The sequence below is a fragment of the Durio zibethinus genome, chromosome 15 (assembly GCF_047325235.1).
Source record: "Durio zibethinus cultivar Kanyao isolate XHJ-2024 chromosome 15, ASM4732523v1, whole genome shotgun sequence".
Classification (NCBI taxonomy): Eukaryota; Viridiplantae; Streptophyta; class Magnoliopsida; order Malvales; family Malvaceae; genus Durio; species Durio zibethinus.
The window spans coordinates 19,305,908-19,376,426 of NC_143176.1; the positions used below are offsets into that span (position 1 = coordinate 19,305,908).

A 70,519-nucleotide genomic window follows, 5' to 3' on the forward strand; every position below is an offset into this window, starting at 1 on the left:
AAAAAATAACATAATTACATAAAAAAATTTAATCACAATTTCATCAATTAGTCTAACAAATATAAATATTTTAACATACATAAATATTAATAAAATAATATATAAAAATTTTAAAAAAAAATTTTTTACCTGAATCGGATCGATCAACGGTCCTATCAAGGCCTGGTTCGGTTTGACGGTTCGATCCAACGGTTCAGCTCGATCTGGGTGGTTCAGTACCGGTTCGGTTCGGTCTGGGCGGTTAGGTTTCGATCCAGTCAGACCGATCAGAGGCTGATGAAAGAAACGGGTCGCGGGTCGGGTGCGCGGACCTCGGGTCAGGTCGCGGGTTGACGCGCGGATCCTCCTTGGCTGAAACGGCGTCTTTTTAGCCCTATGCCCAAAATGACGTCGTTTTGTTTTTAATTTTTTCTATAAATAACTTGAAAAATTTTTTTTGTTCATTTGGTCTGTTTTCAAAAAAAAATGAGAAAGAGAGAGAGAAGACTCTAGGGGATGGGTTCGGCAGGTCGTCGTCCGATCGTAGCCTGGTCCACCGTCGACGGTGGTCATCGGTCATCGAAAAATGGTCAGAAAGTCACCGAAGACTCCTCTAGACGCCCTTTTTCTAGATCCGATCTTTTTTTCACCGGAAACAGCCCTGATTAGTGTAGATCGGAGCTCAAAGTTTCTGTTTTCAATTTTTTTTTTTTGTTTTGTTGAAACAAGATTGATGCAATTTTTTTTTTGGTTTTGCAGGTAGCTTCGACTCTGGGTTCCTTCCTGCGGGGAGAACTGTGTTATTTTTTTATTTCTGTTTTATGTAGAACTGTTTTCGGTTTGGGTGCTTTGGGGGGGTTGCGTGAAACTGAGTTTTTTACGCGTAGGAATAAGGGTCTGTCTGGGGTTGAATGGGGATTCCAAAGGGAGATTGAATGAGATTCCAAGAGGGAAATTGAAGGGGATTCCAGCCAACTTCTTCTCTAGCTTGAAGGGGAAATGGCTGGAGATTTTTAAAGGCTTCAATTAGGGGGATCTAGGTGGCTGTAGGGTAGTTAGTTGGTGGCTATAGGGTGGCTGGTCGGGAGGCTGGTCGGATAGTTGGTCAGGTTGTTGGTCGGGGGTTGGTTGGACCAATTCGACGCCGTACCAACCCCTTGACTTTTGTTTTATTTTCGTTTCTTTTGTTTGTTTATTTTTTGTTTGTTTTGTTAAATATTATTATTATTAAAATAAAACAGTAGACCCGGACAAAATCGGTGTCTACACCAACCACAATAATCCATATCATACCTACAAATCATATAAATTTGGTTATTAGAGTTATCTCATTTCTAGCGATGACTTTTAGTGAAAACTAACTATCTCAAATGTTATCATGAGTTTTCAATGTATGTATTAATTGCTTAATGGCCAATTCCAAGTTTATGGCTATTAAAACCTCTAAACTTGATTTCAAAATTTTATGAAAACTTTATTTCTCATCATTGTGCAGCTTATATGTATCTCTATTATTTACCACTTTTAATTGGTCATAACATTTTTGGTTATATAATAAATTCAAACTTTACTCTTAGGACTAATATGCTTGTGTACAATAAAAGTTCATAGTATATTTAACTCCAATTTCAAATACTTTCACAATCATTTTGTGATAAATATGTTTATATTTAGATCACCAAATCAACGTAAGTCATGAAACATGAATCCAAAGAATCATTTTCATAAATTATAATATGATTTCTACTCATATTTTATGTAAAAACTCATGATGAATTTACATTGGTTAAATTATTGATTGGCTAACTTTAAGATTTACAGCTTTCATAAAACTAATATTATTATCTAAGCCCATATATCAATATGATGTATAACCGGCCACATCCTTGCTATTGTTATGAAACTATTGAAAATCTCATAAACTTGTGAAAATTTTCATTTTAATAGCCTACAAAACGCCATTTTTCTGGGTACAAGAAAAAATATCTTTATTGTCTTTAACTAATAATGTATTAATTAGATGATGGCATTTTATCTCCATAATCCATATCTTTCTTAACATATAAGAAAGAAAATTCCATCACATTCATTTCATTTTTGTAATATATAGCAAATTATACCAATGTTCTTTATGCCATCACAAAATGGAATTAAACACATGCATATATAAGTGTCTTTGGAACATTGAATTTGCATGTTCTTTATAATTTATAAGCATGGCTAATTTAGACATTGATGAGTATCATTCAAAATATTAGTAACCGACAAATGCTTTAATATTTTTTAATTAGCCCAAATTGTTGGCCAAATTTTAGTTAGTGATACTAACATAAAATTTATAAAATATAGGGATGTCATAGATATACATACTTAATGTATTTTACATTACCACCAACCACAATTCTTCATGAAATTATATATTCATTGCATATAATAAACTTGCATTAACTTATTACATTATAAATTCAAACAATTTATAAATGCTATCATCAACAGGAATAATATTTCAGAACCTAAACCTTTATAAATTAACCTCATAGTTATAATAGTTTGATATTTTCCTTTTAAACAAGTATCTCTTTAATCTCCTACTTTTGTAAGCCAATTTCATCAATCATAGTTATACAACAAGAACATTTATATTTCAAATTCTTGAGTTTATTTGTCTTACTTGTTTTTGCCATCAAACACAAATTGAGTTGTACCTTAAACTTTTTCTTTGTAATTGTTCACAATAAAATTTTATTTTGTAAAATTTACTTCTAGTGTAATACACTAAATAGGCAAAATACATGTCACATTGTCCATGATTCTGATAATAATAATTATTTAATTTATTATCTATCATTTAATTATTCACATACATCAATTTAAAAATACTGAAACACCATATCTTAATAATAATTATTCACATACATCAATTTAATATTAATTGATTTTCATGAAAATTGAACACTAGTCAAAATTTGAATCAATAATAAATTAAAAAAATCAACCTTTGATTTATAAATGTCCAATAAAAATAGAATCATATAAATAGCTTGACTCAACTTATTATCTCAATTTTGGTACCATGATTTAAAAATAAACTAATATTGTAGTCAAATCTTATTTTCTGCGTATATTCTCCACTTACATTTAATTTTTCATGGTAAATTCCTTTACTTATTTTCAATTATTTTCATAGAAACCATGGACAGTTTGTCTATTTTATATATAACCAAGATATGATAATTAAACAATCAAACATTTCATTAGAACCCTATTTAATTTGTTCGTAGATCAATCATGTCTTTGTTTATTATGTTTTCAAGTTATTTCCCATCCTAGTCTTTATAAACATTGATTTTTCAAATAGATATAATATAATTTATTAAACCCAATTATGGAGCCAATTTCGGTATATGCATAAATTTATATAATTTAATCAATATTTTGCATATTATATTTTGACTTTACATGCTAATGAAATTAATTATTAACATATTTATCTTATTCAATCAATCTTTTTACTAGTAATTATGCCCAAAAAATACATACCTCTAATAAAAATCTTTATGAAAATTAACATTCTAGTCCATAAAAATATTAATCCTTTGACACCTTGAGTCTCCTTTAATATTGATCTCCAAATTATGCCAATTTCTTTTCCTTGTATTTTTCTCATACAAAATATAAATTTCTCATAATTGCCTTTAAATTATTAGAAAAAATAAATAAGAGAAGAGAAATAATAAAAAAAAATTTTGCTTTAAGATGTGAAGAACATTGTCTTATGCCTCTGAGATACAATAAAACTTTAAAACTCTTCAAATAGATGTAGTAAAAATGATTATATTGAAAGATCTATTTATAATAAATGAACATACATAAATTTTTATTCAAATGATTATGATTTTTTGTATAATCATGACCTTTATGAATAATAATCTATTTATATTCAAATAGTTATGATCATTTATCATATAATAATTATTTCTATTCAAATATAATTATTTAAAATATGAATAAAATTAATACAAAAATTAATTTTACTGATCAATAATTAAATATTTTTATCTAATGTAAGATACACCATATTTTAAACTATCAACAAAATCTAACTAGACTGAGGGCAAAAACTTAAACATACTAACAGGTCCTTTAAGGAGCAGTAGCAGATATTTGCTAACTTTGTTTTCAATGACCCAAGCTAAGAGGGTGTTTAGGAAGTTCAACCTTACCTCAACTTTCTCTTCATATGTCCAATCTGCTGCCATCACCCAAAGTACTATGTCAAGGTCCATTCTTCGGCCAAGGATTGTGCAATAATCCTTCTTCTTTCTTGGGATGTTTCTTTTTTCTTCATCAATGATTAAAATCTACATATATATATATATATATATATATATATATATATGGAATAAGCATGGTAGCTTACCTAATGGAAAAAATAAAATTATCTTTCATTATGTTTCTCGACACATTTAAAAATCGAAATTTAAATTTAATTAAAAGTTTTGAATTTAAAATTTAAAATTTAATTGATTTATATAATTATTTTTAAAATTATTATTTAATAAATTTAGAATTTGAATATCAATATCTCAACTTTTTTCTCTATTTCCGAGCAATTGCCTTCTTGGTATTAAAAAAAAAAAAAGTTTTGAGTTTAAATATTAAAGATATGAGTAGTAATATTTTTATCATAGCTTTTTGCTCGTTCTTTCTTTCTACGACTTGCTTCTTGCTTTTGCAATGGGATTTGCGTGTTTGAGTGTTGGATTGTTAGGGAGGAATCACTTGAAGAATCTAAAGCCTCGAAAAAGCTTTCAATCAAAGCTCATCTATGGTTATTTTATTGGGTCAAATTAGTTGCTCCAAAATTTGCATTTGGAAATTCTATTCAAAGGCATTGAGTCGAGTTGTCTCCAACGTTTGCATTCTGATTCCTATATCACCATAATATATATTAAAGAGTATTTTAGAAAGAGTATGAAAGAACCTTAGTGATGGTGAAAGTCTTTTAGTGGTTTTTACATTTAAAATCTACTTTGATTTAATATAATATTAAACGTTTAAAAATTTTAATAACGTTTTTATCACATTTTTTACAAACACTTTTTTCATTTAATTTTTTTTACCATAACAACAATGTTAAATTAGTCTTTAGAGAAAAAAAAAATCTTAATTGAGGCGCAGTAATAAATTGCAATTGATTTCCTTGCAAAATAAAATCACATCACCCGTAAAAATTTGAACAAACCACCTTTAAACCATGCACTTTTGTGTAAATATAAGAAACTCACAAGTCACGGGCGTCCATGAATAAAAAAAAAATCAGCAATAGCATGATGTCTGATGGTGTCCTATCCATGATGTAGAAACATTACATTTACAATTATTTTTTACACAACCAACCAAGACATGAAACATGCGGCAATTATATTCTTATTTTGTGAAATTATATGTTAAAAAACAAAGAAAAAGACATAAAAAATCATTGGTTTCTATTCTCTATTAAAAATTAAAGTATTTATCATGTTTCAATTAATAATTTGAAAATGAAAGTCTGATTGCTCACCAGCCACCACCTCACTATGATAAAGATTTTTTTTTTTTTTAATCAAAACTATTTTTGAAAGTATTTGAGTTTGATTTTGAAAACTTAAATGATCGTAAATTAATAGTATCTTATATGATCTTTTCCATTTATATTATAGTTTGTGGTTCAATTTTCATCAATTAAATCCCTAAGTAATTTATTTTTTTCATCAATTAAAAGCCAAGTAACAACAGTTGAATGTAAGTGTTAAAATTTTATGGCTTAATTGAAGAGGACAGCTCTCATCCTCTTATTCAAATTGCAAAGACTTCTTATCTATTATGGTAATAGATTATACAGGTTTTTTTTTTTTTTAACCGATCGCTAAAAAGGTATGGGCTTTTTTGTGGGATGAATTGAAACAGGCCAGTCCAAACTGGAATAAGTCCGTCCTATGACCAATGAAGTTGAAAACTGTAATGTAAAGAGCATCCCAACCCACTAAGGGAAGAAAACTTTGAAATTCCTATTAATTAGGAAATCTGAAGCCCACATCAACGCAGCAATAACATACAAACGGCCAGTAACTGGAAGCCACATCCAAAGCAATAATAATCACTGAAAAAAATGTTTGTTTAAGTAGGGAATGCATTTTGATATGGAATTGAGGAGTTTCGATCCAATCCTATCTATTAAGGTTAGTTTTTTTTTTTTTTTTAAATTGAATATCGGGTCAAGTTGGATTAGGTGATAAAAAAAAAGTCAAGGTTACTTGACTCACTATATATTAAAAAAAATTATTTTTAATTAATTAATAATATTTATTTAATTTTATATTTATATTTAAAAAATAATATTTTATTAATTTTAAGCAAGGTCGAGTCAAGTATGATTTTTTATAATATCTGGTTGGATTGAGTTCTGATATAAAAAAATAAAAAAATTGAGTCAGATCAAATTCAAATATCTTATATATATAGTCGAGTTAGATTTAAAGCAAACAAAAATCCGTTTCGATCCGATCCATTACAATTCATATGTTTAAGGTTTGGATTTATAAATTTAAGTTTTAATTTAATTGATTAATGTAATTATGTTTTAAAGTAATATTTAATAAATTTGATATTTAAATTTTAATATTTATAATTTTAACATTAATATTTATAAGATTTAGGACTTTAAAAGTAAAATAATTTTTTATGTTTTTATTTATTATATTAAATTATTAATTATTTTAAATATTTTTAATAAAATATGCTACAGTTCTCTAATTTTGTCGATAAAGGAAGAAACAAATTTTAAAAAAAAAAATTGTTGTAGATGGAAAAGAAAAAAGGTTAATATATTTTAACTCCTTAATTAAAAAGGTTGCATTAGAAAGTAACATTTCATAAAACATATCATTAATAAGTAGTTGCTTCAATTGATTAAGTTTGTTCTTTTTGATGAAGCGATTTTTGATTCAAGTCATGTCAGTGATAATTTGTTGGAGTAATTTGAATGCATGATCTGTAACAACTTATCTTAAATTATCAAATATAACACATCTTATTTTGATTTAAAAGGTACTCTTTCACCAAATTTTCATCATTCAAATTCAAAAAAATTTCATAAAATATATCATTGACAAGTGTTTGCTAGTTGATAAGTGCAAACACACTAGATAAATAAATAAATAAATAAATAAATAAATAAATATATATATATATATTCTAAAAGAGTTGAGTTGATGGTAAAAAAAAAAATGATTTCTCAACCAGATTTATCTTTTTAATTTAATAGTGTCATATATAAAAATATTGGAGATAATTGAGTTTATATTTGATTTATATTTAGTGTATAAATCTTATAAATTGTTAATGAATTAAATTATGCTAATTTATTAATGAATTTTTTTAAAAAATTAAAATTTTGCATATTTATTTTAAAAATTTATAAGAATTTATCTTTAATAATTGACAAAATGATATGATTTGATTCAATAATAATGTACAAATTACAATGCATAAATATTGACTATAATAATAACAAATTAAACTTTATATTTTATAATTTTGAAGTTAACTATATAAAAGATAAAACAAAAATTATGGTAGTTCGTATTTTTAAATTTTTTTATGTTCTTCATTTTTATTATTAACAAATTATTTATTTATTTTTTATATAATTTATATTTATTTTTTTTGTAATTTATTTTTAAAATTTTTTATCTCTTTTAAATTTTAAATTTTATTTATTTTAATTAATGCACGTATAAACTTATATCTCATATACTTCTATCATCCCAAACGACTTTTTTTTTTTTTTTCAACTCGAATAACTCTTAATTTTTTAAAATTTTTTAATTTTTAATTTTTCCTCTTTTAATCTTACCAAAAATTCATCACAACATATTAAATGCTCATTTTATTCGGAGATAATTATTAAAAATAAAATAAGTAAAAAAAAATGATGATAACGATGATGCACCTAAAATATTTGAAATTCAACTAGACTAGGGGCAGTTGTCCCTATACATTCTTGAAAGGAGAAATTGGAAACAGTGAAAGTAGGGACGAGTAATTTTCAAAAGTTCTCACGTTTCAGGCTGAAAATGGCAAATGACAATTTCCAGTATATTTTATCCTATTCAGAAGTAAAAATATGCTGCAGCCCCAGGGTTATCCCTCCATTTTTCTCTTTTGATTTATTGATACATGGTGCTTTCCCCGGCCCCCTTTCCACAAGAAACTACTATCCTACCAGCTACAAAACAAAATCATTGAACCAATGCACAGACATAAACAACACTCCCTCCCTCGGGTTCTGCGCTTAAGACAATAAGCAAAGAACTATACAAACCCCAGCAAAAAAAGAACGCATTAAAAAAGGGTTTTCAACTTCCATTCTCAGACTCTCAGCCCATGTCTTCTTCTTTGCTTATTACCTCACCACAAACACTACATTTTCTAACAAAGCTTTAAAACTTGACTCATTTCCTTTGCTTGGAGTAGTTGTTTGCTTTACTTTACACTTGGTAAGTTTGCTTTACTTTACACTATACCCTTTTTTTTTTTTCCTGTTCTTTGGGGTTCCCAAGAAAATGCTCTAGAGAAAAAGACGATTTTCTCTTCTTTTTTTTTCATTGTGTGATCAATGCTTGTGAGGTTTTTGTTTGTGTTGTTGTGTTTTTTCTGTTCTTTGCGGTAATGATGATACTTTTGAACTTCTTTTTTGCTTCCTTTGAACCTGGTGAAAAGAAAAGTTCCTTTTCTAAGTTGATAGTAACTGCGCTCTGTGTTCAATTCAGGAGCTTTGTAATGGCAGCCTGGCAGACTTTATTCCTTTTTTTTTAACAGTTTGTAGAAAGGAAATCGAATCTCAAAAAAGTTTTCTTTTTGGTCTGTTTAGTCTTTTTCTTTTTTTTTTTTGGAAAAATGAGTGCTTTTTTCTTTGTTTTATAAGTTGCAGTGGATGAGATCTTGCTTTAAGTGTGCTTTGAACGTTGATGTTTTTATATCTTCAAAACTTGTTTCTCCATTTCATTTTTTCTGAAAGAATTCTCCTAGAAAATATTTTCCTGAGAAACAATCGGCTTAAGATAAACAAAAGTTTGAGCTGCATTTGAAATCATTTTTTCCTGTTCTTCTAAATTTTGAACCCCATTTATTTTTACATTTTTATGTCCTCATTTCACGGCAACAATGGAGGAGGAAAGCATACTTGCTAGATTACAATAATGCCCGTTTGCAGCGTTGGAATAGATCAGTAAGGAAAACACAAAAAGAGGTACTTTTATGTAAATTTGTATGTTTATGTCCCTGTAGCTGTAGGACCCTTGTGACTATAATAATGTCCTATGACAGTGAACAAAGGTCGAATTTGCAGTAGCATTGACTGGGGTAAAGATGAAGAGTTGCTCTTACTGTGTGGTTAATAAGTGAATAGCTTCTGCTTTGACCTTTTCTTGGAGATATTCTTTTACTACTGGTTTGATTTGCTTGGTTGGTCTTTTGACTTTTAGCCTTTTTGGCTTCATATGTGATGATAAGGAGCACCAGTCTTTCATATGAACTATTAAAATTTTTTTTCATGCACAATCACATTGGATCCTTCTGTCTCAGCTTGTGATGCTTTTTTTTTCTGATCTTTTACATGCCTTGTGGGTCAGGGAAGCATTGAAGTGGTGGAGGATAAATAAACTTACTTGTTTTTAACTTTGTGACCACAGGGACAAAGGATCCTTAAATTATGCAGTCTCCAAAAGCAAGGTAACTTCTATCGTCTTTAAGACTGCTCATTCATTCTTCCCTTATTAGAGGTTTCTTAGCTTATTTCCTGGATGCATTTATGTAGTTCTTGAAAAAATAAGCTTCATTGGTGGTTCTGTCATTTAAAGCAATGCATAGATATATTGCTTCCTACGCTTAGGTTGTCAATCCTTATTTTTTGTTGCCATATATAATCATCTGGGTTATATTCTTTCCAACTTTTATCTTTAATTTTCTACTTTTTCTTCAAGGAGCTCTTCTATCTTTTGATTTTGGCATTGTTTTTTTTTTTTGTATTTGAAGCTGCCAGGATTTGAATCCTGATCATAGTCCAGCACTCTACCAACTGGCCACTCAATTGTTTGATTGGGTTTTTCTTCTTTGGTTACTTTGTTTTGCACTGATAAATAATTTATGGGAATTCTGCTCTGTGGCTATAATTGAGGGCCACATTGTCTGGTAACCATTTGAGCTGCTGTCTCTGCATGAAATTAAAATTTTGTTTGTCTCCTACCGTAAGGATAGGATAAGCCAAGGCCCTTCATGGGACCATCAGATGCTGTAACTGAAGTGCTTCATCCTTCCAAAACAAAACTTTTTTGTGGTTTATCATATGTTTGAGACCATTGTCTGATTTGTTCCTTTGATTAGTATATTCGCAGTAATCTGCTTATTTCACAAGGAACAGGCTAGATTAGAACTTAAAGCTTTAGCAGTTTTGTTCAGGTTTAGGATATTGGTTGGCAAAAGACATATAATTCAAAAAATGGGATAAGGGATAGAACTAGGATGAACTATAACTGTCATATATTTAGGTGATTTAAGAATTGAATTTTACCTTCTCGAAAATTGTTCTTTGGCTCCATTCTTTCGGCTCATGGTTAAATTTTTAACTGTTTGGTAATCCATAATCAATCAGTTTTAGTTCTTAAATAGTTCATAACTACTCGAAATATAATTAGATTAACCGAACATTGGGTGGCCTAAGGGATTGGTCCTGTTCTTGTATCCTTTCACTTGGACTCTAGCAGATTGTATTGGACTTTTATATTTAATATGCGGTAATATTTTTGTGTTAAAATGGAAAAAAATAACTCCTAACATAATGTCCAAAGGGTGGTCTTTCATTCTGACTACTTCTCAGCATAATAATTTAAAAAATTTTCCTACCTGAGTGCATAAGGAATGATGTTCTCCAAAAGTTTCAGTTTGTCACAATGATAATTTTGTTGGTCCTGCCACCAGGTGATTAGAAATTATCACATTCACCGTTTGGTAAGATAGAGTCTTGTAATACAACCATATGGGGCTCTAATCTATAATTTCAAGTGAACTAACTGTCAAGTTAACTATCCTAAACTGGAGGCATCTGAAATGTCTTCTTGAAGTCATTGATTGTTATTATACTTTTTTCATCATTACTAAACTATTGATCGGTTATATTTAGCAGAAATGAATATTCGGAAGTGCCACAAAGGGTGTCTCCTCGAGCTGTTCGTCGACTCAAGCCAATCACACTAGAGACTGAAGCTGTATCTACAAATCCAGCTAGTAGAACTTCAAAAGAGAAAAGCCCTAAAGTTGTTGAGCGTCGTTCACCTAGAAGCCCAGTCTCTGAGGTACACAAAGTAGGGAACATTATACACTATTAGAGGGCACTGCTGAACCTTAGAAAAGCTTTTCATAAGTACATTAAAAGCCCAACTATTAGGGCATTTTGAGTGTTAGAGGCTTCATACAGGGCCACAAATTCTATCCAGGTGCCTGTTCCAAGTTAGCATTTATACAATCATTGCCAATAGGCAAATTCTTGATCTCATGAATGGTGCTAGGCTTCTTTTTCCTCTTTAAATTGTGATCTATTTTTCAATGAAAACTAATGGATTACTTTGTACATTGATATCTTGCATTGAGTTCATTTTCTAAGCATCTATTATATTTATGTTGATGGTAGGATTAGGTGAAGCAATTAATTTTGGTAGTTAAGAAAGAGGATATGAAAGAGATTTTATAATTCCTTTTAGAGTGGTTCCTTTCTAATTTGCTTGTGGATGCTGACACGCATTAGCTTCCCATAACATTGCTGTTATTGAATTAGAAGTAGAGTTTAGCATTAGAATTATGGCTCTTCTATACCTAAGAGAATATCTAATCATATCCTCTGTCCTTGCTTCAGAAGAGGCGACCAAGCCGAACATCTGAATTGGAGGTACTGATTTCACAGCTTCAAGAAGAACTAAGGAAGGCAAGGGATCAGCTAAGTTTGTCTGAATCATGCAGGAAGCAAGCTCAGCAAGATGCCAAGGAGTCCAAGAAGCAACTGTTGATCATGTCAGCAAAGCTTGAAGAGTCACAAAAGCAGCTTCTTGAGCTGTCTGCTTCTGAGGAAACTCGTGTTGTTGAGCTCCACAAGATCTCACAAGAACAGGTTCAAGCATGGCAATCAGAGCTCAAAGCTAACCAGAAGCAGCAGTCTCTCGACTCAGCTGCTCTGGCCTTAGCCGTGAATGAGATTCATCAACTTAGGGATCAGCTTGAAATGGTGACTGAATCTGGGGCTGCACAAACCAAGCAAGCAGAATCAGCACATTTGGAGCTCCACAGCTTAAAAGGAAACCTTGTAGAAACTCTTTCTCTTGTAACAAACATGAAAAACCAGCTAAAGGATAGCCATGAATCGGAAGCTCAGGCCCAAGCATTGGCTAGTGAAACTTTGCTGCAACTAGAAGCTGCGAAAAAGACTGTTGAGGTACTTAGGTCAGAAGGCATGAAGGCCATTGAAGCTTACAACTCCATTGCTTCAGACTTAGACCAGTCAAGGGAACGTGTTTATTCATTGGAAGGACTTGTTAACAGACTTAAGTTAAGCTTAATTGATGCTAGTGGCAGCCTATCCCTCAAGTCTGATGGCAATCGTATTATTGTTGAGCATCAAGCTGGAGAAAGTGAGAAACCTGAGGAATATCACCAGCTTGAAGCAGAGATTTCCTTTTTGAAGTCTGAGGTGGCATGGTTAAGAACTGCTCTTGAAACTGCTGAGCTTAAATGTCATGAAGAACAAATCCAAAGCACTTTACAGATAAAGAGTGTTCATGAACTGGTGGAGCAGATAAAATCTGAAGCAAGCTCGAGAGAGGCTGAGCTGTTGGCTGAACTAGAGAAAGCAAATTATGAAATTGCTGAGTTGAAGACAAATCTGATGGATAAGGAAACTGAGTTGCAGTGTATTTCAGAGGAAAATAAAGAGCTTCACATGAAGCTTGAGAAAAACCTGTCATGTCAGCGAGAATCAGAACTTGAAAATGAGCTAAAGGTATTGAAGGAAGCTGTTGTTGATCTGAAGGCAAATATGATGGATAAGGAGACAGAACATCAAAATATATCAGAGGAGAATGAGATGCTGAGGTTGGAAATCAGTAAAAGGGAAATGGACAAAGGTAAATCAATCAATAAGGTGGCCACTGAGCTAGAGGTGGCGAGGGCTGCAGAGCGAGATGCTATTCTGAAACTTGGGCTTGCAATGGAGGAGGCAGATAAGAATAACAGGAGAGCTGCCAGGGTGGCTGAACAGCTTGAGGCTGCACAGATTACTAACTCCAAAATGGAGGCTGAGTTGAGAAGGGTAAGCGTGCAATGTGACCAGTGGCGCAAGGCTGCAGAGGCAGCTATTGCAATGCTTTCAGGTAGTAATGGGAAGTTCATGGAGAGAACTTGTTCACTGGATAGCAGTTATAATCCAGTTTCGGGAAAGGTTAGCTCACCTTACACTGAAGGTATGGATGATGACTTGCTGAAGAAGAAAAACGGGAACATGCTAAAGAAGATTGGGGTCTTGTGGAAGAAGCCACAGACGTAGAACACCATGAGGCATGCTAAAAATATTTTTTCCCTAAAATGCGTAGATTCTATGTTTACTTACTATCTCATTATATTTCTCTAACCGAGTTTTCTCCCCTTATTAATTTGGGACAGATGCTTCGGTCAGGAGACCAGCCAAGTCTCTTTGCTGTGAAGTTCACGTTAAGCACTATTTTGAAGCTTCTTAGTTATATTATGATGATGGAAGAACACTGGTGATAGCAGATTTTCTTTCCCTTTTTTCTTTTTCTTTTCTGTGAATTTGTCAAATGCGGGTGTCATTACCTTGTGCTTACAGGATCAAACTTTTAGCTCCTGACAATGCAAGTTGTGATTTTGGATTTGGATTCCATAGTTATTCTGTTAAGCTGCTTGCTTAATATAGTCGTCACTCATCAGCTTCAAAGTGCAATGAGGTGTGATATACGGTAAGTTGTGTAGTGCCACATATTTCGATGGAGCTCACATGTGAAACAAGTATTCCTTTTGGATTGCATGCATCTTGCATATGGTTGTTTCTGGGTTATTTACACCATGACCGGACCATAACAGCTCCTTTTGCAAGTAAAGACCCCGGATTGAAAAAGGTAATGATATATATTTTACAAAGATTAACTAAATAAAATATTTAAAACGAAAAGTTCAAAGCTAAAAAGTTTTAACAAAAACAAAGAAAAAAATTAACTCTGATAATTTAACTGAAATAAAAGAACAATAGTAGAACAAAATGAGGTGGTGATTGCTTAATTTGGAGACATTCCCTCGCTTGGGGCAGATTTGAGGTTGTCAAGGGATTATGTTATCAGATGTCTTATCCATTGGTCCACTTCAAGGAGAAGAAGAAGCCTAGTTCTTGGATTCTGAAATTAAAAAAAAAAATGCCTGTCTGTCCGTGTTTATTTTATTTGTTTCACTTATGTCCAATAATCGGTGAAACAGAAGATTGCAAAGCTTGTTTCTCCGTCCAATCCAGTTTAGTTAAATGGACTTGAGTGCGGATATGCCTGAATCTGACACAATTTGTGTCTAAAACTCTAACTTGTCTTCTGCTAGAGCGAGTCTGAAAATAATTATATAGTGGGGATACATGTTTATAAAATGTCAGAAAAAGTGGTTAAATTTTTTTTTTTTCAATTTTTCTCTCGCTATAAAAATAAAAAATTCTCTCTTTTAAAAATCAAAATCTTAATAAGTTTATTTTTAATTAGTTTTTGTTCAGTCAAATAAATATATCATCATCTGAAAATTAATCTCAAAAATAAATAATCATAATTGAAGTTAAATAATTCCATGACAAATGAGGTTGCCATTGACCTTTACGATTGCCTTTCCCCAAGTCAAGTTGCTATTTTTTTTTTTTTATAAAGAAAGATTCAAGCCTCATTTTTTTGTAATTGAAGTTATCAATATTTAAAATTTAATCATTGAAGTAAAAAATTCAGTACTTTATTAACAAATCATACGACTGTTAATCAAACTTTAGTTTTGAAACATGAAAATTTTACATCAATTACTAATCTAAATGCTTGAACTCCTAAACAAGTTGCTATTCGATAGAAGCTAAGAGGCCTATCTTTCATCAACTGTAAGACCATGCGCTAAACAGGGCAATGGAGAAATCTCCATTTAGTTTACAAATTTCACCTTCAATATTTTTCTTCTTGGCTCTGGATTTTGAATCCCTTGAGCATGAAGAAACTGGGTCCAAAATTTCCAGAGTAAACAGCATTGGTGTCTGAACGCAACATTGAAAGTCGCCGTCATAAAAGGGAAAGTAGCACTTATTCCTTCAACAAGAAAACATTAGCCAATCTCCCTTGTTCCCCGCTCTTGTGGACAAGGTAAAGCGTATTTTCAAAAACTGCTGCTCCAAATGGATATTGATCAATAAGCATCACTTCACATATTAATCAAAGTGTGAGACACGAAATTAAGTTAATTCCCTAATTAATTATAATATATTAAAATCCAAAATCTAAATCTGTAAGACTCAATCTCAGGGCGAAAATACTCAGAAGCTGAGCGTTGGGCGCACTCCCCCACGAAAAAATTACTAAAATTTGACTGATAAAAAGAATAAAAAAAAAAACAAATCAAATGCACGATATTCTTAAGTAGTGAAAGCACCATTATATAAATATAAACGTACTTTCATCTTTTTCCCACACAAATTGTAGAGATTTGTCTTTGTTCGAAATTGACTGATTTGGGCTTTATTTTACAGCTTATCTTAATAATTTTTTTTTTTAAAAGAAAACAAATGTATCGGAGTTTATTTTTGTCACATTGGAGTGCTAAAATGACATTATTGAAAAAAAAAAAAAGAGATTATCTCTAATTTTATATTCTTTCCGTCTCAATTTATTTGTTTTGTATTAATTTTCACGGAATTTTTTTATTTTAATACATTTAATATTAAAATTAAAATTTTTTTATAAAATTAAAGTTTTATAATGTTAAAAAATAAAAAAATCATAAAAAATAATTTTAAACTATAAAAAATAAGAATTTTAGATATTAAAAAAATATAATTTTAAGATATCCCCAAAAAAATGAAACAGAGAGAGTAACTTCTTTTAATTAATATTATGTAGATTAAAATTTATATTCTAAAATTAAAAATTAAAAATTTTATCAATAGACCAACGTGAACAATTTTATAACTTGCTAATAAGGGGTCAGCATTGGGTACTATGCATTTAGATTTAAGATATAGTTTTCCAATAAACCCACTATGATATGAATGCAGAAATAGGCGTACGGCAGCCAAGGGCCATGTACCTTGAAAATATTCAATTGAAGTGTTCAAATAGCCTACTCCCTCAAATCTCAAATCCTAATGTCAGGGCCCATATTTATCTAAATAATATGATGATGAGCTATACAACCATAATCCCACTCTTACCAAGTCCAAATGTCAATGCTCAAACATTATTTTAGTATGATAGTTTAAGCTGGCAATTCCCTCACGCCCATATCTGAATTTAGATTTGGTCGGCTGAGAGAATTGAGGACATACATATCCATCCCGAGATTAGTGCTTTCATGTCTCACTGAAATTTTAACTTTGTTTAATACAATTTTTTTAATGGATTCGAATAAATTTATTTATATTAAATTTATAAAAATAATAACAATTATTTTTTCACTTCTTTTTAATCAATTCGAATCCATTCAATGAAAAAAAAATTAATAATCTGTTGTTACATTCCTAGAATCTACATGAAAGGAATAAGACGCAATGATGATAGAATATCTAGGAAACACCAACTGGTTTTAAAATCCGAAGTCCTGCAACTAACCAATTTTAAAATACTTCAGACAGTTTCAGACTACAGAAACTATGAGCCATCACTCTCAGTCATTCATGCTTTTCTCCAAAATGGAAATCATGTGATATTTACCTCTGGAACTGCCTTATTGGTCAGCAAATAAGATAAAAAGAGAATAAAAAAACACAAATGGGAAATACTGATGATTCTGGTGAATCAAATCTCCTATAACACAAAAACTCAGAAAGAGATTAAAAACTGAAATATCAGTTTTGATATGAGAAGAAAACTCTAAGCGTTTGTTTTGCTTCTTGCAGACATTAAGAAAAAGAAAGAAGAAAAAAAACACTCCATTTTTCTACATTAGAGGGCTATTAAGAAGTCCATGCCAAGACGAATTGAGTCCATTCCAGCTTTCTCTTCCCGAATCAAAATCAGCCATGTTATTACCATGATCTCCACTGAGCTGCAATGGCAAACCCCATAAGAGTCTATTCTCACTTTCTCTACCATTACACAACTCTTGCTTCATTGTTGTAACTGTCACAGATGATGTTGTTGTTGCATTAATCATTTCTTCATTATTGTATGGTAGCATCATTTCCCCACTGACACCTACATTTCCACCACCATTGTCCGCCTCCCCCATGTTCTCATTTCCAAACCCATAGTAAAAATTCTGAAAATTGTTCTGGTTTACAAGAAAGCTGCTTCTGAGTACATCAAGAAACGCAGGATTGGCAGCTGAACTACTGTTAAGGCTAGGGTCTCCAAGAATAGAAAGGTCATGATCATCAAACCCTAATTGCCCACAAGATTGTTTTTGAAGCCTAGCAAAGGCCAGGCTGAGGTCATTGGTGTCATAACTCAAAGGCGGGAGGCTACCTAGTGGGTTGGTATTGGGTGTTAGTGGTTGGTCTTGGCTCCTCTTTGATGATGAGGATGATGATCTTTTGTTCTTCCTGCAACCACCACCCACTGGAACATTTCTCAGTGTGCCTCCTTTTGTCCAATACCTCCTGCATGACTTGCAAAAATACCTTGGCTGAGAAAGGCTGTAGTTGTTGTAGTAACAGAATTTGGTGTTGGTGGAATCACATCTTGGGCACTTGAGAGCTTGTTCTGGTTGAGGCCTTGGCTTTCTCTCTTGCTGTCCTTTTGAGCAAACCAGCATGTTTTCCAATGAAGGGTTAGGCATCTCCTGAATTAATTGATCCAAAATGAAAAAATTTGAAGACATATATTAGCCCCAATTGCAAGAAATAAATGATGTTCTTAAATCGATTTTTCACTATACAAGTTCGTGATATTTTTATTCATTTAGTACATATTTATTTGTGTGTGCCGACACTTTCAAATATACTATGCACAGATTAATATATACATGATGGAAATTTGGAAAGTTTAGAGGCTTTAATTCAATTTCTCCTGTAACATTCACTAAAAAAAGTTGGTTTTAAACATGAATTAATGACAAGAAATTATGATTCTTTTCCTTTTCCTATAAGTTTATTAATTACACCCAAATGAAGCATGTAGAAGAATCTTATCTTATCAATCAAGACATCAAAACAAAACTAAAAAATAAAAAAACAAGACTAAAATTTGTTCCAGTTCAAACAAATCAGAAGAACTATGACAGAAAAAAAAAACAATAATTGTTTCATGAAAGAACATACATAAACACAAAGCTCCACAATTAAATTTTCATTTTCATTCCTTTGCTTTTGATCTTCACAAAGAAGTACTCCTAGTTATGGAGTATAAGTGAAGATCACATCTTTTTGAATATTCAGACAACAAAAAAAAAAAAAAAAAAAAAAGAAAGGGAAGGAGAAGGAGAAGGACAAAAAAAAAAAGGTAAAGTTCACATTTCACAAAAGCATTATTACATCATGAAACAAAAAAAAAACTTGTTTTCTTTTATCATAATTCATATATATACCTGGTGTTGTCCTCTTGAAGGATCCATCCATGCAACAAAAAGAAAGAAAAATACCCAACACTTCTAAAAGAATTTCAACTTGTTTTTTTGGTTCTTTCAACAAGAAGAGAAGTAGTTGTACGAAAGAACCAGAGAGTGAGACCGAAAAGTATAGTATGATGAAAAGAGAAGAAGAGAAATGGTTTTGTTTTTGCTAGCAACTCCTCTCATGCAAAGCAAAGCTAAGCAAAGTGTAGAGAAAATAGGGACACCCCTCTAAATATATGAAGCAAAGACCCCCAAGGGAGATAGTAAAGAAAATAAATTAGTTTTTTTTATTTGTTTAAGGGATGGAGAAAATGTAATGATTTTTCCCGCACGAGATGATGGATGTGATTGGCTTGCCCGCAGAGAAAGCTTTTGTAACTTAAAAAAAAAAAAAAAATTGAAGAAATCACAAAAAAAAAAAATTTTCTTCTGCTACAACGGACTCTTGTTCTTATTATTATCATCATCAAAGAAAGAAAAGCCTAGTCCTTTCTTTGCCTTTGGGGCTCGTCTTAGTGGGACCCTTTCTGGCGTGGATTCAACTATTCCATGGGGTCCATTGGAGTTGCGGTCCCCACCGCCCACCACCCATCTCCACAACACCTCCAGGCTCCATCCGGCAGCACTGCAGTAGCAGCAGCACCTCCCCACCCCTAAAAGCAATCTCTCATCGCCAAAACCTCTGCGACTCAATCACACCAAAACATGAAAAGGACTAGCATATGCCGCGTGTTTCGAAAAGATCGGGACAAAAAGCAACCAAGTTTTTTTTTTTTTTTCTCTCTCTCTTCTTTAAAAAAAATCCAGAATTTATGTCCATTGAACTTTGAATTATCTTGCTATTGAGGTTAACGTTTAAAATTTGTGAACTTAAAAAAAATTTAAACACATAATATTTTTCGATCAAATAATTATTAAAATAAAAAATTCAAATACAGATTAAGAATTAAAAAAATTCAAATACTTATATTAACTGATAATGTAAGTATTATTTTGTACATTATAATATCATATATGTTTTTTAATTAAATATTTATTATAGAGTGGTCCAAAAAAATTAAATATTTTATTTTTTAGTATTTTTAAACTGAATTGATATCAATACTTGACTCATAACATCAAACTCATCAAAAATTTTAATAATAGTATAATATTAATTCTATACTTAAATAGTATTAAATTTTTAATTTTAAATTAAGTAAACATGTGATATACAAAATTTATTGCTTAAATACTTGTTTATCAAAATTATTATGATTAAAATTTTAAAATTACAATTTTGTGTGTTTTTCCAGTTACACCCATAGATTCAACAAATTAAATGTCATATAATCATGGGACGCTAAAGTTATAAATATCAAAATTGCTTAACTTTAAAATATTTAATGTTATATTTATTTTAAAAAATTTTAATATAATATATTAATTATAAATTTACTAATTAATATGATAATTTCAAAATTATTTATTTTTTACGTGTCACTATTTGGAGTTAATTACTTTTTTTGTCAAATAAAATTAATTACGTTGAAAATAAATATCACATTAATTATCAAATTTATATTTCAAATATTATATTAAAAATTTTTAAAGTTTAAATATTACATTGAATATTTCAATAAATTAAAAAATTCTTTATGAAAGATTTTCTCTTTACATTTATATTAAATGATGTTATAACAAGTTTATAAAATTAACTTTAAACAAGCTTACAAATATTCCCTTTAAAGATAAAGGTTTTTATCTTTAATCATATGATGTTATAACATTTTTTTTAATTAGTTCCATTGGTTCATTAATTACATTCATGAGCTAAGTAACTCTAAATTCAAACTAGAGTCCCTATCAAAATTAATTTCATTTATTAGAAGTTTTATTGTGGTTAATTAATGAGTTTGAACAAATTTTGATTGACCAGTTGAGTTTTGAACAATTTTAATTTGTTGATTTACATCCCCTAAAAGTTTAAACCTAATGCCACCTTCATATAGAATATCTAAGTTAATTTTCTAAACCCATGTCAATAAAAACCAATTTCATACCTACGTATAGCTAGTAAAGAGAGGAAACCCCTTTTTTATCAATCAAAATTTAATTTTTGTAAAAAAAAAAAAAAAATTTCTTAAAATCATTCAAAAAATTAAATTTAATGAAACCTGAAAAAATCTCTAACCAAATTACTAAAAGATTCAAATTTATTTAAAAAGAAAAACCAGAACAATGAAACACATATACCCATGCAAATTGCAATACAGCAACTTGGTCATTGAAGAAATGGGTAGCTATAAGATAGAAATGTAAACAAAACAATGTTTTTTTGATGTGTGGAATTAATTCTAATAGTGGTGGGGTCCAGCTGTTGGAATTGATTTTGATCGTGGCTTGTGTTTGTGTTAGTTGAAGGCTCTCATGATGTGGATCCATACATTTGGCTAAGGATAGGGGCCGCAAAAACAGTACTGGTGACAATGACAGGAGGATCTTTTCACTTCATCGTCATCTTCATCTTCATCTTCATCTGCTTGATGCATAATGCAATACGAAAATATATATTACAACCGCTTAGCTAAGCTACCCACCATGGAGTTTGCTTTTCTCATCACTTTGCCTCAAATGTGGTCCAATTTTTTAACCATCTTTTTAGTATAGTCTCACTCACCTTCAAATGTTTTACACATTTTTATACAAAATTTTCTGATAGTTAATGTCATGTTTTTCAATCTTAAATGTCTAGATTTTAGGCTATATGTTCAAGTATACACAAATGGTAGTTCTACATTAAGACTTAATAATTAAGTAGTCTTTTAATATTTTTGAATCTTACATTCAATTTTAGGTGCCAAAATAATTGATGTTCCAACATTAGGAGTATTTATATGTATAGTTAATTGTGGCTTATTTTACATTAATCCGTTTGGTAAGAGAGAAATTAATAGAGGAGGAAAGAAAGAAAAATTTTAATTTAATAATTAAGTTACGTGATAATATGTTATTTTGATCAATCAAAAAGATATTATGTTATATTGTGACTCGATCATTAGATCTAAACATTTTTCATCATTTTTCATTTTTTTTCTTTCTTTCATACCAAATAGAGTATGTGAGTCTCTGAACAATCATATTATCACATACAAATTAATTAAAAATGTAATTTTAACGCTTATAATCTTTTTTTTTATCTTATATTATAATTTTTTTTACAAAAAAAAAATAATAATAAGATATGAAAAGCTATGTACCAAATAATTACATGATGTAACCAAAAAAATAATAATAATTACATGTATTCATAAATCAGGTGACGACAACATAATACAAACAAGTTGTGGTCTCATATGTACGGTAGAAAACTTAGGATGTTGGATTAAACAGATAATCTCATCAACAACTATAACTTCATTAAGTTGGTCCACAACATAATTATTTCCAATGATAGCTAATTATCGGTGTAATATTGGTTCAAAAAATGCCACGTTCTTGTAGCTCAAATCATACAACCTAGTGCATTTTATGGAATCTTATTCATTTTTCTATTTTTAGTAATTTAACTTGGCATTTTCACATTTTTTTAATTATAGATGCAATTAATTTTTGCTTCTCACAATCCCTCAAAATATGCATATTCAATGTATAAACGTTATAAGTTTGCAAAGGATATCTCAATGAATCAAATTTTTTTTGAAATTATAATAATAATCAAATATTACATTTATTTAGATAATGTTTGGTATATAAGATGATAAATAGAATAAGATGATAATCATCTTATATTATGTTTAATTTGTATATAAAAAAAGGGATATGATAGGATTATAAGAAGTATTAATCATCCTTTTTAGTATAAGATGATTCAAAACTCCTAAAGCGGATAAGGTTATTCTTAATCTATGAGATTGAACTTATATGTTATATTATATCTTAAAATTTTATATTAATAATTTAAATTGTATAAATTTTGAAAAATGATAATTTTGACTAATAAATAAATTATTTTATTTTAATTTTTAAATACATCAAACATAAGTTAGGATGATATTATTTAATTTAATTATGATCTATCATAATTTTATGTAACAAACACATCTTTAATGGACTGAATATTCAAATTACAATGACTAACAATTAACAAATTAGAATATAACTAAACAATCAAACATACACACTATAAAATTTAAATCTAAAACCTCATAATTTAAAGACTTATCCTTTACCACTAAGTCAACACCTCATTAGCTTAATGATTTAAATTTTGAATTTTTTAATTTAAAGATCTCAAGTTCAATTCATAAAATAAGAAGGGTTTGGTTAATAAGAAATATAATATATGCATCTTATTATATAGTCTAAAATTATATATCCAAAATCAACATAAGAACCTCACATAATTTAATTTACTGACATATGATTTTAAGTCTAATTTGTGTGTTAAAGTAATGCTTTCTAATTTGGACAAATTTTCAATTTTATAATTTATATGCAATTTTATTAGGCCAAAATAAAGATCCCTATATTCTAATTAATTTTAAATTTAGTTTATCTACTATAATTCATAAAAATGTAGTTTTCATACTATTTTTATTTAATAATTTTTGTTCAATCACTAATTTCATCAAATTTTTACTGTTAAAAATATTGACGTGGTCGTATACCCGATGACATAGGCATTGACCTTACTTATGTGGTGTTGACTTTGCAAATATGATAATATGGATGAATAAAATCAACTGTCAAATTGTACAAATGGCCCATGTACTCAAATGAAATTTAAATTTTAGTCCATTTAATATAATTTAGAGAAATTTTATCCTTGTACAAGTTGAATTTGATAATATTGAACTAATCACTAATGTAATCAATTACTTTCTGTTAGCCTTCTATATATTTGTTACTTTTTTAGAAAATTATCTATAAATTCAAAGTCCTAAAAAATTCAATACAAAATATCTTAAAATTAAAAATAAAAAAAGCTAAAAAAAATCCTTTTTTTGACTTTTTTCGGATTTTTTAAAAACATTAAATTTAACTTTTTTTATTTTTTAAAATAATATTTTCAAATTTATGAATTATTCAAAACTTTTCCTGTTTTTTAAAAATATTATATTTAATTTTTTTAATATTTTAATTTTTAAATAATAATATTTCTTTTAGTTTTTTTAAAAGACACATTTCAAATTTTAAAAAATAATTTTCAATTTTTGGAATTTATCAGTTTTTAAACATATTAAATTTAATTTTTTTTCCAATATTTTAATTTAAAAAATTCATAATTTTTGAATATTTAATAAAATCAAAATTTATTTTTAAAAAAATTCCATATTTCAAATTTTTTATATTTTTTGAAAATGCTAAATTTAAAATTTTTTTTAAAAATCATTGTTTTAAAATTTTTTATTTTTCAAATTTAAAAATTTTCATAATAAAAATATTTAATTTCTTGTTAAAAAATGATTTTATAAAAAATTAAAATATTGAAAAAAACTAAATTTCATATTTTTTATAAATAATTATAACATTCTAAAAATAGGAAATTCTTTTAAAAAATGAAATCTGATTTTTCAAAAAAAAATTCAACAAATATTTTTTAAAAGAATAAAATATTGAAAAAAAATAAAATTAATACTTTTAAATCAAAAAAATTCCAAATAATTCAAAATATGAATTTGTTAAAAAAATGGAAATCCAACTGTTAAAGAAATCAAGAAATTTGACTTTAAAAAATTCAAATATTTGAAAAAAATAAATTTAATATTTTAAATATTAAAAAAATGCCTAAAAATCCTATTTTTAAATTTTGGGAGATTTTTATAATTTTTAAATATTTTTAAAAATTAGGATTCTTTTTTTTTAATTTTCATACATTTTTCTAAAGATATAAAAGTCATGTCAGAAAAAGTAATGTACAGGAATTGATCGCATTAATAATTAAACACATTATTCAATTGAATTTGTATGAGGATGAGACTTTTGTGAATAGTCCTAGAAGGAATAAAATTTAAATTTCGTGTAAATAAAACAATAATTTGTATTATTTGACATTTGATTATATTTATTTATATTTTCACGTCAACAAAATTACTGCATAGTCATCAAGTTAACGACTATATTAATATTTTTAATGGTAAAAATTTGATGAATTTAATGATTGAATTAAAATTTTTAAATTAAAATATTATAAGAACTACATTTTTATAAATTATAATAGAAAGATTAAAATTTAAATTTTGTTAAAATATAAGACAGCTGTCATAATTTATCTTTTTTATGATTAATTTGATAACATGATGATAAGGACCCTTATCGTCTCATGATATTGTTTTATTATTGAACTCTTAATTTATATGTAATTTTATTAGAGTTTATTTGATAACATGATAAGAGAAATTTTTTTCGTATTATGATATCGTTTCGTGATTTAACTTCTAAATATTGTAGCAAAGTGAAACTTAATACCATGGAGTTCCTCTTGATCACCAAGAATGTGAGATGGCCTTCATCTAAGAATTTGTAAAGCACCATTCTTATTTTATTATTGCCTATAGTGTGCCGGAAGTCATATTCAAAGAAAATTAGAGCAGGCAAAAGAGATTACAGGACCAACATTAAAGATTAAAGGACGAATTCTGTATGCTTAAAAAAAAACCCATGACAAAAGAAGAGAAGCTTGCAATCCACATGCAATTCGCCGAAAATGATGCAGTCAATGAAACAAAGATGAAATGGCTAAAAATTAATCTAGGTAACCTACCTTTTTCTTTTTATCCTTGTTTTGTTTATATTTTCTATTTATGGACAAAGATTCTCGGACCGGCGAGAATATCAAAGTTACCAACCAAAATTCCAACTTGTCATCATTTCTGTCAGAACCCAGAAAATCATAAACAAAACAATGGCTGATCCCCACTTCTGAGATATCCTTTGGATCCTAAGAAAATTTTCCTTGACTATGCTCTGTAATTCTCCAAATGCTAAAAAGAGGAAAACAAAGGGTTTAGGATGATTTGATGATTACAGACACTTTGGTTCAAAGATTGTGGTGGGACAGAGGGGGAGACAAATGGATACATCAGATTCATAGGGATCAGTCAAGTTAGTTGACTGGTCAAATTTATATCAGTCAAAGAACACACTGAATAATAATAAAGTGAAAGTAGAATAGAAAATTGTGCTTGAGAGCGAGAGGGAGATGGAGGATGGTAGCATCTTCGGTGAAGAAAAGAATCCAGCAATCAGCATTCACACTCCAAAGAATCTCTATGACTACGATGAAAAATTCTCTTCTAAAATTGTGTGCTGGTTTTGATCCATAACAACACTACTTTTTCTTATATATTACTAAGATCTTTTCATTATTTTAACTAATTAATTTAAAATTTAAATATTTGATTAATGATAAATATATATTTAATTTAATAACAAAATTTTAAATTTAATTCAATTAATTTATGAAAATAATTATAAAAAATGTAATAAATTTAAATTTTATATACAGGTACTTATAACTTTTTTTCGTAACTCACCCTCCACTGTCCAAAAAATCCCACATCCCTCTCTTCTTCTTCTTTGACCTCGCTTCCTTCCATATCAAGTAAAGCACAATCATAATTTAATTTTTTTTTGGATTTAAATAAAATAATAGACAATAAAAATAATAATAAAATAATAATTTTTTTAATTTACATTTGATATATTGATAATATATACGTTTCATATACTAATAATATATACATTTTATATACTATCAATTAATTACACGTTATTACCTTATTAATGAAGAATTTTGAATAATTAAATGTCCTTATCAGGAGGTGGCTAATGTATGCTGGTGGACACAAGAAACTAATTGGCAATCGTCATAGTAAATTATCTAAAAAAATAATAATAATTAACAGAGATTGAAAACAATGTTATGATCTAAAACTTGAAGGATTTTGAGTTGTGATCAAGTTTTTGCTCTATATATATATATATATATATATAAGGAAAGCCTCTCTAATTATTATTTAAAATTAATAATTAAAATTTAAAGATATTCATTTTTTAGGACTTTTAACTATTAAAAATTATTCATTAATAAGGTGACAGTGTATAATTTACTAATAGTATATTGACAAAAAAAAAAAAAAACTCTCCAAGGTAAAATTAGTTGAGTGACATATATTAAATATTAAAAAATTAATTAAAAAATAAATATATGTTAGTTTTTTAATTTCATTTATGGAATTAAAATTTACACTGTAAGTGTATAAAAAATAACTCATAATTTATAGGATAGATTTTTTTTTTCTTTTGATTTTGAGAGAAAGAAGATTTGAATTAAGTTCTTGAAAAATATATATATATACATTTATCATTGAATCAAAGATTATTGAAGTACTAAAATTTGTTTATATAGTAAAAATAAAATATTTAAATTCAAAACTATTTAAAATTAATATAATTTAAAAAAAAAAAAGATGGTTGGAATTTGGAATTGGAAGTTCATTTGACACATGAGAAAAATGAAAGAAGAGAGAAAAGTATCACGCAAGGCACGAGAAAGGGGAGATGGGAGGGCGTCATGGTCATTAATTATTGGTAACGGATTTTGATTTTGTCTTGGTTTATGTATAAGGACAGAGTTCCAGTAACGGATCTGCAAACAAACATCCGTTGCCAAATAATGGGTATCATTACGGTATGCTATTTTAACACTCCATAACAGCAACTCATCATCCCTTGTATCGGTAACGTATGTGAGATATGGTGCTTCCAAACGTGATATGTGCTAGCACAGTTAGCACCCAAGTCCAACGCATGCATCATTCCAAACTTATATATAAAATACTTTCCTACGGATCGGATCAAGCTCAATTACGTTTTTAAAAAACACATTTAAAGATTGATCATTTAGGCTTAAAAACTCATAATTTTTTGAAAGTATATATTTAAATATAAAAAATATTTATAGACATCATTTTGTAATTAACAATGCCATTACTAACTTGAGATTAAATTTTAAAATTTTCTAACAAAAATCTTAAAATTTAACATTGAGTTGTCTTCAAATTACATTCTACTATTGTAGCTGTCGGTTCAAAAACAAAAACAAAAACACACATGTATCTATGCCCATGCAAGCTCATACGTATAAGAAAGAAAAGATAATGAGATATGCTAAGAGTAATAACCTTTTCTTTTTTGGACAATTAATTTTAATTTTAAAGGGAACAATGAATGTTTAATTTGGGCACATGATTCACATTCTGGCACTTTGTAGAGCCTAAGATGGCCAAGACCTAAGCTTAGTATGGCGGTGTCAGCTATGTTAAGCTAATAGCGTGGGTGCAATGTTTTGCCAAAGCTAGCCATATGCAAGTTGAGCCATTGTCGGCACTTTTTGACGAAATATTGAAGGATGGGAATCCCTCTACATTCAATATTACGGACGGCTGTTACTTTCTAAATATGTAGTAAGGTCGAGGGAAGGAAATTTGACGAAATAATTCATATTTTACTTAATTGCAAAGATGAGAAGAAATATTGTAAATACTTTTTATTTTGTCCCATGAATCTATTTATTTATCTTTGATTTAAGCATATATGTATTATAGGGAACTAGACTTTGGAATGTTAGACATACAATGTATGACAGACTCTATGTTAATTACTGCATTTTGGGACGTAATTATAAATAGGTGTAGTCCACAACTTTCCCTTTGATCTCTTCTTGAAATACTTAATTGGAAATTAGATATAAGGATGAGCCAATTTTCATACCAAAATCACATGGAAGTTTGAAGTAATACTTCCAATATATCGTTGCAATAGGGGAAGAGGGGGTGACCCTAGAGCCCACTCAATTTGTCCAAATTAAAATCCAAATCCTTTCAATATGATTAGAAAACAATTTAATCTTAAATGACTTGAAAGATTAATTTAAAATTATTTGAACTTATTTTGATTTGAATTTAAAATTTAATAATTTAAATTCTAAATGATTCAATCTTGAATTATTTTAATACAAAAAGTGTATAAATTTCTTCGATTTGAAGTAATTTGACACAAATCTGACTCAATTTTCTCAATTAAAATATTTTGATTTATGAAATTGATCTATTGCTTCACAGCAAAGGAATCTTGAAAATTAAAAAGAACCAAAAAGGAAAAAAGGGGAAGTTCGGGAGAGTAGTATTGTTCTAATTATCATTACAATGTTATAAAAAAAAGGGGTGGACCACAAGCAATATTGAGGTTAGGATTGGCCGATGATGGTTAAGCATTCCATTAAGGCAGGTACTTGGTGCAGTGTGTATAGTATAGCCTAGAGTTTGAAGAAATAAAATTTTGATGTTGTGTGTTGGAACTAACTAATTACATTGTATTTGTATGATATTTATATCTATGTTTCACTGTTATGGGCTAGTTCCTGGGGCCACAATGGCATGCAATTTGTCAGTTCCAAATCGGGTTGCCCCTAAAGCCGAAGGATCCGCGGTCGAAGGATATAAACGATACATTAAAATTTATAAATAATTTAAATTTGAATAAAATAAAATTTAAATTTATTTTGATTATTATCAAATCAAGTTTGAATTTGAATTCAGTTTATTAATCGAATTAAGTTTAAGTATTTTATATCCGATTCGAATAGCTCGTGAATTTAATTAAGTTTTTATATTTTAATAATTTTAATTGATAAAATATTTAGAACTTGAGTTTGAATTCGAGTTTGAGTATAAATAATCAATTTTTTTATCGAATATAAATATTGATATTTTTTATTATATTAATCGAACTTAATCAAGTCAACTCGAATAATTTAACTTTTATTTCGAATTAAGCTCGAGTTAAAAAAATAAAATTCGATCCATTACAAATTAAATTTCAAGCATTAAATTTAAAGTCAAGTTTAAACTCAAATTTAATATTATATCGATTCAAACTCAATTAATTACAATATTATCTCAACCCCACTAATCTTATGACAACAAGAGAAATTTGGTTTGGTATTGGTATTAGGGTTAGAAAAAAATTTTGAATTAAAAAATATATTAAAAAAATATAATAAAAAATTATTAAAAATTTTAAATGTTTGATATTATTATGAAAAAATATGTAAATAATTGAAAGATTTAAATATATATAATAATAAAATATTAGAAACATAAAATAATGAAATAATTTTTTATTTAAAATTTTATTTTTCATTGTAAAAATATATCTTAAAAAAATTTTTAATTTGTTTTGAAAAATCAAAATTTTAAATTAAAAATTCGAAAAATTTTATTATTTAATATTACTCTTGGACGAGAACAGTTTTTAATTGCAAAAACTAAACAACGCTAATCTTCTGCCTGCTTCAGATGGAGTTGTCTGCCAGATTCTTAACGCCTAGTCTACTCTCATTTGCAAATACCTGCCACACATTTTTTTCTTTTCCGCTTTCTTTTTTTTTTTTATATTCACAAAAAAAAAATTTGTTAAATCGTACGCCGCCCAGCCTCTTTAATTTTCATATACCTGCCATACATTGTTTTTCCTTTTTTTTTTTATATATTTAAAAAAGTGTTAAATCGTATGGATATGACACCTGCGCGTACAACATTGCAAAGTATTTTATGTGTCGAAATTTGGAGGTCATTTTAATAAATGCATTTTAGCTTGTTAAAAATAAATAAAAAGAAAAAATAAAAAATATATACCTAACAAAACTTCAATAAAATAATTTTCTGGACTCCACCGTTTCTCCATCTTTGGCATAGTAAAATTCTGTCGCAAATCTCAAACTCTCTCAATCTGTCATTCTCGCCCACACTCGCACTCAGCTCAATTTTAAGACTTCCACGCAAGAAAAAAATATCAACATTTTTTTATAAAGTTGAGGATGATCAAATGATAACATTCGAACCTATTTATTTGAAGACAAAGATGAAACATTTATTAAGCCAAATGCTAAATTAGAAAAAGAAAAAAAAAAGAATTGCCATTTCTTTGACCTGAAGGCTGAAAGCAGTTTTCAGATTATAAGACAAGGATAAGAACAAAAAATAGGGAAGCAGACCCAGCAAGTTAGACAAAAAAATCAATCTCATTTCTCAAGAAAATACGAGAGAAAAAAAAAACGAATAGAAGATCACTTCTTTTGTAAGAAACTGCTTTTCGCTTAATTAAAAAATATCATAAGCCACACAGCCAAAGTGATCTTGGTAACCATTCATCCATTTGCAGGGCACCGCGATGCAGTGGCTTCGTTATCAATCAGCCGAATCAAAGGCCTTTTCTCTCTATCAAAAACGCAACCACAATTTAACAAGTAAATTGCATCTGACTATCTGTGCAATGAATAAGTTTGATCCAGATAACACAATGAAACTTCATATTGATTTCTGCATTAGTATATCATCAGTCGTGTTAGAAACAAAAAGCTCAACAAACTTGACACCATTTAGCAGTGCATACTACTAAGCAAAATTTTCTAACAGAAACATGAAAGGTTCAAATGATTTCAAACTTAGAACCTAAAGTAGAAAAAGGAAGGAAAAGATTAATGAATAGCAACAGCTACCATGTTTGTCCAGTATTTGAGAGAACCCGAAAGATACAGGCAGAGGGGTAGGAGATAATTTGGAGTCCGTTAGTAGGGTAAACAACTGGTGTTGCTCCTTGTTTCCAATGGCATCAAGATTGTTCAGAGATTCATTTCACCTATAAATTTTTTTTTTGCTACAATCCTACAATTATTCAATCATATTAAAAAATTATGTAAAATTTCACCACATATAAGTGTGGGCTTCATATAAGATTTAGATGAACCTGACATTTTTTAATTTAGATTAATTAATTGTAATGCAATAATTGCAGGTGATATGTTTCCCGCAGAAATAATCTTTCCCTAAAAGGAAGTAGTATGAAAGATCTAATTGTTATATTAGTCTTGCAACAATCTCCAAAACAATGTTTAACCATCTCCCTTAAGTTGGTCTCCACGATATGCATAGATATAAAACCGGGTAAGCTAGCAACAAGAGCAGAAAGCTCTCCTAACCCTCTCTTTCAAATGCATCAATAAAGCCCAAGGTCTATAAACAAAATATGCAACATCCATCTAGAATACTATTGACCATGGCCACATCTGTTCCTAGTTTTAGCAAAAAACAAAATGTCCACTGCAAAGATCTAATTATAGAATACATTGTTAATAAGGAAGTCGCACTCACGTGGAATAGAATATCACACTGAGTCGATCAAAGCTAGTTGGGATAGTGTTTCCAAAAAGTGTGATTATGTCACAAACATAATAAAAAAAAATGCTTATTTGGCCAAAACTTAAACAAACATATGTAAGGTTGGCTAGCAGCTTTTGAGGTCTAAACTTGTATTTATTGTCATGTTTGGATTCAAGCAACACTTTTGAGTGTAGCAAAATTAGCATTTAATATTATGCTCAAATTCAAGCTATGCCTAAGTTTATTAAACAATTGTGAGTGAATATATCTTCAAATTAAAGCTAGCTTTAGGCTCATCCAACTATAACAACAACAACAAAATAGCTTGTACTAGCCATCAGAAAAGGATGAAAGTCTCAGATCCAAAGCTTTACATGCTTAGAGACCCAACAGCAATATCTTCCACAAGACAATGTTTATCGAGGGACAAAAACTAGATAATCACCATTCATCCTAGACATAATTCATTTATGTAAAAGCATTTCATCAGTACAGACCTTACTTTCAACATTCAAGCACTGAAAAAAAGTTAGAGAAAGCAAGGTTAGATATTCAAAACTCCAATGGTTTGTCCAGTTCATGTGACTGACTGAACAGGAATCAACAATAGCTGGATCAATCAATATGCAATGATAGAATTTCAAGGTTTAAGTTCAAAATCCAAGCCAATTATGAATAATATAAACTTAAAAATTCCAGCTTCACTGTTTGATTGCAACAAGAATATTACTGTATTTGCTCTGCCTTACTCTCTCCTTGCAGCTCAATTGTAAAATGTAACTTTCTTAACACTGCCCACCAATTTAAAAAGAAAAATTCTTATTATAGTCTACCTTTGTAGACTAGAGTCAATGACTTAGTGATTGTGGCTCAGATTAATCAGTTACAAAAATTTCATGAAGGAACTAAAGCAGATTTACATTATGTGGATGATCTTCTTTCTAAGAGATCCAAAATTGTCTTAGTTCTATTAAATCCTCAAGGATATCCATCCTAACAACCACATTTTACTCAGCACTTTAATAAAGCTCTGAAAAATTAATTTGAAAAAGTGATTTATACAAAGTTCTATAAAATGATGATGATGTAGCAAAATTCTGCCACCACATCATCTTATAGAAGTTGAAGCCTACCTATCTAACCCTCAAAACTTGTTCAAATATTGAATACTTACCATGATCAACAATTTGTTTATATCATGGTAGTATCGACCGGATAGCTCCCTAGAACTCGCAAGAAAGTTGCAAACTCCTGCCAAGGAAACATATTGTTAGATATCTAACATCTAATTCTCTTGAAAGGTCATGAAAGAGGCTGAGCAATATACCTTTAGATGTCTTAGGGCATTCTGTGCTCTCTCTTCAGCCATCGAAGCGTCAAAATCCACATAGAAAAGATAGTCAAAGTATCTATTAGAAGACAATAAAACAATGAGAATGAAATCTGTTCAAGTGACCCAAATGGTTGGTAGTAAAAAGTAAATAACGGTGTATATAATTTATCACTTTTACTATAAAAACATTTTTAACCCATCTTTGATCCTTCACTTCATTTAAGTGCAAAAAGAATATGAATGATATTTTACTAAAATTACTTTGAACCATTGTTGCTGTTATCGGATGCTCGCAAGGGCTGGTTCCTCAGGGGACGACTTTCAATCTGATCAAAGGTAACAAATAAACAAAGGATGTTAATACAACCTGGAAAAAAAAACCTTTCAAACGTAGGGACTTGAAAAATCCAAAGAAACAATGAATACCTTTGTAAGGTTGATCTGCCGAAGAGCAAAAACAGCAAGTGCCTTGAAAAGCACACCAGGACCCTCCTCTAATGAGAAAACTATACTTGTCTACAGAATAATTGCATACATCAGAAAAACTTCAGCAGCAATGATGACTAATAAATGCAGCATTGCAAAGGAACAATTATGACCAAGTACTTTGACTGCAAATAGTTTGCTGTCATTGAAAGGCTAACCTTGAATGGCTTCTCCATGCCAGGAATAATAGGCTCCCTGGCCAGCATTAGAAATCGAGTAACATTATCACAATCATCCTGTCAAAAAGGGGAGGCATATCAAAACTCAAAGTTCTGACAAATATCCAACACCAAACCACTAATGAACAGATGAAAATCAACATAAACCTGAATATCTTGAGCAAGAATGTTCAGTCCATATATCTCTGCAGCTGAAGAACTTGCAACAGCTCCAGTGTCTTTTAGTTTTTGGAAAGCCACATACTAAATATAAACAGCACATTAAATCAGTCAAAATTAGAAACTACTCATGAAATAGGTGGCGATTAATTTCAAAAGCAATCATGTAATCCAAATTCTATGTCTTTGCTACATCCGCACAAGAGAATAAAATGTACATGTACTTGATCAAATTTGGATCAGCAAGGAAGCCACCTGAACTTAACTAGATAAAGTGACTCCTTCCTACATCCCATATTCATTACTAGATCAAAAAATAAAAGGGAACATAAAAGAGAGAGAGAGAGGGGAAATAAAATTCATCTAGCATGCTTATGCAAAGGAAGTACATCATGTACTTCACATTCAGCTACAAAGCTTACAGAATCTTTCATGTCAAATCAATTTCTACACTCCAGATCAAGACTCACCTTTGCTGCAAGGGCAGTATCATCAATTGCTTCTCTACTCAAGCCTATCTTTGTTAACGTGTTCTCGCACTGTGCTAGAGCCTGAAACATGACCGAGTTCAGAAAAAAAAAAAATCATAAAAGACAACAAGAGAAACTTAGTCAACAGGCATGTTATATCTTACATCATACCTGAGGATGGCTGAGAACCCTTTTCAAGTCCTCAATTTTGACACCATGATTGGCCAGTAAGCAATGACGAACCGCAAGCTTAACTTCCCCAACGATATGCAAGCTATGGCGAAGCAATAGGTCATAATTCCTATGAATACTACCACCTAACGAATTCTCAATTGGTAATACAGCTCTATCCACTAACCACTTTTCAACGGCCTAATTAAAAAATCATAATTAAAATCAGTTCTTAATGAAGACTAATCAAATAGCTCAAGCATTCGAAATCATCCTCATTTTCTAACATGAAAACAAAATATTTATCAAAATGAGAGAGAGTTGAAGTAATTACCTGAAAAGCAGCATCAAATTGATCACAGGGAACAGCTTCACAATTTGGATAGGCCTTCTCAGCAGCTGCTTCGCTGTAGGCGCCACGAACTCCCTTTTAAAATTCAAAACAAATCAATCAATCAATCAATCAATTTCATTGAATTATAGAAAAATTATTAATTAAAATTAAAATATAACATTGACCCAATCCGCTACGTTAAAAAATAATAAAAAATACATAAATTATTGTTATAGATAAGTAAATAAATAAATAATACCTGATATGCAACGCGAAGGCAAGAATCATCAGAGAGCAAATTAGAGAACTGGGTTGAAGAAAGTGGCCCTGTGGAAAATGACAAAATAGCCCACGTAAAATTATAACTTCAAAAATAAAAAATAAACCCTAAAAAGGAAAAATGGGGATTTTCTTACTGGGATGCAAAAGAGAGTCTTTGGAAACGATGTCGTAAGGGGAATTATCGAAAAGCTTCTCCAGCCCTACGGCCTTCGTAATCTTATTGCTTAAGTTGTTGTTGTTGTTGTTGTTGTCGCGACCGTCGCTGTCGTGGAGGGAAGCGAAAAGACCAGTGAAACGGGAACGTTTTCGAGGAAATTGGGGGATTTGAACGAATGGCGTTGGTTTTTGGTCGGAGATAGTGACTTTGCGGGACAGTGGGGCCGTTGGGTACCGCACAATGGAAGTGGCGGTAGCCATTGATGAGTCAACTTCGGATCCTGACAAGAATGTCGGGGGCGAGATTCTTAAGAGTAAATATATCAAAATGAAGATTCTCGCGTTCTTGGAAAAACGAAAAGGTTTACGTATATCGAACGATAGCTTCTTCTAGATTTGCTTCTGGTAAAAATTGGTTCACTGCTAATTAATTAATTAAATACCGTGGTCAGAAAAATATTTATTATATCTCTATTATATAATTAAAAAAATCTACTTCGAAATTATTATATGCCTTGAGCCCTTGACCATTGTTACCGGCTGGAGTCTTTTCCCACACGAGTAACTTAAAATTTTTATTCCTTAACAAGGGTAATTTTAAATTTATTTTCCTTAACTGGATACTTGAAGTCAAGTAAATGCCATGTCAATATTTTATTCATTTTTTTCACTACCCTTTATTTCAACACAAGGGAAAACCACGAAAATCTCATCTCTTACCAATATTTGCCTGAGATTGCTTAAACCAATTAGAATTCATGGGCTAGCACTAAAATTTAAAGAAAATCATCAAATCAGTTCAATGTAGAACTTGAAAAAAAAAAAAAAAAGCATTGCCTAAATTTTTTTTGGCAAAAATTGTTTGATTTAAATGTGAGCCAAAAGTTTAAAGTTTAGAACATGTTCATCATTTTATTTCTTTCCTCTCTTTTTTTTTTTGTTTTTTGGTATTTTAAGATGATAAAGCAACCTTATTCAATCAACATCATTATTATATCATCATTTTCTTCGTTCTTTTTTTGAAGAAAAGATATTCCATTCATTCATTTGTTCATTTGCAATAGTAACATCAGCCTGTAAGGCACTACATAGGAAAAGAGGTGGCTCTTCAATCCAGTAAATGTCCTAATCACTAGTCACAGCACAATTTGCTAAGCTGTGAGCTACATTGTTTCCTGTCCTCCCTACCCGCATGAAACCGCAGCTGATAAAACATCATGTTATTTCCTTTGCTTCATCGGTGATTAATCGGACTATGGGTGACAAGTCCGATTCTAACGACTGCAACCTTTTCATAACAGCCAATGCAGCTCCCTCAACTATTACAGAGTGGAACCTCATTTCCAAAACGAAGTTTAGAGCAGTTACAGCTCCTCGTGCTTCTGCCATGAAAGGATCATCAACCCTGTAAATTCTGACCGTACATGCTCCCATCAATTGGCCCTGTGATTTTCGAATAACCACTCCCACTCCTCCTTTCTTTTCAACCCGATCCAGTGCTGCGTCAAAGTTCACCTTATTCCTTCCATCTTTGGGTGGCTGCCATTGAGGATGTTCCTTCTCTTGTCCCCTCCTCGTTCTTTCTTGGGCTTGGTATATTCTTGAATATATTGTCTGATGAAATTTGCATTATGATTTGCTGTGGCTCTTTCCTCACCATGTACTTCTTTGTTTCTATTAGCCCAGTTTGACCAGCACGTCACAATTAGCTGTTGCAAATGTTCGATGGCCATCTCCATTATCCTCTCTTTCAACTGCCCCTGTCCTTCATCTTGCTCGTTCCACTGATTGTCCCAGTAGAAGTTCAGACACTGCCATACCTCTTTCACCTTCTCACATCGTTTAAGTGCATGGAACAGCGTTTCTCTTCCGTTCCTGCATCTGCACACATCTCATCATTACACAGCAGCCTATACTCATCCGGTCATGGTTCTTATCATTACACAGCAGCGTATACCTGCTCTTTACAGAGTATCTTCCTCTATTGTCATAGTGCCAAACGAGAACATCAGAATCCTCTCTCTTGCTCACTAGTATCATGCTGATCGCAGCTGCCTCCTTTTCCACAAATCTGTCACTTAACTCCTCCACCGTCCCATCAACGCTCCATTCTCCCCTAGGTGACTGGATCATAAAGTTGCTTTTGCAGGACACCCATTTATCAGTATATATCTTTATGGATTTGCCATTACCTACCCCCCACTTCACTCCATTTCAAGGGTAGAAATAGAGTCCCACAAGCTCCTCCATGTTAGTGAAGGGTTGTTGCCCAGTCTCGAGTCAAGGAACGAAACTCCTGGATAATACTTCCCTTTTGGCATACGATGCACAAATGTGTTTTCATTTTTAATCAGCCTCCATCCTTGTTTAGCCACCATAGCCTTGTTGAACTTGTTCATTTCACGGAATCCCATCCCTTCATGTTTCTTTGAACAGAACATCTTGTCCCAACTGATAAAATTGAGTGTTTTCATCTACAGGAACTTGTATTTGTACAGAAACGAGGAGATATACAACAAAGGGTTTGAGATATGGCCACGGTATTATTACCAACAACAGCAAAACGTGAACAACTCCTTGTTTGAAGCGGGTCCTAATCGAAGAAGTAGATTGCTTAACCTCTCTGATAAGTTGTCTGCGATATCAACAGGTTTTACGGTTATAAGACAAGGAGACGTGAATTGTCAAGATTGTGAAAACCAAGCTAAGAAAGATTGGGCACATTTGAGATGCAGGACTTGGTGCAAAGTCAAAGGGTTTCAGTGTCAAATTCACGTTAAAGGTACTTGAGTTCTTGTCGCTAAAAGTACTTGAGTTCTTGTTGCTATAAGGTGAGAGAGGCCACCAGAACTAGCAGCTTTGCAACAAGCACAGCAGCAGTAACAACAGCAAAAAAAATCTTTAGAATCACAAAGAAAGTAAAAAGCTTATTTTTAACCACAACTTTTGTTTCGTTTGTTTTGAAACTTTTTCTGTTTCAAAATACAATGATTGAATTTTCAAGTTTTAAAACTTCAAATTTTTTGCTCAAATTTAAATCAAACAATTTTTATCAAAAAATTATGAATAATTCTTTTTTTTTTTAGATTTTATTGGGTTGATTTTATTTTTTTCGAGTTTTAATGCTAATCCATCAAGAATTTTTTACGGGTTTAAATAAATCTCAAACAATGTTAGTCACAGATGAGACTTTCTTTTGGAAAATATAAAAGAGATCTTACTAAAAAGAGAAAAAGAATAAATGAATTCTGACATGGCATTAAACTGATTTAAAATACCTTAATAAGGGAAATAAATTTAAAACTACCCTTATTAAAGAATAAAGATCTGAAGAGTAAATATCAAAATGTAGATTTTTTTAATTTTTTGAAAAAAAAAAAGTTTTCGTATCGAATGATATCTTCGAAATTTGCTTCTGGTAAAAATAAATGCGCTATTAATTTATTAATTAAATACCTTGGCCAGAAAAATATTTAATTATCTATATTATATAATTAAAAAAATCAACTTTAAAGTTACTATATTATCCTTTTAATAATTCGATCATTATTTAATACTGTTCAAAAGTATAAGTGTAATGCCATTTACACTAACATTTTCTTTATTCGCACCTTACTTGTAACGTCTTAATTTTATATTGAGATATTTTGAAAAATTGTTATAATATATATGTAAATGATTAAATTTAAATTTGTGAGGTATTTTTTATGAGATAAAATCATAAAATTTTTAAATCAAAACGAAAAATATCTTATAAGTTAGATACAAGTATTTACAGATAATATCATAATGATCATCAATAAAACAGAGCTAAGAGCTATTTTTAAAATCTTAATAATTAATGTGATTCTGTAATTTATGTGTCTTTTGTGTTGGGTTTACTTAATATGAGTGAAAGTTTGAATTTCCTTGTTTTTCAAGAATCAAACAAGGGTTCTTTCATTAGTATGTATGTGACCTGTTATGAATCGACCAAATATGTACATAGCTACTTTTTTATGTTAACTATTGCTCAATTCATACTTAGTTGGTTAGAGTAATTGAGTTATAACTTGGTTTGTTAGAATAATTAAATTATAACTTAAAAGTGATATATGTAGTTAATATGAATTAATTATTTATTAGTAATATTATCAAAAAAATTGTCCAATTAAAGCTATGAATTACCTAATTTTGGTTCAAAAACTTCATTTCATATTTTGAATATATTAATAGTCATTATATCTACATGTTTTATAGTAATTTTCCTTTGTATTTGGATATGTATAAAAGGCACAAAATTATGTGAAAAAGTATGTGTAAACAAAATAAATTTCTATAAATCTAATCCACATGCCTAGTCAATCCATATAGCTAAGGAAAAATTTAACTATTTGTCAAATAAACAATGTGACATTCCTTTTTCAAAGTATTGAAATCATTAGAAGTTGACTTATTTGTCTTGATTTGCACACAGGCCTATACATGATGATCATAATACCAAGAATATTACATAATCTTCCTAAAAAATAATAAAAAAAAGGATTTGGAATATCTAAAAGTAATTTAGGATATTAAAAATCAGAATCAAATAGCAATAATATTAAATGAAGCAAAAAAATGGAATAAACACAGTTCATAGCCCTTCTGAATTCAACTGTATTCCCTTGCATCAACTTCTTTCTCTCTCGTTCATAGAGAAAAAGTTGTTGACAATCGTCAGTGCCAATCTGTCAATACCTAAAGCTTTCAATTTATGAATGAATATCTACAAATTTTTGAAGCCAAAAGAGCCAAAATTTAACATAAAAAAAAAACAATAAAAAGAAATTTAAGAAAAACAACCTCAAATAGAAAGTCAACGAAATTTATTTGAGCATATTTCCATTGCAAAATACCTTCATGAGTGCAAGGTACGTAAGGGACATCCTAGCTCTATCCAAAAAAAAAAATCATAAATAACCAGTTGTATCTAAAAACATAAGTCTTTCTTAATAACCATGTCAATGATGCAACACAAACTTAAGAGTAAAATTACATGAAATCTAATAATCTTCTTCAATCACCTGAAAAATAAGACCATCTACCTCATGAGTGAGTTGGGGATAAATTCCTTCAAAATTGGAGCTGACAAAATATAACATTCCATCAAAATTGGATCCTAGTTTCTAAATCAGATTATAGTTGTTTAAGAAAAAATCTGAATAAAACATCATGTAGCAGCTATTAAAAAGCACAAAAGCTTTGGATTTCCCTTTTTCTTGTTGCCTTGTAGGACAGGGGAATGGATGGAATGAATGGTAATATATAATACTATTTTAAAATAACATCCCTAAGTTCTCAAAATAAACTTCAAGGAAAAGAAACTAACTAAACAAAAGCAAACATCTAACTTAAAAATTATTTTTAGACTCAACAATCAAATAAAATGATATGCTAGTTAGAATGGGAAAAATAATTTTAAAGAGTTGTCTTTCAATAAACCTAAGTAAAAGAAAGTTAGATCAATTTAAATTCTAATTATTACAGTATTAATAATATAGTCAACAATTCAGTAGTTAGATGCTAATTCTGACTTTATTTTTCGTTTTTATTGTTAAATCTAATTGCATTTACAGATTACAAGCTAACTTTTAAACTGTAAAATAACCATTAGAATTAAATGATTAGGTATATCTTGAATAGTTGTACTTGTCAGAGTTTGTTCTGCACACTTCTTGCTATTTCTATACCATTCACATAGGGACATTGCCTTTTAGCACTAGAAATATGTAAGAGCTAAAGCTTTTCTTCACACGCATTTTTCAGCAACTTTTTACCTCTTGTAAGTGTAAAGATTTATGCTTTTCACTTAATAAGCCTCTTAACAATTGAAGATCCTACAAAGCTAAAATATTAACTACTATATCCCTATCTCTATCTATTTTAGGCTTTATTTAACCATACAAATCAATACTTTTTAGTTAGTAATCTCCTAAAAAAAGTGTAACTTGTTGATCTTCTTGTCAAATAGCTATATGTATCTTTTATTCGCCCTTTTTCCCATTTTTTTTTATTTTTTCTTTTGTCTTTTTTTTTTTGTATGTATGAATGTGCTTAATGTTTAGGAATATTAAATAGAATAGATATATATTTGAGAATTAAAAAGTCCACAAAATAGCATGAATAACAATAGTTTAAATTTGTATATTGGTAACACGACTATCATTCATGCAACTTAATTCCAAATAATACTATCATTACACTATTTTAAATCAAAATAAAATAATATGTAAATCTCACAACAAATAATTTAGACAATTAAAGACAAAAAAAAAAAAAAAAGCATTGAAAAATCATGTTAAATAATATAAATCATGTTCCCACTAAGCAATAGTAATAAAAAAAATGTATAAGTATACTTGGTAAACTTACCATAAGTTAAAAAATTAGTCAACAATCTCAGAAAACTATCTTTGAAAAGTTCTATAGTTATATAGCCTATTGATGTATTTAGAACCTACAAAAAGAAAATGTTTTAACTAAACAAAAAAGGTACAGGGAAAGCAAATAAATAGGATTTATGCAATTACACCATTGGAGAAACTTATAGCATATCTAACAGGATCATACTTTTTTGAATCCACAACTTCATCAACATGTTGAATCAAAAGACAAAAATATTTGGTACTTCAATAAAATACCCATCACTTAACATACTGTTTGGTATGAAGAAAAAAATAGAGGGAAAGAAAAAAAATACCTCAAATTTTGACAACCTAATTCTTGTTTGCTCCATTGACTTACTGTAATTAACAATGAAAACAAATTTTTAAATAAATTAATTTTCAGATGAATTAATAAAGATGAAAAAGAAAGAAAAAGCAATTGTGGATAAGATTGGGATAGCAAACTTTTGAAACCAATGCTTGTAAGTAGAATTAAATATAATAAAATCAATAGAATAATTAAATTACAAAAAAAAATTATAATAACATTGATCTGAGTTGGCCCTTGTCATCTTTGAGGTCTTAAAGTAAAGGTCCTCTAAAGACACCTTCAGAAGATGAACCACATCCTCTCTTCATATTTGTCTTATTTCTCGACTGCTACCACCTGGTCATTAGTAATACCACCATAAATCAATTATCCTGATTTCTTTAAAATTAATCCAACAACATTAAACAAAATAATAAAAATTTTCAAATTCTCTAATCTACAAAATAACGAAAACCATCCAATACCTTTACCTCTCGAGCTCTTGTGACAGATCGTGCGGCATTACAAAACCACCCAAGAAAAGCTCCATCATCTTTCAAGTCCGAGTTAAGCATTCTTTTCTTCGTTGTCCTTATATCTAGCTTTCTTGTAACCTAGGTCCTATAAGTAACCCAAGCTACCACAATCTAATGGACCCATTCGAACATAGTCAACCCCTTTAACAACAATGATCTCTTCCACTTTTTTGACACTATCCACCATCTCATCTTGGCACATTATTAATAGATCCTCCATGTAGTTACTTAGATAGCCTTCTTTGACACAAAAAAAGGAAAACCAAAGTAAATTCTTAATATTAGTTTTGCATACAATGAGAAATATAGAAAAAAATTAAAAAACTCATAAACTTATAAAAAAAAATGCTTGAAAGAAAGTTAAACCCAAAGATTCGAATGGCAAGATGATCCAACATAATTCATTGAGAATTAAGAGCACTAAACACTTCACTCACCAAAATGTAACCTAGAGAGTGTTTCTCAGCTTTTTTCTTAGCTGAGGGCATTGTAAAGGGTTTGTATGCTTGCCAAATCCATCATCGTGACACTTCATGTAATATATTAATATACAACAAAGCTTTTTAGGTCACTTTCTCTCTCTCTCCTCTTTACTTTTTCCCTTGAAATAAAGAACTTTCAAGAATTTTCAAGAAACAACTAAACAGAAAGATGAAACAAGGCATCTTTATTCATGGGACAAAAAAATGTGAAACGAAAAAAAAATAAAAAAGAAAGAAAAAGACTAATAGGGTAATTTGAGAGAGATGAAAAAATTCTAGAAGAAACAAAACAAAAAGAGGAAAAAATCATGGGAAGGAAAGAGAAAACCTGGACATGTATAAGTCTATGAATTCTTTAAAAACCTTTATATATATAAAAATGATATAGATAATATAGATATATTTAACTATATTTTAGATAAATAAACGTCAATGATCAAATAAAAATATTTTTAATGATAAAATTTAAAAAGGATTAAAATTAAATTTATTATTGTATTAATGATTAATATTGACTTTTATTAATAGGGTTTAATTTCGTTGAATTTTATCATAAAAAAATCAAAGTTTTTTTTCTTTGAAAAGAGAAAAGTGATGATTTGGATGGAATTTATCGGTAACTCTCATAAAATGACATGAAAAGGGAAAACCAAGATTTACAATATGGTATAAATAAATATAATTAATAACAAAATCATAATTTTCAAACCAAAATTGGAAGAAAAAGACTAATAAATTCTTCCCCTTAAAGCCCAGGTCCAAGACGCGTAAAAGGCCGGCCTGAACTGGGCTGGGCTGGGTATTCCCATGGGTATTTACGTAATTTAAAAAAAAAAACAGAGTCACGCGATCGTCCATTCAAATCCCGCTTGCCAAATTCACTTTTAAAATTAAAACGGCCGTCCAAAGTCCAAACAACTCAAAATCAACTCCTCTTTTCCCCCAAAACGTGACTTTCAGATTTTCAGTTGGGACACTTTGAGCTTTAACCGTCAAATCTTCAATCATTACTTTCCACATTTCCACTCCATTTTTTTTTTTTAGAGAAATTAGACAAATGGAGAGCGATCTCTTGGAGATATCGGGAGAAGACGACGATTCGTTGCTTTTACAGAACCACCAAGCTCTAAACGACGACGTTTCCACCTCCAACACTTACCGTTTCTCTTGCTCCCCTCTCCATTTCCCTAGATCTGACCCCCCAGGTCACTTCCTTGTTTTTGCTCTAGGGTTTGGGTACTTTTTTCTTTTTCTGGATTCTGTTACCAATTAAATGCCCTAATTTTTCGTTTTGCAGGTCAGAGAGCGAAAAACCTTAGCCTTTCATCGATTGTTGACAAAGAGAATATTATTAACAATGCTGTGAATAAATCAGAGCTTACAAAGCTGAGCTTGGAGCCACAGCAAATGAAGAGGAAGAAGAAAGCTGGAGGCTATAATCTGAGAAAAAGCTTAGCTTGGGACCGTGCTTTCTTCACTGAAGAAGGTATTATTATTTTTTCTTTTTTTTTTGGATTTTTTTTGGTTATGTTACTTTTAGAAAACAAGGAATTGAATTCTTCTTTAATAAATTTTTCTCTTGTGTTAGGCGTTTTGAATTCGACGGAATTATCTTTGATTAGTGGGAATTTTGGTAAGTTGAGTGGGGAGAAATTGTTGGCTATAGAAGAAGAGACAGAACCGTTATCCAGTGATTCACAGGATTTGCAGGCACTTGAGAATAATTTATTTAATAAGTTGCCATTAAATAATCGTAGTAAGAAAGAGGAGAAGAAGATTGGTAGTAGCTTACTGCAGAAGAGTTCCGCTTCAGCCTCTCATTCCGTGGTTAGTTAGTTCTTCTCAAATATATATGTATATAAAAGTAGTTTTTGTTTCCTTCTTTTTGTAATGAAAGTAATTTTTGGTTCTGTTAAATATGAATTTGCTCAGGTGAAACAAAATGTGCTTCCAGTTCATGATGTTAACAGAAGTGGTTCTAAGCGTAGCGGTTGTCCGAGGCCTGTTATGTCTTCTGCATATCCTTCTTAGTTATGATTTTATTGAATTGTTAGGAAGTACTGGCATATTTTTGTGAAAACTTATTTGTTTACTTTTTTCTTTATCTATATGTATTTATAGAAAAGTTTACCTTGACTTTTTTGAACTCTTAAAAGACCTGCAAATGTGAGCTCAACAAAAGCAGCTGTTAAGGAGCCTAAAATTTCTAAAATACCTGCCCCAAAGCCAGTTTCCTCAGTCCTTTCGATAACTGCCAAGAGTGCTCCGAAAATAAATAAACCAAAGCCAAATCAAGGTGCTCAAGCAGGTAAATGGAACGTGTAAGTTTGTTTGGAATTCCTCCTTGGTTGTATTTTTGTGTTTCATTAATTATTTTTGGGTTAAATTAACCTACATTGGATAAATTTGTTTTGGTCTAAGTTTGGCACAATTCCTTAACGTGATTATCTTTGTTTCTTCATTTTATTTTGTGCTTTTATAGTCTGATATATACATATTATTGTTTGAATTTAAATTTTTCATTAGTATAAGATGCAATTTGATATATTTGTAGCTGGTTGGTTTCTTTTCTCATACAGCAGTCAATTCCCACAGAAGCATTGGATTGACGGTTTCCAACAAAAGTACTAGAAGCACTCAAAATGATGGAAAATCTATTGTTTCTAGTAGGTCTCAAATCACAAAATCCTCTACTCAGCAGGCTAAAAGATGTGTGGTGAGACTAAAGCTTTTGGACATCATAGTTAATCTCTAAATTTATGGAAATTAAATGATGATTAACAATTTTGTTATCTGTTAATTTTTCTTTTGAAACTAAGAAACATTGCTTCTTATCTTCCATTTCTCTTTTCTGTGTACAGGGAAGTTTAGCATTGAAAAGCCATTCATCAACCTATTCACACCATCAACTGGTTACTAAGGCAGATAATGGCTTAAAGGTAAACCAAGACACTGTTGTGGCTGTTGGTCATGGATCTATCAATCATGGAGCTGGTTCCAGCAAAATTACTTCTTTTCCTCAAAGTGGTTACCATATCCATAGAAGCACTCAATATGAACAGGCACAATTGGCAAAACCATCTGGTTTACGGATGCCCTCACCATCATTGGGATTTTTTACTCAGGTATGTTAACTTCACTTAAATCAACAGTAAATTTTGATGTATTTAGGAATGTTTAGAAGCATCATTGGGGTTCTTCCCTTTCTCTTGTTGATTTGTGATCTTGTTTTGCAGTCAAAGACTAATGCTTCACATAATCTACAGAGCAGTACCCAATCGTGCAACAAACCAAAGTCTAATATTCCTAATTTGCGGAAGCTAGGTGTCTTAAATTCTATTTGTGAGAGCCCCGCTGCTTCTGTGAAAGTAGATGTAGTGGCTAATGATGTAGCAGCAATTACAAATGCAAGGATGTCAAGCACAGAACCATCTGTTCCATCGAGTGCTGATTCTTTATGCGAAAATATCAAACCCAATTCAAGAGGAAGTAAAATGCTGAGGTTGGAAGTGAAGGTTCCTTGTAATTCTAACAATCATGAATTAGCGAATAATCAACAAACATTGCTCACCAATGACAATGATCTTAATCAGCAAATTGAGAATGTAGGATTGCAGTATACTGATGACAAATTACTCTTGCAAAATCAATCCTCCAAACAAGTGAAACTAGATCATAAGAGGAGGGCAGATCTTGTCATCCCCAGAAGTCCGGATCAAAATGGGCATGAATTTAAAGATACCTGTTTTCTCTCTCACCATAGCCTGCAAATAGAAGCTGCCTCGAAGGCTGATAATGTTGGCAACCAAGTTTCAAGAAATGAACAGCATAATTCATTAGAGGATTTTGATCTTTTTCCACAGTTGCATTACAGTGATGTGGATGGTTGTAATGTACATGGTTCTCCAAAAGTAAACAATGACCAGATAAGCATTCATGATGGCCACGAACAATCAAGCAAACAAGCTGAACAGGCAGAACCTTGCATCTTTGATGATCAGATAATTAATGAGATTGAGAGGCCACATATTAATGAAGGCACCTTGCTTCAGGAGGGAGAACCTTCAGAAGAATTTCTTAGTTTCAACAGTGTGCATAGTAAAGATATCTGTCCAGAAGTCAGAGATTGCAGTGCCAGTGAATTGGAAAGGACTGATGGTCTACCTCAATATGGAGGCAGAAGTCAAGGTAAAGATGGTGCTGATGGGGCTGATGATTTGAATCTGCAATCACATGTAGGAGATGAACAAATGCATGCTACCAAAGGTAATCTATCTCTTGAATGCTGCAGTTGTCTTCCGAATGCTTCAGAAGCAGGTAATCATCACACACTTTTCAATGATGTAAACAAAAAACCAGTTGAACAGCCACCACTTCTCAATCCAGGCATTATAGCAGAAACAGTTTTCCAGGATAATTGTGGATCATATTCAACTGATTGCTTATTACGTGGAGACATCTTTTCTTCTGAAAGGTTGCATGCTGAAATAAATCTTCAAAATGTTAAAGATGTTGCATCAGAAATAGCTGAAGCTTGTCAAAGTGAAATGGCAAAATCCAGTGCTCCTTGTTGGATACCTCCTGCACTGCATAATTGCATTCATGAGATGGCTGAGGTGGTTGAGTGCCAACATATAGAGAATGAGGTCCCAGTTACACGGTGCAACCATGACATTGCGCTCCTTTGTGAAGCTACATCCAAGGGATCAGAAAGGATCAGGGAAGATCAAGTAACTGGAGCAATAACTGCTTGTGATATTAGTGTCAGTAATGACTGCCAAAGCGGTGGAGATCTCAATGGTAGTGAAATGGATAATTCCCACTTAATATCCCACCATAGCCCAGTAGTGCAATCTAAAGGTTATTCTGATGTAGATGATATCATTGACCTCAAAAGTATTGAAGGCAATCAATATTGTTTGTCTGCAAAATGTAACTCTTCCATTGCAGAGCCAGGAGAAAAGATCACTTCTTGTCATGTTGATGTACCAGCCATGCTCACTAACTCATCGGTTGATAAGCAAAATAGCAGTGAAAAGTCTATTGTCCAAGCTGAGGTGATACAGTCCTCTGAAGCTGGTAAAGCATTTCAAGTGAATCAGATTCCAGAGGCTTGTCTTGGCCTTTTATCTATGGAGGGAAACTATTTTGATAGTGACAACTGTGCAGATGTTAGTCCAAGAGATAAAAGTTTTGTTAGACAAGCTGTTGAAGGTCCTTCTGATCTGTATCAAGTTGAACACGCAGATGAACCAAATGAAATGTGTGCTGCTGGAGCTAATGAGATGACTATGAGATCTTCCGGGAAAGATGCACACTTGCAGTTCTTCAATGATGGTATTTCATTTGATAGCTGCAAAAGTAACCTTTTCGCTTCAGCAGAAAGTAACAATTTTGCAGTGGTTGAGGATTTAAATGAACCTTGTGAGCTTCAAAATATTGTCATTGTTGAACCAACTATATCAGACAAATTTGGATTGTCTATTAATAAGGAAATATCAAGTTATGTCAAGATTAAGCAGTCAGATAACAATCATGACTGTTATAATGATATGATCAAGCCAACCTCTTTGAATTTTGAGTTATCTTCATTGAGTGAAGATCAAATTTCTGGGGCAGGAAATACCTGCAAGTCGCAGGCATTTGGCTCTTTGAATGAGGAATCAGCATCCTCAATCAAAACAAATCCCACCTCTTCTAGAGGAAATGTCTTACTGGAAGAAGTCAAAAGATTGGAGAATGATGTGCCACAGGAATTAAACAGTGCCATGATCCCTGTGGAAGCTAATGGTGGAACAACTTCGTTGTAAGCATCTTAGACCAATCTCAATACACATTTTGCAGTATACTTCTTCATTGTTTCAGTGAAGTCCTATGCTTTTTGAGATTTTAAATGTCATAACAGTTTCAGAAATATGCTCAGGTCTGACTTGTTTTATAGCAGTGAGAAAACTGGCGATGACAAAAAACAAAATGCTCCTGTAGTAAAGCCCCCTCCAAATGTTGTTCCATTTTCAGATGAATGGTTAGCTGCAATTGAAGCTGCTGGAGAGGTAATTTTATTTAACTTTTTTCCTTTCATTTCATGAAGCTGAAGATTCAAGCAGCTCTTGTCATGATTCTCATGATAGAGTGTTACTAAGCTGTTCTGTTTAATAACCATCAAAATTACCTAAATTATAAATTATGAACTTGAAAATGAATCTTTTGTTTCGCCACTATTAGTTTGATCGACAAAGTCAGTAATGGTGTGTTCAGCATATTTAATAATGCCGTTTTATCACTCAGGAAATTCTAACAATGAAAAGTGGCGCTGTACAAAATTCACCCAAGGACAAAGCTATACCTGAACCTGGTCCATGGTCCCCGGTACAGTTCTACTTCCTTTTAAAGATTAGAAATGCTATGCAGAGTTATCTTCATTTTGGTTGTCAAAGCTGAAACAATTGATCAAATATAAAAGCATTTGTTTTAAATTTGAAATTGCCAAAATGTAATGAAAGTATCGGAATCAAACTCATCACATTGGTCATATATGTCCTCTTCCTAGTTGATAGATGTCTGCTGAAAACCGTCTTGAAGGATTGATTTTTTTTGCTCATCTGAAGTCTAAACCAAAGGTGAACGAGGCCTGATGTAATTGAGCCCATTTGGGCACTAAGGCTTTGTTTATGTTGATTGTTGATATCTCCTTTTTCATTCATCCTATTTTACAAATTCTGATACAAAAAAAATTCATTTTTACTGCTCCAAATTCTTCTTATTTTTCATATTCTTTTGCTACTCTATGCTGTTTTGTTCCAGGCGTGGGAGAGGAGGTATTGTTCAAGGGTGCCTGCTTTTCCTTTATAAAGACACTTTGCAAAACTGCTTATTCGTTGAGGACAAAAAAAAATAAAAATTCTTACAACCTCATGTTTTACATAGTTGTGAGTGGACATGTTAAAGCATTTTTAAACATATTTTTAGTACTCCAAGAAATGTTATATAAACATGCACCAAGAGTTTAATCTTGATATGATTTATTTCTAGTACGCTGCTTTAACATCTTGATTGAAGTGGTACAGTTGCTAATCAAGGTGTGGAGCATTGGGATTTTTCATGTGGAAGGGATGCTTATTCATTTCAACTGGTGCTTTTCATATTTGTTCAATGACATTTGTGCAATTGTATCAGTCATTAATTATAGTCATGTCTTGGGACCTAATATTTTCACTTGTAATGCGCAACTAATGCCAAAAAACTAATGTGATTTTCAGGTGAAAAGGAGAAACAATCAGGGGATCGGACCATTTGACTGCACAAAATTCACAAACCCAAACATCCCGCCTGGTTCTGATTAACGGAGGCTGAGATTCACCTAATCATTCTTTTCTACAGCTAACAAAAGTGACAATTGTACTATCATGCAACACCTAGCAAAGGTTTGAATGTTCGAGCAAACATAAATGCTGCAACTCTGGCATTTCTAAAAAATGCTAGAAAGTTCTTTCGTATAATGTAGTGTTTCAGTTTGATCAGTTCTCAAATCTCAATCAGACACTATTTATTTTTGATGAAAGTACTAATTAATATGGATAATTTGTAATAAAAGTTGTCGATCTGCAGAAAATTTGTGTTTGATAACTTTCTGTGATCTAATCAATTATTCTTTATTTAATAAACGGTATATTTTGGTGCAAAAGAAAACAGTTCAGCTTGAAATCTGGAGCTTCCTAAATGCAATCTGTTGTAATGAAAAGTTGCATTGGGTCAAAAATTTTTTTCATTTCATGCATTGTGGAATTTTTAAATTTTAGTAGCAAAGTTAACAGGATGCCATTTTTTTTAGGATGTTCTTAAAAAAAAAAAAAGATATTTGTCGGTCTCTTAATCTTATTTGTTGTATTAAAAAAATCCATTGACAGTATATAAAAACGAATTCTTTTGTTGTAATTTTCTTGAACTTTTCCATATTTACCCGAAAGAAAATGAAAAATTGGACCTCTTTATATAGAAACTCTGAACTTAAAATTTACTCGTGTAAGAAAGAAACTCTGAACTTGAAATTTACTCATGTAAGAAAGTGCACAGCCTTTATCAGTACGGTGCTTTTCCTAACGATCAAAGATTTTATTGATTTCTATTTAAATATTTCAGTCTCTTCAAGTCTTTCACTCATCTTTTCTTGATTTTCCAGTTATCTTTTCCCAATATCCAAATTGGAAAACCTCTCTTTGTTTCCATGAAAAATGTTGCCTTTCGGAATTTTCTTGAAAGATCAGGCTTCAAACACTTTGTCAAGAAACTCCAACATATACCTGATGCATTTCCCCTATGGTTATACTGTTGTACTCAAGAACATTTTCCACTAGTTACTCAAGATATTTTGTTGGGTTACTTTTCAAGAACAGGGAAAGCGCAAAAGAATGATTGAGGACTTCGTGAAAGATGTGTGCCAACCAGGCTTTTCCATATAGTTGCTACATACTTGGGAAGCAAGCAATCTTCAAAACCTAACAGTGAATTACGATGCCAAACTTCTGCTGGGGGAGACAAGGGGGAGCTTTTAATGCAACAGAAGTTGGCTACTGTGACAGAGGATAAGGCTAGAGTTGATTCAGAAGACCAAATTCATGACTTTCTCCAGGGGACATCCTGTTTGAAACCAAGAACTTCATGCTTTCATTGTCAGGGAATTTGGCAAATATGTCTCGAGGAAATTTATGTTGATCAAAACCCAAAGCTCAATGCACGGCAGCTAGAGCTAGAAGTTGGTGAAATTATTGATTAATGTGAAGCAAGTTAGTGCTAGAAGATTTGCCCCAAAAAGTGTGAAGCGGTCTCAATGCACAAGAAACAGGTTTTCCTGTAAAAGCGCCTTAGCAGTTTTTCCTAGATATGGAAGGCCATAATGTATTGCACTAATTTACTGCTACTTTCTAGTAGGTTTAGTTTAGGGTTTTATTTGGCTCTTTCCGATAATCAAAAACTGCTTAAACCATTTCTGACATAGGACAAGGTTTCCCAGAAGAGAAAAAAACCTGGTTTTGTAGCTTGTTTGGTTTTGATAGAAGAACTGACATTACCAATATCCCTTGATTCAATGCATATATGCAAAAGGGTCAATTGGCCAGAGTTGTATCTGAAACCATAGTTGGATATTCAGAAAATATTTGGAACATTTAAACTTTTCTTGTTTCCTTATCATCCTCATTATCAGCGTAATAGCAACTAACATTATTTTCTTCTAAATTGTGATATTATAAAGTAATGAACAATGAAGCACGGACACTTCCGAACTCCTCACATATCCGTTTTGTATTCATGTCTGATACTTTGATGTTGCGATACATCAAAATATGTGTCAAACTTGACAGGATAGGACTAAGAAAAAAAAAAAAAACAGTTCTTATGTGGACAATAACATCATATGTTATTTTATTATTGTATCTATCATCAGTTTGTTTTTCACAAAGATAAATATTTTTTACAAATTAGCCCAATATCTATTATATATATTTATATGATGATTATAATATATAAAAAATATTTTTATTGTCCTATCTTATTGTATCCACGTCTTATTTTTTAGAAATTCCAATGTTATAATATTTATATCGTATCCATATTATGTATCCGAATCTATGTTTCATAGGCGATGAAGGGTCTTTCATAATTTCCAAAAAGGAATATCAATACGAGTCCTGTTGACATAATCAATACCTGAAGCTCTCTGTTTCTTTGCACCGCAATGGCTACTGGCTTAATGGCAATAATATAAGACAATCTCTAAGTTGATAACGTCTACTTTGACAGATTTGACTTTGGAAAGGAAATGCTTTCAGTACATCCGGATATGATTATCATTACACATTTCTGATAGCATTTTCTTCTACATCATCATTGCTTTTATAAGCTGTAAATGGTTATTCCCCTCCTTAACTGTTTGTTGTCCTAGAAATAACTGAAATGCTTCTCCAATTCCAATAAATCTGGTTCTTGAAACTAGGGAGTGGATGAAATAGGCTTGCGCATGACCATGTTCTCAGTTCCTTCAACTTCAGCATCATTTCTCCTCATTAGAACTCTCATTAGTACTTTTATTTCCTTCCTCAACACTCTGATGCTTGAAACACTTGGCACAGAATAGAAAATAAAAAAAGTTCAACATTTGCATCAAGGCAAACATCAAATAGACTTTCTCTAGCCTTCCCTTGTTTATATTGTCTGGTAACCATGTAGTAGCCCTGCGAACTAGATCAATCACGGCAGTGCTTAAAAAATAGGCGATTCCCACCACTACTGAAATCATTGCAGTTGCTGTGCTTCTCAGTGGCTTTGGAAATTCTTGATAGTACAGTGTGACTTGGCCTGGATAATGAAATGCTTCTCCCAGTCCAACCAACACTAACTGTGGCACCAACCACAGGACAAGCATTGGAACAGTGGACCCTGGATGGTCTGAAAGATGGTGGATTTGGGCTAATTTTAACCTTTTGGATTCAACGAGGGAAGCAACAGCCATCCCTATCATGTTAAACAAGTGTCCGAGTCCTATTCGTTGGAGGGGCATCGGTGATCTGTGAGTTATCTTCTGCCACAGGGGAAAAAGGACCCGATCGATGAAAGTGAGATTGATGGCAGTTGAGGTTAGTATGAATACTATCATGGACCCTGCTGGGACTTTTAAATCTGGTCTAAGATGGCGATCCACGGTTAGAGCTTGGAGGACTGTCAAGGGACTTACAACTGGTACTGTGGTGCACATTATAATACTACTTGACAGCAATGGAAAAATTCTTATTAGGTTTTTAAAATCCTCAACTTGTTGTACTGAGCACAGCCTCCATGATTTTGCAATCGATCCATCCACCTCGGTGTCTCCTTCAGTTTGCAATGCAGCATGGTTTAGAAACCTGCATTGCTTAATTGGTTTAGATATTTAAAATGAATAATTAGCATCTTTGACCAATGTTTAGCTTTTAATTGTGGAATTTCAGAATGTAAAAAATAAATCATACCCGAAGCTTTTAGAAGGCACTGAAGCTCGCTTCTCCATTGGTCCATCTTTCTGATGATAGTAATCTTCAGCTCTGGATGAAAGAGGAACTTTCCTCTTGATAATGGTTGCAATGACAACATGAGCTAAGCTTGTAAAAGGGCTCCCCTGGGGTTTCAGATGTCGATAATAACGTCTTCCTAACAAGAGAATGGCTAATCCAATAACATTGACTGCAACACATAGGCAGTATCCTAGAGCCCAACTTACATTTTCCTCAAGGTAAACAATTACTGTGGCACCTAATACCATAGAGGTATACAAAGTAACAGCAAACCAATTGAAGAAAATCCTTTGATCCTTAGAATTATCAAATTGATTAGCTCCCATAGCTGCAATTGTAAAGCGAGTGCCTGCCACCCCTATAGATGCTAATGCTATGCCGGAATAAAGGACAGAAAATTGAACTTTTGATGGGGTTGGACACATGCTTAATCCATTTTGACACGGTTGAGGCCTTAAGGGTTCAAGCATAGCTGTTAAAGCTAAGAGGATAATCCCCTGCAAATGCAGTAACAATTGATATTAGGAGAGTTGCTTCAACAAAGGTCTGAAAACAGGCTCGTGTTCAGTTTCATAATTTACTTCAGCATTTTACTACTAATATTCACTTTGCCAATGCTTAATAGTTAAAAGAAGACATTCTCATGCTTGTTTCTTCAATTAGTTTAATTGTTTTTGTGTGAAGGAAGGCTATTACCAGTATAGAGACAAGAGAAGACATCCAGATGACAGAATAGCAGCCTACGAGGGAATCAGCAAGGATTGCTGCAACCACTGGAAGTAGACTACTGGAAGCAGCGGCCATGTTAAAAGTCTGAGTAGCATCAATGCTCCTCACATGGAATTTTTCTATCATATACACAATTAAGTTGTTTGCCCATCCTGATACAGCTATGCTCGATCCCATCAGGGTCCCTAACAATTGAAAAATGATGTACTTATTTGTCAGTGCAAGAATTGACACACTTCAAGACTCCAAAGAGAAAAGAGAGAAGGGAAGAGGGAGACAGACCAGCAATGAAGGGGAAAGTAGTCCAACTGCCTTGTTTACGAGCAGAATCAGGCAATATTTGTGCTTCTCCATTGCCAGAGACTTCACCAACCATGTTGCAGCTGAACAATAATTTGCTGCAACTTTGAGCTGTGTTAATGTTCTATTCAGTGGAAGTCATTATATAGAATGCAAAGAACGCTGTTACATATTCTCCACAAGCTGAGTTCTTAGCTTCTCTCCTTGTCACTGAAAAAGATAAAAGTCATTCATGGACTCCTATGGTTGCGCATCAATCCAAGATATGGGGGCATAAAAATCAAAGGATCATGGTGACTCACAACCCCAACAGTGACCAGTAGAAGTTGCAATTTACAAAGTTGGTCTTCTTTATGTTTGACGACAGAATTATTTTGCTGGATTTTTCTTATCAGAATATGTGTGACGACTATCATACAATTTAATTCACCATCTTTTCTATTCTAACCAGTGACAAAAGAGATGCCATTGCAACTTATAGAATCGGATGCCTCTCAAAGCAAATTAGTTTTATTCTCCAATATTTCTCCAGTTATCTTTATCATGTTATTTTTCACAAATTATAAACGTTTCAGTGATGTCAATTCAAGATGCAGTTAAGGAGTCTATTACGAAATCGAAAAATAGTTTTCCTTTTGACATCTTATCAGCATGAACTATGGATTCAACTAAGAGAATTGGAACACTAATCGGACATGCTTCACTAGGAAGTTGCAACCAACAGCTGTGCACATTTGGTAATATGAGGACTTAAAAAAGTTAGGAGCAGAAATATCATTGCTAAATTGCTCTCTGCTGCAAATCCTGCTGGATTGCATTCAAGTTCTTCCCTGCCAAAAGTTAGGATTAAAGATAATTTTATCACTATACTTTCAATTTTTTTTTTTTTAGACAAAAAGTAACGGAATTAAAATATTTCATGGAATATTTTGTTAGTAATGCAAGCAGCAAAAAGTTTCTTTTTTGGTATAGTGATTAATGTGAATAACATGTAATTAAAGAGAATATTAGAAGTATAAAAAGCAGGAAGGTAATCTCATTGAAGTTTCATTGCTGTCTAACACATATTTTTCTCTGTTGTGTATTGAGAAAGAAAATGAAAAACATAGTAGAAAGCATAAGGCAGAGGAGATATGTGCTAGGAATGCCAACTTTATTTCATTATCTGATATAATTTATACAAAAAAGCATTAAGTGTAGCAGTTAAGACATATCTCCTTGTTTCAAGGAGTTTCACACATTTTTAACTAAGTTCAATTAACAACACCAATGATACAAGTAACGGATAGATTACAAAGATATTATCGCTAGAGTACCATAGGAAAATCTCAATGTCTAACACTCCTCCTTGAGATTCTTCTTTGAGACTCCAAGCTTAGTCCTAAAAAATTCAAACATTGCTTTTGGGAGAGCTTTAGTCATTATGTCAGCAATCTGTTCTTTAGAGCTGTAGTGCTTTAAGTTTACTTCACCAAGTTTTTTAGCTTCTCTAATTACATGAAACTTTACATCGATGTGCTTGGTTTTGCGATGTTGAATTGGATTCTTTGTGATTGCTATAGCAAATTTGTTGTCAACCTATGTTGCAATATCTTCATTATGATGTTGCCCTAAATTTGTCAAAACTTTTTAAAGCCAAATGGCTTGGTTTGCTGTAGCTATAATAGAAATATACTTAGCTTCATCTGAGGATTGAGCCACCATATCTTGCTTCTTTGAATTCTAGGAGAAAACAACATTGTCAAAAAAAAAAAAAAAAAAAGCCTAAACAGCTTTTGGAATCATCCACATTTCCTACCCAATCACTATTGATTGTATATTTTTGCCATATATGCAAGTGCACAGATTAAGTAATAAAGTGATAAGTATTATGAATAGTCTTTCATAGGATTATAGATTGCAATGTTGGGTGGATTCAAGTACCAATGACAAAATCCTAATCTTTTATATCCAAATGAATGGAAACTTAGGTTGATTTGTGAAAACAAAGAATAAAAGATTGAAAGCAATGTAGGTTTAAATCTTTACTTAATCAATTGTCACTTTGGTAAGTATGTGATGGTAGCCAAACTAGATATAAGAAAACTAAGATTGAAAACTTTGAAAAATAATGAAGAATGGAGATTGCCGAACATGTAAACAATAAAGACAGTATTGAAAACTAAGATTGCTTAAACCAAATCTTGTAGGAAAAATATAGCATTGGTTGAAACTAATCTTGCATAAAAGAGGATTTAGAAAACAAAGGTTGCATAAAAACAAATTAAACTAGAAGAACAAGAATGATTGTCGAAAACTTAGATCAAAAGAACAATAATGTGAACCAAAAGTAAAGAAGAATTTTGAGAAAAGAATACTTGTATTGAAAACTTTTAGAAAAATAACTTTAGTTATTGGTAAATGGCAAATATGTCACTTAAGCTAATAATTAAGAAGAAAAAGAAAAGAACTAAGAAAACTAAAGAAACTAAAAAAGAAAAAGAGAAAAGAGAAATAAAAGGTGAGGGATGATGAAACAAATGAATGGCTTTGCTTTATATAGGCATAGGTTCGGGCTTAGGGGGTAAAGATTATAAGAGTTTGATTGTAATTCAAATGCTAATGGTTTAGGGCTATCTTAATCTTCATGAGCTTAGTCAAATGTCGACTTTTCATGGTATAGTTGCCTTGATCGAATGGAGTCTTTGGAAAACAATCTTGGTCATGCGAACTTGCTTGAAGTCCATCTTAATGCAATCTTCTTAGTTGATTTGGCTAAGGTTTGAATTACAAGATAATGTATTTGAATTTCATCCAAACTCCTTCAATTCAAATGGTAAGAATCCTTTCCTTGTCACAATTCTTCATTGGATGAGTTAAAGAGTTTTCTTTAGATGAAAACTCCTTTGGCCGACTGTTTTTATGTCCATGTGAGCTTGAACTTGCATAAAATCCTCTTGAAATGAATGTAGTTGAATGTGATAGAGCATGGGAGAGTCCTTGTGCTTGTCGAATTCCTTAAATAAGCCTTATCTCTTATTGTATTTAGATTGGCCGAATAATGTAAGAGTTTTTTGAGCATGCATCTTTCTCTTTTGGCCGAATAGATAAATCTTAATACAAGTGAACTTTTTTTTTGGTTGCATGGAGAGGTCGCATTAGACAAAGATGGTTCAGCTTTATCCTCCCTTGTATAGTCGAAAGTTATCTTATATGCATGGATGTATGATTTCTTCATCCATAAAGCTTAAACCCTAAAAAGTAAGAAAATAACATTAAGGCACCAAATTTGAACAAAATCTAAAATTTTACACCTATTTTAACTAGTAAAATTTTATATTTTTAGGTGCTATCAACTACCTGAATATCCTTGAAGCTTGTTGCTTTTATTCTTTAAGTACCACATGCTATAATTAGCTGTACCTCTATATATCTTAAAACTCTTTTAATTGTACCATAGTGAACTTAACTAGGAGATTGCATGAATTTTGAAAACAAACTTGCTAAGTACATTATATTAGGTCTAGTGGCTAAAAGATACAACAAACTCCTAATTAAGCTTCTATATAAAAAAGCATCAACCTTACTTACGATGTTATTCTTTAATAAATTTTCATTAACCACCAATGGTGTAGCAATTGATTTGCATTTTTTCATATTGAATTTTTTCAAGATCTCTATAGTATATTTTTTTCATGAAACAAAAGTCCCAGCATCATCATGATGGATTTTCATTTTGAAAAAATATCTCATTTTGCCTAAGTCAGACATTTCAAACTTTTTTTTCATATTCAACTTGAATTGCTTTAGAGAACTTTTATGACCACCTGTGACTAACAAGTCATTCACATATAATTACACAATAAGCTGCACTTCAGTTTCATACTTCTTTACATATAAAATAGCTTTGCTTTCATTTTTTTGAAGCCTTCCTATAGGAGATAGGCATCAATTTTGTTGTACTAGGCCCTTAGTGCTTGTTTTAAGCCATAAAGAGCCTTGTGAAGCTTGTAGACTTTATCTTCATTGCTTGCAACTTGAAAACCTTTTGGTTGCTCAACATAAGTATCCTTTTCAAGCAATCCATTCAAGAATATTGACTTCATGTCTAAATGATAAACGTTCCATCCCATTTTAGCTATTAAGGCTACTAAAATTTTGATTCTATCATGTCTTGCCATGAGAGCAAATGTGTCTAAAAAATCAACACCTAGTAGTTATAAATAGCCTTTAACAATTAATCTGACTTTGAGTTTGTTTACTGAACCATCTGGATTTAATTTGGTATTTTAAACCCATTTTACTTTAATCACCTTTTGATTGCTTGGTTTATTAACAAGCTGCCAGGTCTCATTTTTCTATATCATATTGATCTCTTCTTTCATAGCAACCTTCCATTCATATACTTTTGTAGCTTCATTATAGTTTGAAGGTTTCAATGCAGCTAAATTACATCTGGCATAAACTCCTTTATAGTTTTGGTGACTCTAAATCACTGTTAGACTTTTCATGTTGTTCTTGAAGAAGTCTAGACTAAATGGAGGTTATGACTTCTTCTTTCTCCCAATTCTAATTTGCTAGCTCATGAAACTTCACATTTTTGTTAACAAGGATTTTTTTAGATTTTACATTATAAATTCTATAACCTTTAGAGTTACTGTTATACCTTAAGAATATTCCAACTTTTGTTTTTTAATCTAATTTGTTTCTCTTAAAATAAGGGATATGAACATAGCAAGCATAACCCAATATTCTAAGGTGCTCAATTGAAGGCTTTACTTTATGTCATGCTTTATAAGGAGTTTTGCTTTGTAATACTCTTGTTGGTAGTATATTCAAAAAATAAATTGAGGTATTGATTGCCTTAGCCTAAAACATTTTAGGTAGGTTCTTTTCAAATAGTAGACACCTAGCCATTTCCATGACTATACTATTTTTTTTTCACTCACACCATTAGTTAAGGAGTGTAAAGAATAGTTAGTTGATGTTCAATGCCGACTTGCTTGCAAAACTTATTAAACTCCCCTGAGTGTACTCAATTCCATTATTAGACTTGAGTTTCAGAACTTGATAGCCAGCTTGCTTTTCAACCAAACATTTAAATTTTTGAAATACAGTAAACACCTTTAATTTTTGCTTGAAGAAAAACACCTAACACATACTTGTAAAGTTGTCAACAAATAATAGAGAATATTTATTGTCACTCAAAGATGGTGTCTTTATTAGACCACACATTAGTATGCATCAGTTGTAGCTTTTTTGAAGCTTTCCAATTTCTTTTAGGTGGCAATGGCATCTTTTTTTGCTTAATATATCGACATACAACACATATATCATTTTTATCATGGCAAATTCTAAATTAAGTTATTCGCATGCATCTTTTTCAAAGTTAAATAATGAAAATGGCCTATTCTTTTGTGCCACAAGTTAGAATCATCCACTGTATTTTTTTGTTTGTTTTTACTCAATTGAGATACTTTTTTGTTTTATCTTAACATACATTAATTCACAACTAAAGGGATCAAATGTGGTGCATGACATGTTTTTAAAATGCAAGGCATAATCCTTTTCAAGCATTTGTCTTACACTTAAAAAATTATAGACACCCCAATTTGTCCGGGGTTTTACTCAATCTGGTTTTTATTAATTAAATAAATAATAAATAAAAAAAATAAAAAAAACTCTAGTAGGTTGAGTTTGTGTAGGACTGTGTGTGAGGAGTTTAAATTAGTTTAAAAACTGAAGTTGAAATTAAAGAAAAATAAAATTCTATTTGGGTATAGGGTTCTTTGGATCAAAACCCTATAAATAGATGCTCCCATAAAGATAAAAAACACATAAAAAAAGAGAGAAAAATAGATTACACACAATAGAGCATATATCATAGCTGCGATAATGTTGATTCCAAGACTAGTGTAGGCTTGCTTCACCTAAGCTATACAAGCTAGGTTCAAGTTTTCAAGTAGAAAGGCAGACGAGATGATCATTATAATACGATGCTAGCACCTGATTAGCAAGAAAAGCTTTACCTAGCACATTGGTTTGGTGAATCCTAAAGGTTACGTTAACTTTGGTACTTTTACTTACTTTTTATTTATTTATTTATTTTTTATAAATTCTTTAATTATTTGATACTTGTTCCTTTTGTTATTATTTTTTTTATTCTTTAATTGATTGTTTATTCGTTTGTTTTGTTTTATGCATAATTGTTTATTTATTCACTTTGTTTTATGGTTTTCATTATTTAATATTAAATGAAATAATAATAAAAAAACATAAAATAAAAAATATTTTTTTGAGAATAAGTATTAATTATCTAATTATGAATTTTATAGAAATTTCAAATGGTAAATTTTTATAAAATTCTTAGGTGAGAAATTTTATTTAAATTTATCTCAAATGGTGAAATAATTTAAATAAAGTTTCAATAACAATAAATAATATTTATTTTCAATCAAAAAAAAAATTTTAGTTGAAAATATTTGACAATTATCCAAGGATAAGAATCTTAGAAATTTCAAATGATAAATTCCTAAAAAATCTCTAAGTGAGAAATTTCTTTAAATTTGTCCCAAAAGGTGGAAGAATTTAAATGAAATTTCAATAAAAAATAATTGTCATATTATTTTCCTTTTAAAAACAAAAAAAAAAAAGAAAAAAAGTTTCTAAATAGACCAAAATGATGAAAAATTTTAAAATTTTGAAAAAGAAGATATTTCTAAATTGATCTAAATGGTGAAAAAATTAGAAATTCAAAAGAGAAAATATTTTTAATTTGGCTCAAATGGTGGAATAATTAGATATGTTTTTGACAAACAAAAAAAAGAATAATAAATAAACCTTTTTCTGACGACGAAGCCTCTTCAAGAAAACAAATGAGATTCTTGAATATTCTTGAGGTGAGAAAATATTTTTAAAAGTTCTACAAAATTGATGGAAGAATTTTATGAATTATTTCCAATATGTCAACATAAAAATTTAAAACTATTAGAATCAATACCCTAGGATAAATTTAAAAGAAAATGGTACCATCCTTCAGATGGGCATGTGGGGGTGTTATAACCTTTCTCACATGTAACCAAACTCCTAAACCCTGTTTTGGTTAGTAAATTCGAACCTATTTTTTTAGGGGCCTTTAGTCAAGTTTCGGAGTTCCTTAAAAGGATAGATTCTTTAGGTGGCCAATCACACATAGTAAAAAAGATTGGTGGCAACTCCATTTGTTAAGTCTAGCTATAGATTTTTGGATCTATATGTTATAATAATTTGGCAACTTCATTGGGGATTCCATAAAAAGTCAAGCCATAACATTTTAAATTTATCCTATCCTTTGATCTAATGATTTTAAATTGTAATTATTTGTTTACTAATGTTTTTCTTTTTTTGTTTCTTATTTGATTTTTAGGGCAAGAAACCTATATGTTCTTTCATACACACTATCATATGTATTTATATTACATGAGCTCTATACTCAGGCTTTGTTCCTCTTAGGAGGGAGTAAAGTACTTATACTCTCGTGATATGATAATCTCACAATGGCTAGCAAAATATTTCCACTTAAATTGAATTTTTTTCATTGGTAGCCTGTGATGGGTAAGGATTGAAATGCCTTACTAGTCTATAATGAACTATGATGTAAGGAATAATTTGAGAACCTTTAGTAGTCAAAATCACCTAACCTTGCATATAGTTCACACTTAAGAGGTCAACCCTAAGATAGAGCCCTTCCTACCCAGTGATAGATGTAACCTAAAGTTAGGACACAAAAAGGAACGATTTGTGATCTAACCATTTTGTTTGTTTGACTTTAATCATTTACATTATCATGCTATGCATCATTTTCATTGTCATATGTAACATTGTGTATCTATATCATTTTCATATTAGATTTCATCCATGAAAATATACATTTCATTCATGTATTATGCATAAAGCATAGCATTTTTAATAACATAATTATGGTGCTCAAAGTTCAAGGATAACTCCATCCAATGGAAACCTTACTCATCGATACAACACAATGGCTAGAGCAAGACAAATGGAGCAAAAAAATTCTCATTATCTTATAAAGATAGAAAAAGCCCAAGAAAAGCTTGAAAATGAGTTGAGTAAGATTTTGGATGCTCTAAACAAGTTAAACAAAAAGAATGGAATATAAGAAAATACTAGCAGCAGGACCATCCATCATAAGAGATGGCTAACCCCCTATATCCACCTGGTTTTTATCCACCTCAAGCCCAGTCTACACAAGAGGTTTCATTACAATAATTCATATATCCTATATATCCTAAAATGCCATCAGCCTCAAATATATTGCATTACCATAGCTATGTGAATTTTATCTTTATTGAAAATGCAGTAGAACCTATTCAAGTTCTTAATCTGGATGATTTGAATGAAAAAAAGAGAAAAAAGGTAAAAATGGTTGAATATCTGAAAGACTCAAATATTAATATGCTGGAAGAAAAGTTACGGGCAGTGGAAGAAATTGGCTTTTATGGTTTTATCGATGTTGTTGGGCTTTGTTTAGTCCCAGATATAGTTATTTTTTCAAAATTCAAGGTATTAGAGTTTGAAAATATATGATGGTATAAAGTGTCCAATGACTCATATTACTATGTACTATCGAAAGATGACTACTCATGCTAATAATAAAAAATTGTTAATGCATGTGTTCTAAGATAGCCTTACGGGTTTTATTGCTAGATGGTATATTTAACGGGATATGACTCATATTTGAACTTGAAGTAATATGACCCATGATTTCATTAGTCAGTATCGACAAATCATAGACTTAACCCCAGATCGACTTTTTTTACAGAATATGAAAAAAAAGTTGACTGAATCATTTAAAGAATATGTATAAAGATGAAGGGATAAAACTTCTCAGGTGCAGCTTTTTTTGACTAAGAAAGAGACCACAATGTTATTTGTCAGTACTTTAAAATCTTCTTATTATGAAAAGATGATAGGGAATGGCATAAAAAATTTCGTCGACATGATAATCTCAGGTGAAATTATTGAAAATACCATTAAAAATGACAAGTTGAAAGGAGGAAAAACTAAAAAAATGTTAGAAAAGAAAAAGACTGAAGTTCAAGCTGTGAGCTTTGACAGATAGTTTAGAGGTCATTAACCCTATCCATAAAATTACTCCCTATACTATCTTGTTGTGAACAATATTTCATCCTACCTATACCAGCCAGCTTTATTACCATCTTATCCATCAACATACCAGCCCATTTTTGGATTCTAGGCTCTTATATATAGCCTTAACATTTAACCTCTCGTAAGATCCCAGATTCATCTTATTAACCCAACAAATGGTTTATGAGAGCAACAAAATGCTTGAGAAAAAACTTGTATTTGATCCAATTCTCATGACTTATATGAAGCTATATCGAGAGCTCTATAACAACTACTTGATTGCACCAGTCGTGTAAAGTTGCTCAAGCTATCCTATCCTAAGTGGTATGATCCTATAGCTCACAATGACTACCACTATAAAATATCAACCATTCCACTGAAAATTACACTGCTCTAAAATATAAAAGTACAACGATTAATCAATGATAGAATGATAAATTTTGATAAAAAAGGAGCAATAACACCTAATATTAGTGGCAATCCATTACCCAATCATAATGTTAATGTTTTGAGTGAGAATCAAGAACACATTGATCCGAAAAAGCTTGGAAAGTTGCAATGAATCAGGAAACTAGATGTTAAGAAAGATCCTTCACTCGATTGCATGGGGTATAAATTTTGGAGAAAGATATTAAGGCTAAATGGAAATTGTTTGTTATTTTAGGATTTCTTTTAGAGTAATGTTAGGATTTCTTTTATACAATAGGATTTTATTTTTTATCATTTTAATAAAAGGCAAGGATAACGTATTTCATTATATTTTCTCTTTCATTTAACCATTATTCCATGTTTTGTTACCATTCATAATTTTTCATTCCCATTCTTAAATTTTTGATAGTGAATATTTAGATAATAATAACAATAATTTTAAGATTTAATTTTGAAGACTAATTCACATTGTTCTGAGGAGACTATTTGAACAAAAGAAGCCAGCTACTAGTAAATGTGAAATAGATATGTCTTGAAGATATACAATTTTTTTTATAAAGATCTATGAGTTTGTTTTGGTTCAATAGATGATCTTCAAAAAAAGCATTCACATTTGAGATGAAAAATGGTCATCTTTCTTTTACCACTCAAAAAACCATTCATTACTACCCTTTTGAGCCTATTATGATTTTTTTTTCTAAAAAACCCCAATCAAATATCACCTTTTACACTAAGAGGTAATTTTTGAAAAGTGAAAAATACAAAAGAGCATAAAAGGTCTCAAAGATAAAAAACAAAAAAAAAATCACAAATGAGTTAGGGCAAAATAATGAGAATCTTTTTGTGAGGAATACGGTGGATGAAAAAGGAAAAAACGATGAAATTATGTGGGGCAAAATGCCAAAATCCATCAAATGATGAGAAATGATCATTTGGTTTTGAACCCTTTAAACACATGTTTTGAGCTTATTTTATCCATTTCTTTCATGACCCTTCACCATGGCCTACATTACAATATTAAAAAGTCCATTTAGATCAAATGTAAATGTTCAAATTGAATAATCATATACTAGATTAAGGCATGCTTGTATGGAACAATAAAATTATGCTACATTGCTCTACAGATTGATGGGTGAGAGATATCACTAATGGATAAAAAATGATAAGAGAAAAAAATAAAAAATAAGAAGAGAAAAAAATAAAAAAAGAGAAGAAAAAAATGAAAAGGAGAAAAAATGAAAAAAATAAAAAAAAAAAGAGAAAAATGAGAGAAAAGGAAGACTCAAATTGAAAAATCAAAAGGGTGATTTGGGTAAAAAAATCTTTGAGTTGAGAGCTAGATAAATAGTTCATATGAAAGAAGGGCAAAGACATATGAAGATCTCTCAAAGCTGGGGCAAAGTTCACTAAGTTCAAAATGACTTCGAAAGTCAGTGGAATGAGTTTTTAAAAAAAAATTGGATTAATGTTTAGAATTGTTTGAATATTCATTATTTGGATATTGTTACTCCATTTGTTCAATACCATTCCTAAAGACATGCTTTGAATTTATTTTTTTGCCTAATTATTGTTGTACCAGATCCACTTCTCACTTTTCCCCTGATTCACTTTGTGCTATTTATTTCTCACATCTTTAGAATGAATCAAGGAAATGTATGATTGTATTGTATTTGTCATGATTTGAAATGATAATGAATGAATGATAATGTGCATAAAAGATTCTTGCATTTTTTTGAAAAGAAATCCACGATGATGAGGGTAAAAAAATGAAGTGCTGACACATGTATGGTAATAGATTGGTTGACATAATTTGTGAGATGTGGTCAAATGATGAAAATGATATGGGACAATAGATGAAACTTGTTTTGGAATGGCTAGTGCTGAAAAGAATGTGAATGGTGATTAAGGATAAATATAATGTGGATTAGAGGACATAATTTATTCTAAAATGACTAGCATTGAAAAGCCTGTGAATTGTGGTGAAAATAGTATGGATTAATGGATAAAATTTGTTCTGAAATTGCTAGTGTTGAAAAGCTTGTGAATTACAGTCAAGTATCAATTGACGGAACTTGTTTTAAATGGTTAGTGTTGAGAAATTGAAAAAGAAAGATGAGAAATGATAGAGTCTTGAGAATTATATTACCACAATTTCATGACATGTATATCCGCATTACATACATTACATTTGCATTGTTGTTTGAAAAATCTTTGAAACTTTGATTTTTTGCGTTATGCAGTAAATATTTGAACATGGTTGAGAATATGGCATTCGTGAGAATCTAGGGTGTTGCATTTGCACCATTAAGAGAGCATTTGCATCATTGATCATGACATTCATTACATACAAAATTTTAATTTTGATAAAAGTTTGAAAGTCATCTGAAAAATAAATTTTGAATCTTTGGATGAAGTCTTTTAAAATAAAATTATGAATCCTCAAATGAGAATCTTTGAGTTTTTAGATGAGAATCTTTAAGTTTCAAATGAGAATCTTTAAGATGTGAAGCCTTGAAATTTATCAGATGTGAATCTTTGAATTCGAATGAGAAGCTTTAAACTTTTGGATGTGAATCTCCAAAATTTGAACGAAAAAGCTTAAGCTTTTTAGATGTGAACCCCAAATTTATCGAAAGTGAACCTTTGAACCCGAATGAGAAACTTTAAACTTTTGGATGTGAACCTCCAAAATTTGAATGAGAATCTTTAAATGTTGGATACGAGTCTTGTAATTTGCAAATGCGAATCTTGAAATCTTGCAAATTTAAAACTAAAATTTTGAGAATAAATTTCAGTGAATTCTTGTAAAGCTGAAAGGTTTTTACAAATTTGAACCTTTGAATTTCGAACTCAATTTGTGAATCTTTGAGTTTTCTTTACAAATTTTATCAGACATGATCTATGATTTCTCTAGACAAGATTGTTAAGAAGCCTTTATTTTTTAAAGTTGTTATGCCTATGTTTAAAGGAGTCTTTATTTTCAAAGTTGTTGTGCCTCTATTTAGAAGAGCTTTTTATTTTCAAAGTTGTTGTGCTTTTGTTTAGAGGAGCCTTTATTTTTCAAAGTTATTGTGCCTCTGTTTAAAGAAGCCTTTTATTTTTAAAGTTGTTGTGCTTCTATTTAGAGGTGCCTTTATTTTTTAAAGTTATTGTGCCTCTGTTTAAAGAAGCCTTTTATTTTCAAAGTTGTTATGCCTCTGTTTAGTGGAGCCTTTTATTTTTCTAAAGTTGTTGTGCCTTTGTTTATAGGAGCTTTGTTTATTTTCAAAAGTTGTTGAGCCTCTGTCTAGAGGAGTTTTTATTATTCAAAGAGTCTGTAAAAAATAAAAAAAAGAGTCGAATTGATTGGGTTGTCTACTTCTTTGCACAACTCTTGTTTCATAAAAAATATGCAAAGAGGGGTAGTTGTAGACGCTCCAATCTGTCTGGGGTTTTACTCAATCTGTTTTTTGTTTATTAAATATGGAAAAAATTTGGTAGGTTGAGTTTATGTAAGACTGTGTGTGAGGAGTTTGAGTTGGGTTTAAAAACTAAAGTTGAAATTAAAAGGGAATAAAATTTTGTTTAGGTATAGAGTTATTTGGATCAAAACCTTATAAATATATGCTCCCATAGAGATAAAAAACACATAAAAAAGGATAGAAAAATAGATTACACACAATAGAGCATCTATCATAACTGTGGTAATGTCGATTCCAAGACTAGTGTAGGCTTGCTTCGCCTAGGCTACACAAGCTAGGTTCAAGCTTTCAAGCAAAAAGGCAGACGGGATGATCATTATAATATGATGCTAGCACCTGATTAGCAAGAAAAGCTTTCCCTAGCACATTGGTTTGGTGAATCCTAGAGGTTACGTTAACTTTGATACTTTTACTTACTTTTTATTTATTTATTTTTATAAATTCTTTAATTGTTTGGTACTTGTTCTTTTTTATTATTTTTTTATTCTTTAATTAATTATTTATTCATTTATTTTGTTTTATGCATAATTGTTTATTTATTCAATTTGTTTTATGGCTTTCATTATTTGATATTAAATAAAATGATAATAAAAAATAAAATAAAAAATATTTTTTTGAGAATAAGTATTAATTATCCAATGATAAAATTTATAGAAATTTCAAATGATAAATTTCTATAAAATTCTTAGGTAAGGAATTTTATCTAAATTTGTCCCAAATGGTGGAATAATTTAGATAAAGTTTCAATAACAATAATTAATATTTACTTTCAATAAAAAAAAATTTTTTTGGTTGAAAATTTTTGACAATTATCCATGTCATAACGTCTAGATCCGAAGATCTATCATTAGATATTGACTTAAAAAGTCACCACCAATATTTTTTATCTAGGTGTGATTAGCCACCTAAGGTATCTATCCTTTCAAGGAACCCCTAAGCTTAAGAGTCCCTAAAAGAATAAGTTCGGGTTTACTAACCAGAACATGGTTCGGGAGTTCGGTTATGTGTGAAGAAGGTTATAGCACCTTCACAATGCCCATCGAAAGATGGTACCAACTTAATTTTATGTTATCCAATAAGCTTTAAAAATTTACCAAGTAATTAATTATTAAAAATTATTCTCAATTGCCTCTAATACTTTTAGCAGAAAATTGAAAAAATTCCCTCACCTCAAGAGTATACAAGAAAACTATTGTTTCACTTGTAGAGGCTCCATCGTCGGATTATTTAACATTAAAAAAAATCCAAGAAAATAAAAAGGAAAAGAAATAAAACGAAAAAGAAGAAAAAAATGATTCAGTTTTAGATACAAATCTTTTTCTCTTTAAAAATTCATTGCTTTTGTACAAGAAAAATTGATACTTTCAACTTTTCCTCAAAAAACTTTTTTTTTGAAAACTTATTTTTAAGAAAAATTGATACTTTTAACTTTTTCCAAAAAATATTTTTTAGAAAACTTATTTTCAAGGAAAAATATTTTTTAGAAAGCTTATTTTCAAGGAAAATTGATACTTTCAACTTTTCCTTAAACATATATTTTTTTGAATTTTATTTAAAGAAATAATAAAAAAAGAATAAGAAAAAAAATAAAAATAAAGAAAAAATAAAAATAAAAATAAACTAAAAATATAAAAAAAGAAAAAAGTACTAAACAATTTTAATCTAATAAATAATAATAATAATAGTAATAATAATAATAATAAATAAATAAAAATAAATAAATACAAAAAAAATTAGGAATGGCTCGGCTTAGCAGCTCGGCTCGAAGACCCGGTTCGGGACGTCGGCTCGACTTCAGGGGTCGGATAGCACTCGGGTTATACTCGGGTTAGCGCTCGGGTCAGGTCGCCCTATTTCAAAATGTGTGGATCCTCTGGGAACAGTAACACCAAAACGACATCATTTTCAATGAGTATAAAAGGCTATCCCTTCTGTTTTTTTAGTAGATTTCGCCTTCTCTTTCTCTCTTCCCTTTTTTTTCTCCTCCTTCTCTCTAAACCAACGAAGAACTCCGGTTGAATCTCATCGGATTCTGAAAAACGTCACAGATATCTGAGTTTTTCA

At 30.8% G+C, this 70,519-nt stretch overlaps 5 protein-coding genes and 1 pseudogene across 28 annotated transcripts; 3 read left to right on the forward strand and 3 right to left on the reverse strand.

Annotated features, from left to right (window-relative positions):
- Positions 1 to 8,053: 8,053 nt before the first annotated feature.
- LOC111301218 (interactor of constitutive active ROPs 3-like) lies at positions 8,054 to 13,823 on the forward strand. Of its 10 annotated transcripts, XM_089744697.1 has the most exons (7): positions 8,349 to 8,519; positions 9,193 to 9,271; positions 9,714 to 9,753; positions 11,204 to 11,372; positions 11,930 to 11,962; positions 12,034 to 13,620; positions 13,726 to 13,823. In XM_089744697.1, exon 6 carries the CDS (start codon positions 12,083 to 12,085, stop codon positions 13,607 to 13,609), a length of 1,527 nt encoding a protein of 508 aa, XP_089600823.1. In that variant the 5' UTR covers positions 8,349 to 8,519; positions 9,193 to 9,271; positions 9,714 to 9,753; positions 11,204 to 11,372; positions 11,930 to 11,962; positions 12,034 to 12,082; the 3' UTR covers positions 13,610 to 13,620; positions 13,726 to 13,823. The 10 variants fall into 10 exon arrangements, with proteins under 10 accessions (XP_089600820.1, XP_089600821.1, XP_089600818.1 ...); XM_089744695.1 differs by having other exon boundaries at positions 8,152 to 8,519; positions 8,793 to 9,271; positions 11,930 to 13,620; XM_089744696.1 differs by having other exon boundaries at positions 8,394 to 8,519; positions 11,930 to 13,620.
- Positions 13,824 to 17,080: 3,257 nt separating this feature from the next.
- On the reverse strand, positions 17,081 to 19,703 carry LOC111301219 (dof zinc finger protein DOF2.1-like). Of its 2 annotated transcripts, none has more exons than XM_022896728.2 (2): positions 18,829 to 19,703; positions 17,081 to 18,084 (listed from the first exon to the last, which is right to left on the reverse strand). In XM_022896728.2, the coding sequence occupies exons 1-2, from the start codon at positions 18,853 to 18,855 to the stop codon at positions 17,242 to 17,244; spliced, it is 870 nt and encodes a 289-aa protein (XP_022752463.2). In that variant the 5' UTR covers positions 18,856 to 19,703; the 3' UTR covers positions 17,081 to 17,241. The 2 variants fall into 2 exon arrangements, with proteins under 2 accessions (XP_022752463.2, XP_089600824.1); XM_089744698.1 differs by lacking the exon at positions 18,829 to 19,703 and adding an exon at positions 18,563 to 18,699.
- Positions 19,704 to 30,791: 11,088 nt separating this feature from the next.
- Positions 30,792 to 36,034, reverse strand: LOC111301220 (arogenate dehydratase/prephenate dehydratase 2, chloroplastic-like). Of its 5 annotated transcripts, none has more exons than XM_022896730.2 (12): positions 35,609 to 36,034; positions 35,452 to 35,519; positions 35,193 to 35,285; positions 34,859 to 35,059; positions 34,688 to 34,768; positions 34,206 to 34,301; positions 34,038 to 34,115; positions 33,820 to 33,909; positions 33,655 to 33,719; positions 33,388 to 33,469; positions 33,235 to 33,311; positions 30,792 to 31,220 (listed from the first exon to the last, which is right to left on the reverse strand). In XM_022896730.2, the coding sequence occupies exons 1-11, from the start codon at positions 35,889 to 35,891 to the stop codon at positions 33,252 to 33,254; spliced, it is 1,197 nt and encodes a 398-aa protein (XP_022752465.2). In that variant the 5' UTR covers positions 35,892 to 36,034; the 3' UTR covers positions 30,792 to 31,220; positions 33,235 to 33,251. The 5 variants fall into 5 exon arrangements, with proteins under 5 accessions (XP_022752465.2, XP_089600825.1, XP_022752466.2 ...); XM_089744699.1 differs by having other exon boundaries at positions 30,906 to 31,118; XM_022896731.2 differs by lacking the exon at positions 30,792 to 31,220 and adding an exon at positions 32,330 to 32,578.
- Positions 36,035 to 44,239: 8,205 nt separating this feature from the next.
- LOC111301222 (uncharacterized) lies at positions 44,240 to 51,045 on the forward strand. 10 transcript variants are annotated; one of them, XM_089744709.1, is made up of 12 exons: positions 44,290 to 44,570; positions 44,663 to 44,851; positions 44,954 to 45,192; positions 45,298 to 45,382; positions 45,512 to 45,673; positions 45,948 to 46,081; positions 46,227 to 46,490; positions 46,602 to 49,171; positions 49,307 to 49,418; positions 49,654 to 49,734; positions 50,433 to 50,497; positions 50,625 to 50,987. In XM_089744709.1, exons 1-12 carry the CDS (start codon positions 44,423 to 44,425, stop codon positions 50,626 to 50,628), a joined length of 4,053 nt encoding a protein of 1,350 aa, XP_089600835.1. In that variant the 5' UTR covers positions 44,290 to 44,422; the 3' UTR covers positions 50,629 to 50,987. The 10 variants fall into 10 exon arrangements, with proteins under 10 accessions (XP_089600830.1, XP_089600833.1, XP_089600832.1 ...); XM_089744710.1 differs by having other exon boundaries at positions 45,298 to 45,383; positions 45,513 to 45,673; positions 45,945 to 46,081; positions 49,310 to 49,418; positions 50,625 to 50,950; XM_089744703.1 differs by having other exon boundaries at positions 45,945 to 46,081; positions 49,289 to 49,418; positions 50,625 to 50,756.
- Positions 51,046 to 51,458: 413 nt separating this feature from the next.
- On the forward strand, positions 51,459 to 52,382 carry LOC149514746 (uncharacterized; annotated as a pseudogene).
- A 759-nt stretch (positions 52,383 to 53,141) lies between these two features.
- On the reverse strand, positions 53,142 to 55,628 carry LOC111302043 (protein NRT1/ PTR FAMILY 2.3-like). Its single transcript, XM_022897981.2, has 4 exons — positions 55,422 to 55,628; positions 55,107 to 55,324; positions 54,369 to 54,907; positions 53,142 to 54,263 (listed from the first exon to the last, which is right to left on the reverse strand). The coding sequence occupies exons 1-4, from the start codon at positions 55,513 to 55,515 to the stop codon at positions 53,414 to 53,416; spliced, it is 1,701 nt and encodes a 566-aa protein (XP_022753716.1). The 5' UTR covers positions 55,516 to 55,628; the 3' UTR covers positions 53,142 to 53,413.
- Positions 55,629 to 70,519: the final 14,891 nt, after the last annotated feature.

What these genes read in the sequence shown, in the direction of transcription:
- LOC111301218 (XM_022896723.2), top strand. Translation starts at nt 9,734, where the DNA reads ATGCAGTCTCCAAAAGCAAG. An exon ending in ATGCAGTCTCCAAAAGCAAG is followed by an intron (nt 9,754 to 11,200) that starts GTAACTTCTATC and finishes GGTTATATTTAG; the next exon opens with CAGAAATGAATATTCGGAAG. An exon ending in CTAGAAGCCCAGTCTCTGAG is followed by an intron (nt 11,373 to 11,929) that starts GTACACAAAGTA and finishes TCCTTGCTTCAG; the next exon opens with AAGAGGCGACCAAGCCGAAC.
- LOC111302043 (XM_022897981.2), bottom strand. Translation starts at nt 55,515, where the DNA reads ATGGTTGGTGAAGTCTCTGGCAATGGAGAAGCACAAATATTGCCTGAT. An exon ending in CTTCTCTTGTCTCTATACTG is followed by an intron (nt 54,908 to 55,106) that starts GTAATAGCCTTC and finishes CTGCATTTGCAG; the next exon opens with GGGATTATCCTCTTAGCTTT. An exon ending in GTGCCTTCTAAAAGCTTCGG is followed by an intron (nt 54,264 to 54,368) that starts GTATGATTTATT and finishes TAAGCAATGCAG; the next exon opens with GTTTCTAAACCATGCTGCAT.
- LOC111301222 (XM_089744701.1), top strand. Translation starts at nt 44,423, where the DNA reads ATGGAGAGCGATCTCTTGGAGATATCGGGAGAAGACGACGATTCGTTG. An exon ending in TGCTTTCTTCACTGAAGAAG is followed by an intron (nt 44,852 to 44,953) that starts GTATTATTATTT and finishes CTCTTGTGTTAG; the next exon opens with GCGTTTTGAATTCGACGGAA. An exon ending in CAATTGAAGCTGCTGGAGAG is followed by an intron (nt 49,419 to 49,653) that starts GTAATTTTATTT and finishes TTTATCACTCAG; the next exon opens with GAAATTCTAACAATGAAAAG.
- LOC111301220 (XM_022896730.2), bottom strand. Translation starts at nt 35,891, where the DNA reads ATGGCTACCGCCACTTCCATTGTGCGGTACCCAACGGCCCCACTGTCC. An exon ending in GCCTTCGCGTTGCATATCAG is followed by an intron (nt 35,286 to 35,451) that starts GTATTATTTATT and finishes GAATTTTAAAAG; the next exon opens with GGAGTTCGTGGCGCCTACAG. An exon ending in AACAGCAACAATGGTTCAAA is followed by an intron (nt 33,470 to 33,654) that starts GTAATTTTAGTA and finishes GTCTTCTAATAG; the next exon opens with ATACTTTGACTATCTTTTCT.
- LOC111301219 (XM_022896728.2), bottom strand. Translation starts at nt 18,855, where the DNA reads ATGGATCCTTCAAGAGGACAACACCAG. An exon ending in CTTCAAGAGGACAACACCAG is followed by an intron (nt 18,085 to 18,828) that starts GTATATATATGA and finishes CAATTAATTCAG; the next exon opens with GAGATGCCTAACCCTTCATT.